Below are 72,089 nucleotides of genomic sequence, written 5' to 3'. Positions count from 1 at the left end.
ACCCTGAGGATTGTTAGAAGGCTCACGTGAGATAAAACATATTAAAGAATTAACAAAAATTAGAAAGCACTTTACAAATATGAGATATCTTTATAAAATCTTTCTACAATTCAATTAACCTTTGAACATGGGATGTTTAAATTGGATAAGATGGTAAGACTAATTGGGGTATTTTAGCTCATCAGGATATGATGTTTCTTTCATTGGTACTTATTAGTACTGCCTAAAGAGCCCCTCTTACTACTAAGAGTGTCATTTGCCTCAGATGTGTTAGAAAAAGTGAGGGACTTTAGTTCCAGGGAGGCCCATAACAAATGGATTATTTAGAAGTCCTAAAAGAGACTTGCTACAAACGTGGTGGTTATGAAACCAGCCGAGAGAAGTATGCCTGAATCTTCTTAGGATCCAACCAGAGCAGCATCAGAATGCTTAGAATTTTGAAATGGACAATGAGGGGATTGCTTAAGTTAGAATAGAAGGATGGATAACACAGAAACAAAATCTTGACATTGGAGGGCACCTTAATGGTCACCCAGTTGAATATCTCATAGAAGCAAAACTTGACCTCTAGCACATTTTTAGGAGGTGTCACCCAACCTTGCTTGACAACTTGCAGTGACTAGGAGTTGGTAAATTCCTAAGGAGATCCATTCCACTGCTGAAAAGATTTAGCAATTACAATGTCCTTCGTCATAATGAACTTACTAGTGTTGTTTTTTAATACTGTGCATGCTAAGTCACTTCAGTTGTGTCCAACTCTGTGCAAACTTGTAGACTGTAGCCCAGCAGGTTCCTCTGTCCATGGGATTCTCCAGGCAAGAATATTGGAGTGGATTGCCACGCCCTCCTCCAGGGGATCTCCCCCATTCAGAGGTTGAACCCACAGTTCTTATGCCTCCTGCATTGGCAGGTTCTTTACCACTAGTGCCACCTGTGAAGCCCATATTCTAATATTGTTACATGCTGTTTACACAGCACTTTGCTGTTTATATTTAGAAAGATTTCACACCATCACTTTTGATTTGATAATCATAAAAATCATGTGAATCACTTGAAATACTATTATCCCTATTTGAACATGTGTAAATAAAAGTACTCCTTGGAGGAAAAGCTATGACTAACCTAGACAGCATATTAAAAAAACTGAGACATTACTTTGCCTACAAAGGTCTGTCTAGTCAAAGCTATGGTTTTTCCAGTAGTGATGTATGGATGTGAGAGTTGGATCATAAAGAAGGCTGACACTGAAGAACTGATGTTTTTGAACTGTGGTGTTGGAGAAGACTCTTGAGAGTCTCTTGGACTGCAAGGAGATCCATCCAGTCCATCCTAAAGGAAATGAGTCCTGAATATTCATTGGAAGGACTGATGCTAAACCTGAAGCTCCAATACTTTGGTCACCTGATGCAAAGAGTTGACTCATTAGAAAAGACACTGATGCTGGAAAAGATTGAAGGTGAGAAGAGAAGCGGAGTTGGATCGATTCAATCAACATGAGTTTGAGTAAGCTCTGGGAGATGGTGAAGGACAGGGAAGCCTGGTATGCTGCAGTCCATGGGGTCACAAAGAGTTTGACATGACTGAACAACAACAAACAAAAATGCAGGCTTCCCTGGTGGCTCAGTGGTAAACAATTCACCTGCAACGCAGAAGCTGCAAGAGATGTGGGTTCAATCTCTGGGTCAGGAAGATCGCCTGACAAAGGGCATGGCAATCCACTACAGTATTCTTGCCTGGAGAATCCCATGGGCAGAGGAGCCTGGCAGGCTATAGTCCAAAGGATTGCACAGAGTCAGACACGACAGAATCGATTTAGCACGCATGCATGCAAACAAACTTGCAGAGACTAGCTATGTTTGTGCAAGGTTGCACAATTCCTAGATGGAGCAGTGGATTTGAATTCAGGACTAATGAGATCTGAGTCAAGCTCTTTTTCAAACTGTTATTTGTTTATTCAGTATTAATTTACCGAGTCACTACTATCTACCGGTCACTATATTAAGTGCTGAGGATCTACTGGTGAACAGGACACACACACTCCTGGCCTTCCTGCAGCTAATAATCTAGCAGTTACCTACCAAAAAGCTCTACACTTAACCTTTGATATAACACAGAGCAGCAAGTATATTCCTTTGTCTGCACATCAGTCATTCAATTATCACATGATTTTGTGTGTCTCTTATCCAAACTAAATATCCAATTCTTTCAACAGCTCCCACCAGGCCAGTGATTTTGTAGTCATTTGTCAGCCTTATCACTTTCTTCTAGACACCCTCTATTTTGTCAGCCCTTCACATAAGGACTAGAACCTTGAACTGACACCTCTGCTCCCAGTATGGTCTTAGAGACCACGACCTCAGATGACATGAAGGTTGAATGCTATGAGTGCACCTTGAGGTTATCAATATCTATTTTGGTTTCTCATGGCACTGTTGGCATGTGTACACATTGTGATTCTCTAAAACCATCAGACAATCTTCCTATGATAACCATCAAGTCAAATCTCTTCTATATTTTACTTAAGACTTTGATGTTAACATTTATGCAGGACTTTAATGCATTCCCATTACATTTCACTTCATCATCTGAACAATTATTACATCTTTTAGGATTGTCCTTATCTTGATTCTGTCATTTCTAAGGTTAGCTATCTTTATCTTGCATTATGAATGCCAGATGATCATATATTAATGATAAAAATGAAATGGCATCCAACTCAAAGATACCATGAGGGACTTTACTGAAACAACTATGAACTAATTCAATGGATTAGATATTTCTCCAATGTTCCCAGCCTGGAATTCTATTCAAGTTTGAAACTGAAGTTATTTGCTATGATTTGTTCCTGGTGATAACATTTTTGGGATCCTATTATTCACTTTTGTGTTTACACCCCAGAGAATTACATTGAAATTCCATAATTCCCTTTCTATCTCTTCTGAGTTAAGCAGTCAACCTACATAGTTCTTATCATCTTCTTCCACGACATGAGCTTGTTTTGTCAGCTAATTTTGCCTAAAGCTACTTTTCTGATCCTTAGCTATTTGGCAGATGAAGTCACACTTACAGTCAGCAGCTGCTTCCACTTCTTTTTCTTTCCTTTTCCTTGAATGGGAGCCTCATCTGTACCCAAGAGGAGGTCCAGAACCTCTCCAGCCATGCTGCTGCTGCTGCTAAGTCGCTTCAGTCATGTCCAACTCTGTGTGACCCCGTAGATGGCAGCCCACCAGGCTCCTCTGTTCCTGGGATTCTCCAGGCAAGAATACTGGAGTGGGTTGCCATTTTCTTCTCCAATGCATGAAACTGAAAAGTGAAAGTGAAAGTGAAAGTGAATTCATGTCAGACTCTTAGCGACCCCATGGACTGTAGCCTACTAGACACCTCCGTCCATGGGATTTTCCAGGCAAGAGTACTGGAGTGGGTCGCCATTGCCTTCTCCCTCCAGCCATGAGGAACAGTTATTAGTTCCAAATCTCAGTTATGGTCTTCCTCTGTCAAAAGGCACAGAGCTGTTTATTGTACACATCCCTGGGAGTCAGTGAGCTTGGGATTTTTTTTTGTGTAGAATCCAACATTTTTTCTCATGCAGTAGTTACATATTATTGCTAACCTTTTGGGATCTTCTTTTCCAAATTTTAATTTAAACTATTTATGATTGCACTTTTTGGTAACCGCTAAGTGTAAACCACGCATTAGACATTGGGAAGGCAGAAGTAGATACAATGATGAACATGAACTGGTCAGGGACCATGATAGGAATTGATGAGCTGATGAAGGAGAAAGACTTGCACATGTATAATACAAGGAAGTGGTTGTTCTGGTTTCTTTCTGATGGGGAAACTTTTGCAAAAGCTTAAGTATGTATGTGCAAGGCAAAAATAGCTATTAAAAAATATCCTTTAAGTCATTTTATTGGAGGGGAAAAAGAACATAAAATTATTGTTCTCATCTCTTATGTAAGAAAAACAAATTATTTTTCTTGTTTTTACTGTATAAGTCTCATAGTCCAAGAGACTTACCATTAGAGGAATTCCATACATTTGTATTTAAGACTCTCAATTATCCAGTGACTGAACCGAGAATTGGTAATTTTTCTAAAACAAAAGAATAAAATTATTTTTCTTCTTTTTGTAGGATTCCTTCATTCTCTACTCAAGAAAATAATTTCAGAAACTTGATATTTGTTGTCAAAAAACCTATTTTGTGAATAAAAAGTATAAAACTCAGAAGCTATGCTGTCTCCCTTTTTAAAAATAATAAATCAAAAGAAAGGATCTTTTCCTTTTGCTTGCATGAGAAAATGTAGTCTCTGTTTTAGAATTGCAAATATATCTTCATAATGGAGAAAAATCAGTTCACATGACATAGTGCTTGTTCAGCCACTTCAAGAACTAGAGTGTAACTTACTATTTCTCTGACTCTCTTCTCCCCTGTTAGATTCAGAAAGCCTCATTCTGAAACAAGCATCAGCATTTATCTATCAAGCAAGATATCCTTTTGGAATGAAAAGCGAGAAAAAGTTTTAATTTTATAGCCGTGGAAAGGTTTTCTTTTTCTATGATGAAGACAGGAGTTTCAGTACTGAGTGCCATGGAAGGGGTTAATGCTGGACTTGGCCGGGTGTCAGTTAAACTTTTTTTCTGGCTCTGCTCCAGGTTTCCCCTTGAAGGGATTTCCCTCCGCCTCTGCAACAAGACACTTTATAAAGAGCCGATTTTCAATTTCATTCCTTACCAAACCTCACTGGCTTTAGGAGCTCAAGACCCTTCCCAGGCACCTTCAGGAGGGACAGAAAGAAGCATTTTGGAATCATTTTCTCATAAGAGCAGCAACTTAAAATGCTTAGGAAGATGTTTGTGATCTTTGGAGCCTCAGATATACTTTGGATGGTGTTTGCAGTTTGTAAGTTCTTCTCCTTGATTTGTTCCAAATGCTAGCATTCCATTTTAGCCCTGACTTTGGCTTCAGTCAGTTTTGTTATGATAGTAAAGAAAGGCAGAAGGATTTTTAAAGAGTGGGAAAACTTTACCTAACTTTTAATATACTATTGACTATTGCTATTAATTTATACCATTATATTGTCATAGTTAGAGCAGCAAAGTTGATATTTTTTGGATTTTTGCAATGTTCAATGAGTAATTGGATTCTATCTCTAGGAAGGTCTGTCTTTTTAGCTTCCTGTACTTGATAATGAGATCAAAGTTGGCTAGTGACAAAACAGCTGATAAACGGGCATCAAGGTCAGAAGTGAAAGTTCTCCTAAGTGAAGATAATTTCAATACCTTCCTTTGGCAGGGACTCCAGTGCTGCCTTGCATTACTTAGAAGCAGTTTAGGAAAGAGACCAGCCAGATCTGGGTATTATACTAGAACAGAGAAGAAGGAGTAGAATACTAGACAAACGAGTGGTAAGCTTGTTTTTCTCTTTCTGTTTTCATAGCTCAAGCTTCCCAAATCGACATATTCCCAAGTGAATCCAAAATTTTTGCGCAGATTGGTGACTCTGTTTCACTGACTTGCAGCACAACAGGCTGTGAGTCTCCATCATTGTCTTGGAGAACTCAGATTGACAGTCCACTGAATGGAAAGGTGAAAACTGAGGGGAGCACATCCACGCTGATCATGGATCCTGTTAGTTTCAAGGATGAACACCAGTACCTGTGCACAGCGATTTGCAAGGATAAGAAACTGGAGAAAGCAATCCGAGTGGAGATCTACTGTGAGTACTTTAGTCAATATTTGATTTTCTCTCCATTTTGCTTTAAAATAAGTTTTTTAAAAGAATCAGTTCAGTCACTCAGTCATGTCCAACTCTTCGACTGCATGGACTGCAGCACGCCAGGCGTCCCTGTCCATCACCAACTTGCTCAAACTCATCTTCATTGAGTCAGTGATAAAATTACAGGTTTTTTTAATGACTAAAAGGATAGTTTTAAGAGAAAAAAATTTAAAAAGATATTCTTGTCCAGATTCTTGGCTAGGGGACATACTGCAAAAAGAAATCTAGAAGACAGCTGAATCTACCACCAGACTAGAGACCCAAATCTTGGCTTCTGCTTCCAACTCTGCCATGAATATGGTGACCATGGGTAAGGGGTAAGAGTCAGCTTCTCTAGGCCTCAGTTTTCTTAGCCATAAAGTGAAGTTCTCTAAGGTTCTTTTATTTATTTATTTATTTTTTTCTTAATTCTTTTCAGTTGGATTCTTACATGTTTACTTGTCCATGTGTCCAAATAATCTATAAATTCCATGCTTCAAGGATTTTCTATTTATTTATTCTAAAGCAATTTGGTACTTAAAATTAGTTTAAAGATTAAGTAGGAGAGCTATAATTATTAATGGGCTTTGGTACAAAACTTTCCCCCTTAGATGGAAGAAAAATACCTGCAAACTTTTCACTCATTTGACTTCAGCAGAGATAAATTTAGGAGATTTGATTTCTGTTTTTGTTTGGTGCCATTAAGTCTTAATGCTCAACAGCTCAAACTCAAGGGTATTTGGAAAATGAACTTGATTTGCCTAGTGAATGTGAATGAATAGCCTTTGTTTACTAGCCTACCAAAATGTATTTCAATCCATTCTCAAACTAGTAAAGAAAGGTAGGAAAAAGAGTGAAAAAAAAATAACCTGAAATACATCACTTGCATTCTGCTCCTGTCAGAAAACTGGAATTCTTGATAGTCATATCTTCAGGAAAACATCATTTGATTATCTTTTCTAATTATGTTGCTTTTCTTTTGCTATAGCGGAGCTCAACTTGATCCAATAACCTTAATTGATTCTTCAATAATCCCATATGTTGCTAATGCTTCTCAAGAAACTGTGCTTGGCTGACTGTTTTCAATTATGCTGGTTGTACATGCAGAGTTTATGTCTGTACAGCCTTCTGAGCTCCTTGAAAGGCCCCCTTATGTAAATACAGGGGAAAGTAGCCAGTTCTTGTATCACCTGACAGCAAACCATATGAATTATAGGTGCACATCTTTCAGAATACAAGGGACAGAATTCGGGGGGGGGGGCGGGAATGAAAAGTACTGTTTCTTCATACAGCAAATATTTGCCAGTTCCTTTGCCTCTCCTTGCAGGAACCATATAGTTGAAGATTTAAATAGAGAACAGAAGTTTCTTCTGGCTTTAATTATCTTGCCTGAAGTTTTTCTTTTTTTCCCAAAAAAGTCTGTCTTTCACTATGTTTAACAGTCCTGTCTCCATTCCACATTTGATTGTAAAATTCTTTGGGACCTTTGTATTCTTCTTATTTCACAGTCTTGAATCAAGCCAATGTGTTACCGTCATGGCGGTTTGCAATGGAAAGCAGCCTTGCAAAGAAAGCAATGGCTCACTGAACTAGTGTGTTCCTTGGCACTAAACATTTCAAGTGGAATAGTAGGTAGATGTTGAGTTAGATATTTTGGGAGGCAAATCTTCCTTCCATAACTTAAAGATCACACAGGTGTACCTTTTTAGAGGATGAATGTCTTTCAGAGACACCATTTTTCAGAAGCTAATTATTTAGAATTGTTCTTTTCATTTCTTAGCCTATCTATCCCAGTAGTTATTCTTTGCCATGACATTCTAAGCCTCAGGTTCCTTATCTATAAAATGAAGTATATCTGCCCTCACTAAAATAAAAGACTGTGATATAACATGATGAAAGTCCCAGTAGCAATACAGAATAATAAATATCTTGAGTTTAAATCTCAGCTTCACCATTACTAGCTGTGTGACCTTAGGAAAATTATGCAAATATGCTGAGTCTATGCTTTCATATCTACGAAATGTGGTATCTATTTCTTAGGGTTGTTGTGAGTATCAAATAAAGTCATCAATGTTAAATGAATAGCACAGGGATGGGCACGTATCAGTATTCAATAAACATAAGTTTCTTCTCCCTCCTTTTACTCTGCAAACATAAAACCATTTGTATATGCAGAATCAGAACTGAAGAACTCTCGAACAGGTTGTTCTGATTTTGAACACACCCCAAACCATGAAAGGCTATATAAACAATTCATTCTGCTGTATTAAGATTGTATTCACAAAAATATTAGACTCAGATTACATTGATTTAACTCAGTAAGGGACTTTACATAATATGAACAAAAAATCCACATGCATGTACTCGTTTGACTTTTGCAGCTTTCTCTAAGGATCCAGAGATTCATTTGAGTAGCCCCCCAGAGGTCGGGAAGCCAGTCACAGTCACGTGTTCGGTGCCTGATGTTTACCCATTTGAAAGGCTGGAGATAGAGTTGTTGAAAGGCAACCGTTCCATGAAAGTACAGGAATTTCTGGAGCCTTCAGAAAAAAAGGCCCAGGAAACAAAGAGCTTGGAAGTGACCTTCTCACCTACTGATGAGGATATTGGGACAGCTCTTGTTTGTCAAGCTACATTACGCATTTATGATGATGATTCTCCACCCAAAGTAAGGAAAACTACAAAAGAACTGGAAGTCTACAGTAAGTACTTGTGTCTGTCTATGGGAATATACTCTTGGATGTATACAGCAATAAACCGAGCAGCTACAGTCAAGAAGAAACATGTTTGTAGTTTTTATACCATTTTGATTCACCAAGAGCATAATTCTCATCAACTACATAATTCAAAAAAAAGCACACCCAATTAGGTTGAGAAAAGTTGAGCTTAAGTGCTGTTTCCATTAACCGTGAATTAGAGTCACTTAATTTCTCAGTCTATCAAAGGGGAATAATGATAATACCACCTGATTGGGAAGCTTCCCTGGTGGCTCAGTCGGTAAAGAATGCCTGCAATGCAGGAGACCAGGGTTCTATCCCTGGATTGGGAAAATCCCATGGAGAAAGGAATGGCAATCCCCTCCAGTACTCTTGCCTATTAAATCCCATTGACTATAGCCCAGAGGGTCACAAGAGTCGGACTCTACTTGGTGACTAAATCACCACCACCTGATTGGGTAGTGGGAAATAATAGGCTCAAGTGATAAAATTTTTTAAATTATGTTTTGTAAACTCTTATATCATGGCTTGAGATATCAAAGTATAGAAGTTTTATAAGCAGTTTTTAGTCTGTGTGTGAGTGTATACGTGTGTGCACACCTGGACACGTGTGTGTGGGGTGGGAGAGAGGAGATGAGATTTGATTGTCTCCATTCTCTCGGAGATGGCCGGGGGATTTGAGGCAGTCTTGTCATCCCAAAGTTGTGTAGGAGTGACTCACTGAGCTCTTTCTAGACTAAAATGCCCTTGTCTTCTCTAGACACCATAGTTAAAAGGAGCATTGCCTTCTACAACATGTCTAGCTGAGACAGAATGAGATGGAAAGGATTTTATAAATGCTTTGAGAAGAACAGTCAGAAATAGGAGATATTTTTCCTAGAGAATATAAAACTTGGAAATGAGAGCTATAATTAAGTATCTGAATGGCTGTCATGTAGAAGTGAAATTTGGATTATTCTTTAGCAATAGAGGACTGAACTATGACCGGTGTACAGAAGTTAGTTACAAAGAGAAAGATTTCAGCTCAATAGAGGGAAAATGTTCGAATAATCAGAGCTGTCCAAAAATCAAATGGATGATATTTACTATAAGGCCGTGGACTGCCTTGTGCGCCAGAAGTATTGAAGCTGTCTTGCATGAACATTCGGCGAGGAAGCTGAGCTGGAATTTGTACCTTACCTGGGAGATTGAATCACATAATTCTAAGGGTTTTTCTTAATTTCTGAGTGTCTATGGCCATCTGAAAACACCAACCATCAAAAAAAGTAACTCCATCAAATCAGTCAGAAACTGGATTGACTAATTTTCATGACTCAGCAGTTCTTTATACTAGTTTGGCAGAGTAAGTTTGTCAGATTGAGAAAGCTGTAAATACAGTCCATGAGAGTATTTACAGTCGCCCTGTGGGACCATTATGATGCTTAGCAATGGCTAATACTGTGCCCTGCCTTCTCAGTCTCCCCCAAAGACACAGCTATATCCGTGAATCCCTCCACGAGGCTGCAGGAAGGCGACTCTGTGACGATGACCTGTACCAGTGCAGGTCTGCCAGCTCCACGGATTCTCTGGAGCAAGAAATTAGACAATGGGAATCTACAGCTCCTTTCTGAGAATGCAACTCTCACTTTAATTTCTATGAGGGCAGAAGATTCTGGGATTTATGTGTGTGAAGGAGATAACCCTGTTGGGAAAGACAGAAAAGAGGTGAAATTAATTGTTCAAGGTAAGCAAAATGTGTAAAGGTGCTGTCATTGAGATTTAAGCAATAGTGAAATAGCTTCAATGTCAAAATTACTTCATTAAGTTTTATTGATGATCCATCTGACTGTTATGTACTTTAACACAATTATATACTCTCCTTACTCTTGTTTCTTGGAAATCTTTTCTGCCAGAGCTTCCATGGCTCTGCTGTTTTGGTTCTTTTCCATTGTTCATCATTCTTTCATTCGGAGAAGGCAATGGCACCCCACTCCAGTACTCTTGCCTGGAAACTCCCATGGATGGAAGAGCCTGGTGGGTCGCTAAGAGTCAGACAGGACTGAACGACTTCACTTTCACTTTTCACTTTTATGCATTGGAGAAGGAAATGGCAACCCATTCCAGTGTTCTTGCCTGGAGAATCCCAGGGACGGGGGAGCCTGGTGGGCTGCCGTCTGTGGGGTCGCATAGAATCGGACATAACTGAAGTGACTTAGCAGCAGCAGCATTTTTCATTGTCTCATCCCTTGAATTTTCCTTTTCTTTCTGCCCCTTGGGGGCTTCCCTAGTGACTCAGATGGTAAAGAATCTGCCTGCAATGCAGGAGACCTGAGTTTGATCCCTGGATCAGGAAAATCCCCTTAAAAAGAGAATGGCTACCCACTCCAGTATTCTTGCCTGGAGAATTTCATAGACAGAGGAGCCTGGTGGCTATAGTCCATGGGGTTGCAAAGAGTCAGACATGACTAACACTTTTTTCTATCTCAGAGTTGTTTTTCCAGGAGTCATGAGTTTACCCGTTAACACATGCAGCAACTGTAAAGAACAATCTGAGAATGTTCACCGTCAGGAAGTAGATCTTTAAATTCTCCATTCTCACACTAGTGTATAAAGAATTCAGAAACAGTGCTTATTGTTCTGAATGAAATTTCTCTTCAAAAATCTGATAACACATCAGTTTGTTATGGTAATTTGAGGAAAGCATTCTTTGGAAGATACCATAATGGCCCTGTTAGACCAATCAAACTGAAAAAATCTTCTGGCACGGATGAGAACCCTTCAAAATGTAGTGCCTTTGGATCATATATATGCTGAGCTTTCTTCTGCCTCCAGCCGGCTATTCATAAGGGCGAGTTTTCTGTGGAGTCTCATCTGTCACTTTCAGAGGTGTTCAAGGATTCCCACTTTTGCCAGGGAAATAGAGTCAAGACTTGAAATTACTTTTCTCCTGGGACAGTAGTCATCCCAAAGTAGCCAGGGTGCCCCACGGGGATAGCATTGGCAGCCAAAGAGATTTTCTAGATATTTGAGACTTAGGAGTTTGACCTGGCATCTCAGTTTTCAGTCCCTGAATTCATTGTACTTTTACATTGTGTTAAACAAATTTAAAAGGTGGCTTGCATAACACTTTAATGCTTAGATTTTGACTTTGTTTTCAGTGTGATTCTGTGTGACTTTCAATGGTACAACTTTATTCTGTTGATATAGAAGCTCTAAGTACTGGTCCATTATGGGTACTGCTTCTAATCAGAAGGCATATTCATATAGCTTTTTTTCAGTACTTTTCTTAGATTTTATTTCCACATGAGGATATTTTGATTTAGTTGTTCAAGTTAAAAACTGGGATCTTAAATCACCTGGTTCCAAGTTCTAATTTTGCTACTTGCAAGCTGGGTGAAATTATCATTTTTCCTCAAGAAAAAAGGGGAGGAGGAGGAAGAGGAGGAAAGGAAGGAAAATAAGGAAAAGTAAAAACAGAAAATGAGAGTCAAGGAGAAGTAATGATACCAGATCCTGAAGTTGTATGGATTAAATGAGATAATATTAATATATGTAAAGTGGTTTAAATAGTGCTTGATACACTGGAACCTCATATTTTTGAGCTGTTGTTCCACAGTTATAGGAATTTGATAAATACATTTGAGTGGAGAATGAATTTTTGTTAGGAAAATATGCCAGTTTCCCTCTACAAATTTTTATCCTTATTCAGTCTGTTTAATCAATGAATCACAGCGTCTTATGGGTTTGTTTTTGAAAGATGTGGTTCCCTTCCTGATAGTCTCAAAGTGGAAGGGAGTAATATGTTCTCGGCACAGATGTTAACTAAAAAGAGGCCAGAAAAAATACAGTGTATTAAACTTTGGTGAAAGAAGAAAATTTATTTTATTTTTTCTTGTTCTTTTCTTCCCTCACCCCAGAGAAAAACTTTACTGTTGAGATCTCTCCTGGACCCCAGATTGCTGCTCAGGTTGGCGACTCAGTCGTGTTGACCTGTGATGTCAGGGACTGTGAGTCCCCATCTTTCTCTTGGAGAACCCTGATAGACAGCCCTCTGAACGGGAATGTGAGGAGCGAGGGCTCCAAGTCCACGTTGACCCTGAGCCCTGTGAGTTTTGAGAACGAACATTTCTACCTGTGCACTGTGATGTGTGGGCAAAAGAAACTGGAAAAGAGAATCCAGGTGAAGCCCTACTGTAAGTGGTTTTCAGAATTGTTTAATGTTTTGCTGTTGTTGTCGTTCCCAGTGCCATTGGAAGAAGCAGAATAGAAATCTGTGATACACAAGATCTTTGTGTTTAGGAAGGAAATTTAGCATTGGGAATGGTTCCTAAATCTCCAGACCAGAGTTCCTGATGCAACTCATTGCCCTAAATCTTAAGTATATATTATGTATGAACAGAGCATCCCCAATCCTTAGTTTGTGTCGTGTTGATACTCTCATCATGGGCTTGAACAAACTTCATACTCCCTGCTTTCCACCCTGCTCTGGGTGTATATAGTGTATATGGAGATGGTTGTGTGTAAAGAGTAGTGTCAGTGCCCACTCAGATCATGGAGTGGGATGACTGTTGCTCAGTTATTCAAATTGGGGGTGAGGCCCAAACCTCCAGTTTTGAAGGCACATTTGAAAGCTGATTGGCAGGATGGAGACATGAGGCAATGATGAGCAAGAACAAACCTGGGCGTTAGAATGATCACCAGGGATGGTCAGCGCAGCAGCTCAGGTGAAAAGAAGCACCAGGAGACTGCACTAGATTTGAGTATTGATTTATACCACATACATATGCTACACTTCTTGCTATTCCTGTCACCTTAACAAAAATCCTGAATAGCTTCAATCTCTATGAATTGCCATTGCTGGAGTTACTCGGTTTGTAATGAATGAGGGACAAGATATGCAAAGTGATCAGAAAGTTCCCTGGTGATTCAGATGGTAAAGAATCCGCCTGCAATGCAGGAGATGCGAGTTTGATCCCTGAGTCAGGAAGATCCTCTGGAGGAGAAAATGGCAACTCACTCCAGTATTCTTGTCTGGAGAGTTCCATGAACAGAGGAGCCTGGGGGTCTACATAGTCCATGGAGTTGCATAGAGTCAGACACGACTGAAGGATTAAGCACAGCAAACAGCCCATACATTCTTCCTTGTTTTTATTCAGCAGAATTCAAGAGAACAATTGTGGACATGTTCCTCCAGAAATCCTGCCCAAACTTGTGTTACCCCTCAGGATTTTGTTCAAAATGATTTAGAGCATGTCCAGAAAGATATCTGAATCTCTCCAAAGAAGCAATATGATTGCTTCACCATGTTACCAAGAGTCCAGGAGCTGCTGATGCAGGCACATTCCCAACAGCAATGAGAACCAGCAGTGAAACCTTATGGTCACGTGGAAACGTTATCACTTTGATGACATTTTGCATAAGGAGAAAGAAAGAATTCAGCATTGTTCTTGCTCTTCATAACCATTCTAATCTCACTTTTATTGATTTGTATAAACATTATTTAGAATCTAAATCTCTTATATTTTTTTCTGAACTACAAATTTTAGCCAAGGAACACTTAAAACTATCTGCCTAAATTTGGCTGTTGGAAATAAAAATGTCTAAACTGATGGCTCTGTGAACCCAAGCCTGGGCTCTGAGCTCAAGGAAATAGGAATTCTGATCTCAGCTGGGTGACTTATTAGATATGACATTAAATGGCAGACTCTCAGCCTTTATAAGTTTTATAAGTCTCCCTAGCTATCAGATACATTCTTCGTACGTTTTTCTGGCTTTAAAATAAGTTAACACCCATTAGATTAAGCTGCTTTGAAGACAGATATAATGAAAATTAAGGGACTAGTAAACATCTAATACATCACAAAAAAATACAATGTTTAGAATATATATTTACTAAGTAAATTGGTAGAAGCTGATGTGTCCTTTGAAAAGACTAGTCCATAGCTGTCAGCAAGACTGTATCACTAAGGAGAGAAGAGTAAGAAGTATATTTATTTCTTGATGATTTGATGGGCTAGGTATTTTTTGTGTCCAGCATTATTTATATTTGATATCATAAATATTTACATTTAATGTTGTGATGCATCTGTTAGTAATCACTTTATCCCAGGTGAATTAAAACCTTCATTTTGAGACCTTTACATTTAATACAGATTAGCTCTGTTTTTCTTCTAGTGTCACGTATAAACCTCATATTTTGCTTGATATTTGCAGCCTTCCCTAGTGATCCAGAAATTGAAATGAGTGGTCCATTAGTGAGTGGAAACCCAGTCACTGTAAGCTGCAGAGTTCCTAATGTGTATCCTTCTGACTGGCTTGAGATTGAATTGTTTAAAGGGGAGAGTATTATGATGAATAAAATCTTCTCAAAAGATGTAAGTAAGAAAGCCCTAGAGACCAAGACTTTGGAGAAGACCTTCATCCCCACCACTGAAGATATTGGAAATGTTCTTGTTTGTCTGGCTCGGTTACCAATTGATGAAATGGAATTTGAACTCAAACAAAGGCAGAGTACACAAACACTTTATGTTAATGGTAAGTACATGTGTGATGTATTCACAATAGATTATGATTTTTTTTTATCATGTTTGCCAGGTAATAGTCAACATGAGGTTCATAGTTGAAACCATTGTAAAAAAATAATTGAAAAGAAACTACAAAATATTGATTTTTTTTTTTTTTTTAAAAAGCACCTCCAAGCTTAAAGCAACTGTTTACTTGCTTATGATTCTAAGCTGGCACTTTGAGAAGAGGTCAAATGGGTAGTATGTTCATTATGGTATTAGATGAGTTTATGTATTCATTTAGTTGGTTAGAAGGTCAGTGGGGGGTGGTCCCAGGTAGCTTCACTCACACATCTGGGCCTTCGCTGGGGGTGTCTGGACCTTCCTTTCTCCATGTGGTGTCTCTCAGGGAAGGTAGCATAGATTTAGTCATCAGAGTACAGTGTTTCAAGAGAGTGGTAATGAAGGTGGCCTCTTGCGGTCTAGGCTTGGAAGTCCTACAGTGTTACTTCTTCCAGGGTATATTGGTCAAAGTTAATCACAAGGGGAGCCTAGATTCAAGAGGTAGGAAAATAGAGTCCACCTTTTCATAGGTGGTTTACATGGCTCATGGTCATGTTTAACGTACCATAAATGTCAATACACACTATCATTGACCATCCAGTCTTTGATAGCAAGAGAGTAAATACCCATGATGCACCCATGTTCTACTCTTTCATTCTGTATTGGGCTTCCCTGGTGGCTCAGTGGTAAAGAATCAGTGCAGGAGATGCGAGTTGGATCCTAGGGTGGGGAAGATCTCCTGAAGAGGAAATGGCAGCCCACTCCAGTATTCTTGCCTGGGGAATCCCACGGACATAGGAGCCTGGCAGGCTACAGTCCACAGGGTCACAAAGAAGCAGACATGACTTAGGGACTAAACAATAGCAACAACAATTATTCTGTATCTATTATAGTAAATGGGGGCAGAAACTTCCTTTGGTAAAGTTATCAAGATACAAATTGTTCTAATCCACTAAACTCAAAGCCAAGTTTTATAACATTAGTAAAACTCTTTGGCAGGGTGTAACCAGCCAAGCTAACAAGTGTCTTTTACCTTTTCAGTTGCTCCCAGGGATACAACCATCTTGGTCAGTCCCTCCTCCATCCTGGAGGAAGGTAGTTCTGTGAATATGACATGCTCTAGCAATGGTCTTCCAGCTCCCCAAATCTTGTGGAGCAAGCAGCTAAGTAATGGGGATCTACAGCCTATTTCTGAGAATGCAACTCTCAGCTTCATGTCTACAAAAATGGAAGATTCTGGTATTTATGTCTGTGAAGGCATTAACCAGGTTGGAACAAGCAGAAAAGAAGTCAACTTAATTATCCAAGGTGAGCTAAAGTGATTAAATGAGTTATTAGTGCTAGTCTTGTTTTGGTTGTGTTACTGGTTTTGAACAAAGTCCTTCTGGAAATAAGATTTTCTAAAATAACAAGTATTGAGCCTTTTGAAGAGCTCATGATATTTCCTCTGCGTGGAAATCTCCTGGAAGAGTTATACCCATGAACCATTCCAAGTCACTTATCCTAAAATTCTTTCAACCTCATGTGGAAGGCTAGCTTCAGGAACTGTGCCAAAAGTTCCAGTTATACTTACGAGGCATTGATTATGGTGTTGAAAAAAGGATAGGAAGATGTATATATATATATATATATATATATATATATATTTTTTTTTTTTTTTGGAATTACTTAGGGCCCAAGTGGCACTAGTGGTAAAGAACCTGCCTGCCAATGCGGGCTAAATGTAAGAGACATGGGTCTGATCCCTGGAATCGGGAAGATCCCCTGGAGGAGGGCACAGCAACCCACTCCAGTATTCTTGTCTGAAGAATCCCATGGACAGAAGAGCCAGGCAAGCTATGCTCCATAGGGTCGCAAAGAGCTGGACATGACTGAAGCAACTTGGCACCTAGCATACAAAATCACCTTATCTAACTGGATTAAATTCCTCATGGTAATCTCATAAAATGACTGCTAGGATTTGCTTAGAAGCCTAAGAAGGCACTTAAACATTTTATAAATTCAGAGATTGAGTAGCACTGACCTTGCCCTCTGGTTCATCAATAAAATGGCATAGAATCACCAGGATGGATTAAGTTAGGAGATCCAGACCCATTCTTTCCAGGATGGAGAGGCAAAACTGTGAACAAAATAATTTCTAGTTGACACGTTGAAGCTCTAGGCAGTTTTGGTGAAAGTCACAAAGTGGTCAATTTGGATTTCCCTCATATCTTCCCTTTTGGGGTTCGAGGTCCTCTTCTTCACTAGGGCTGTCAGTTCCTCTCCTACCCCTTGGTATTATTTCCACTAAGGTGTTACTGACTGTCTTGTTACCATTACAATAATAATTTGTATTTTAAAGGAAGGGAAGAAACTTGGAGGAGCAATACACTACCTTAAAGAAAGCCCTTAGACTGTAGTTTTGGTTGAAGAAAGAGTATCAAATTGCAAAACAGATAATCTTAATGGGAACCTCACTTACAAGACGCTGATGTGGTACCTCCCTCCACAGGTTGCATATTAACAGAGATGTTGTATGTCAGGTACTTAGCTCAGGATAACAACTGGTGTTAAGGATTGTAAGGGCCATCTCTGCACAGCTTAATTTTTTGATCTGGAATGGTCTAGCTCAAAACTCAGAGTCCCACAATGGCTTTTATACTTAAAGAAATATCTGCACAACTGTGTGACAAAAAAAAATTTATTTTCCACATTTGAAATTTATGACTGTTTTTAAACAGCTATTTGTTGGCTAAGCTGGGTAAGAATTACATTAAGGCAGAGTTCCCAACCTTTTTGGCACCAGGGACTGATTTCGTGGAAGACAATATTTCCGTGGATGGGAGAGGGGGCTAGTTTTGGGGAGACTCAAGTGCAATAGGGTTCATTCTTCTGTGAGAATCTAATGTCACCGCTGATCTGACAGGAGGTGGAGCTAAGGCAGTAATTCAAGCAATGGGTTGTTGCTCAGTTGCACAGTCATGTTCGACTCTTTGTGACCCAATGGACTGAGCAAGCCAGGCTTCCCTGTCCTTGAGCTTGCTCAAACTCAGGCCCATTGAGTCAGTGATGCCATCCAACCATCTCGTCCTCTGTCCCCGCTCTCCTCCTGTTTTCAGTCTTTCCCAGCATCAGTGTATTTTCTAATGAGTTGGCTCTTTGCATCAGGAGACCAAAGTATTGGAGCTTCAGCTTCAGCAGCAGTCCTTCCAAAGAATATTCAGGATTGATTTCCTTTAGGATGGATTGGTTGGATCTCCTTGCAATCCAAGGGACTCTCAAGAGTCTTCTCCAACACTACAGTTCAAAAGCATCAATTCTTTGGCACTCAGCTTTCTTTATAGTCTAACTCTCACATCCATACATGACTACTGGAAAACCATAGCTTTGACCATATATATGGATGCTGGGAGGGATTGGGGGCAGGAGGAGAAGGGGATGACAGAGGATGAGATGGCTGGATGGCATCACTGACTCGATGGACGTGAGTCTGAGTGAACCCTGGGAGTTGGTGATGGACAGGGAGGCCTGGCGTGCTGCGATTCATGGGGTTGCAAAGAGTCGGACACGACTGAGTGACTGATCTGATCTGACGGACCATTGTTGGCAAAGTAATATCTCTGCTTTTAATATGCTGTCTAGGTTTGTCATAGCTTTTCTTCCAAGGAATGTCTTTTAATTTCATGGCTGCAGTCACCATCTGCAGTGATTTTGGAACCCCAAAATAAAGCCTGTCACTATTTCCATTGTTTCCCCATCTATTTGCCATGAAGTGATGGGACCGGATGCCACAATCTTCATTTTTGCATATTGAGTTTTAAGCCAGCTTTTCACTCTACTCTTTCACCTTCATCAAGAGGCCCTTTAGTTCCTCTTCACTTTCTACCATAAAAGTGGCATCATTTGCATATGAGATTATTGATATTTCTCCCGGCAATGTTATTCCAGCTTGTGCTTCATCTAGTCTGGCATTTCGCATGAGGTACTCTGAATGTAAGTTAAATAAGCAGGGTGACAATATACAGCCTTGACAGACTCCTTTCCTGATTTGGAACCAGTCTGTTGTTCCATGTCCAGTTCTAACTGTTGTTTCCTGACCTGCATGCAGATTTCTCAGAAGGCAGGTAAGGTAGTCTGGTATTCCCATCTCTGTAAGAATTTTCCAGTTTGTTGTGATCCACACAGTCAAAGGCTTTAGCATAGTCAAAAAGCAGAAGTAGATGTTTTTCTGGAATTCTCTTTCTTTTTCTATGATCCAGTGGATGTTGGCAGTTGGATCTCTGGTTTCTCTGCCTTTTCTAAATCCAGCTTGAACATCTGGAAGTTCACGGCTCATGTATGCTAAAGCCTGTCTTGGAGAATTTTGAGCATTACTTTGCTAGCGTGTGATATGAGTGCAATTGGGCAATCATTTGAACATTCTTTGGCATTGCCTTTCTTTGGGACTGGAGTGAAAATTGACCTTTTCCAGTCCTGTGGCCACTGCTGAGTTTTCCAAATTTGCTGGCATATTGTGTGTAGCACTTTCACAACATCATCTTTTAGGATTTGGAATAGCTCAACTGGAATACCATCACCTCCACTAGCTTTGCTCATAGTGATGCTTCCTAAGGCCCACTTGACTTTGAACTCTAAGATGTCTGGCTCTAAGTGAGTGATCACATCATTGTGGTTATCTGGGGTTTTTTGTATAATTCTTCTGTGTATTCTTGCCACCTCACTTTTTGAGCAATGGGCAGGGTCTGTAAATACAGAAGAAGCTTGATAACTATTTGCTCACCTCCTGCTGTGTGACTGGGTTCTCAGCAGGCCACAGACTGGCCAGTCCATGGCCTGGTGGTTGGGAACCTTTGTATTAAGAAACACGAGAGAAACATAAGATGTCTTCTTTCATTAAAACATGATCATTTTACAAGAAGCCAGTAAATGCTTGACTTCTCTAATTGCCTCTATACATATTTAATGCAAACAGTAAGCACAAGTACTATCTTGACAACTATTGCTACTGTCATTAAATTAATATGGAATTTGTTTATATTTCATTCAATCCGTGGTGGTTTAGTTGCTAAGTCGTGGCCAGCTTTTGCGATCCCATGAACTGTAGCCCACCAGTCTCCTCTGTCCTTTCAATGATGATTGATTGTCATTCAATCAGAGGTATCTTTAAATTCTTTCCACAGTTGCTCCAAAAGATATACAACTTACAGCTTTTCCTTCTGAGAGTGTCAAGGAAGGAGACACTGTCATTATCTCCTGTACGTGTGGAAATGTTCCCCCAACTTTGATAATTCTGAAGAAAAAAGCAGAGACTGGCTACACAGTGCTAAAGTCTACAGATGGTGCATATACCATCCACAGGGCTCAGTTAGAGGATGCGGGAGTATACCAATGTGAATCTAAAAATGAAGTTGGCTCACAGCTAAGAAGCCTAACACTTGATGTTAAAGGTTAGTTTATTTTTTTGTTATTTTTATAACAAGCTTGGTGGATTGTAAAGAATTTCAAGTGTTATATGAATGAGTTGGCAAAATGGAACTGAATTCCATGTTGATTATGGTTATTTCTTAGTGTTTCCTAAAATAATAATGTACAGGTGCTCTGTCCTAGGGAGTTTAGCCAGGATGTTGACTTTTTATCATAAGTCAGTGTAGAATTCCCATTTGCTTTTTAAGACGTTGACAATTCAGCATTTGTCTCTGAGGTCTTACATTTCTTATGTGTTTAAATCCATTTTCAAAACCTTTCCTCGGGGGTTATTAGGAAACGAAGAAGTAGAATTGGTGCATTGAAAACGCAAGTTTCTATCCAGGCCCTTTTCCTTCCTACCCAAAGAGACTGCCACTCTCTGAACACAAAGTGACTGCATATTTTCTGGGATTGACTCTTTACAGAATAATAACTGAGAATGGTGATCTTAATGTTAAACAGCATAATGAGTCTCTAGAATGCAGAACTGCTTCCTTAGATATCCAAGATCCTTGCTCATCCTGCTGTACTCTGATGGAGAAATGGAGGGAGGTAGCAATGGCCTCAGCAGAGGAATTTCAGGGGCCTCTTAATCTAACCCAGCTAATCCTACTGTGAACACACTGTACGATCTGTTGATCTTATCAGTGGAAATAGAATCTGTCAGCCTTTACTGCTCATCTTCCACTCCTTGAGAGCTAATGAGCCCCCTTTGTGTACTGGAAGCCAAACTTGAAATAAACATGATTGTAAACAAATACCAACTCTTAAGAGCCTCTGGCACTGAGCTCCCAGATACAGCAACTACTCATCAATGTAAAGAAAATTTACACCTGGGTCAGAAAATGACTTAAAATTTTACTCATCTGGCCAAATCTCTCAAGATTACATGCCTTACCATATGTTTTCTGTCTTCACAGTACCTCCTCGAAACAATATCAATACATCCATCTAGAAATGTTAAAGAAGGGGAAAATATCACTGTTACATGTAAAACTTTTTGTCATCCACATGCAGTGATCATTCTGAAAAGAGTTGACCTGGCCAATGAAGTTACTATGTGTTCAGAGAATGGGACATTTACCTTGTATCATGTCACTCAAAATGACACAGGGGTGTATGTAATTAGTGCTACCAATGAGGTTGGGGACATTTCTGGACAGATTGAGATCTCCATTATGAGTACATTGAAATTCACCTATTCCTATTTAATCCCTGATGGCTCCAGACCACCTTTAATTAAGCCTGGTTCCAGGAACTTGCACTCCTAACATTTTTATAATTCTTTCTGTAGTTAATGTTTCTCTTTTAAAGACATATCAAAGTTTTCCACTTTTTAACTCTTTCTCATACATTGTTGTCTTTTCTAATTGCTTTTTTAAGTTAGTAACTTTATATATTTGCTATTTTTCACTCATTACTTAAATGAACAATTGAAGTATATTATAGGCACTCAGCTAGAACCCCCAAACTATGTATGATTTCAAAGAACTGTAAAAGAATGGATACAAAAATTTGTCATTTTCCTGGAAATTTTTATCTAGCCAACCTTTGCATTTAGCTGATATTTTAAACTATTTTTTGTTAGTTTTGTTTTAAAAATACATTTTCTCAAATGTAGTCCAATGATAGAAATATTGGGAGTCTTTAGGAATTTTAGTGTTGATACAGCTAATAGAAAATCGTATTTGAAGATTGCCCTGGTAACCAACTCGTTGGAAAAATTTTACCATAGATGCTTGAGGGAGAAACCAAAGGGAAAAGATAACACACTATTTATTAAATTGAAAAGAAAACAATAGGATCAAAAATACCTTACCTACCATGTCATCAATATTGATGCCTAACTATAATTTTGATAATGAATATCCCATTAAATTAGGACTCATACTCTGACTAGTTCTACTCTAGCAAGGGAAAGTAGAAAAATAAGATAGCTATCATTATATTTGTCGTGATACATTTTTGACTTCAATAATTCAAAAATGGGTTTCCCTTCGTCTAATTATTCTTTTCTTCTTGGTTGACCTTCAGTGATTAGGAACGCCTAGAAGGAAAGTAATGACTTCCAAGGCCAAATCACTCATTTCTTCCAGGACTGAAACAATACATATACCACTTGAAAAAACGTAGTATTTGTGAGATCATACTGTGCTATGCAGACATAAATGTAAATAGAGATGAATCTCCAGTAAATACCATGATGTCTTATTCAGAAGTTCTTATAAGGTTAAAATGTTAAATAATATTGTAACTGTCAGATGATTTTTAATAGAGTAGAAAGAGTACTACATTTCAAGTTTTGGGATACTATTACTTTATGTACTCAATTTATAACTAAATGACAAAATGATAGGATGTAGAAAGAAGAAATTTATTACTATTCAAAAGATATTTATTGGAAAAAAAACATTTATTGGGTGCAAGCTACTCCAAGCAGTGAGCCAGTTACTGGCTATACAGTGATGGATCAAAAAGAAACTAGATTCTTTCCTCATGTAATTCACAGTCTGAAGGAGGACACTAAATTAATAGATAAGCAAAGAAACGTTTAACTATAAGCTGTAATGAGAACTATGGAGGGGAAATGTAGTGGTTATAAAAGTATATTAAGGAAAAAATGTATATTAAGTTTCCTAATTTAGGCTGGAGGAATGCAGGTCAGAGGATGCATCTATGTTTAAGTAACACTTAAGCTAAAATATCAGTTCAGTTCAGTTCAGTGGCTCAGTCGTGTCCTGCTCTTTGCAACCCTATGGACTGCAGCACACCAGGCTTCCCCGTCTATCACCAACTCCCAGAGCTTACTCAAACTCATGTCCTTTGAGCCAGTGATGCCATCCAATGATCTCATTCTCTGTCATCCCCTTCTCCTCCAGCCTTCAATCTTTCCTAGCATCAGACTTTTCCAATGAATCAGTTCTTCGCCTCAGGTGGCCAAAGTACTAGAGTTTCAGCTTCAACATCCGTCCTTCCATTGAATATGCAGGACTGATTTCCTTCAGGATCGACCTGTTGGATCTCCTTGCAGTCCAAGGGACTCTCAATAGTCTTCTCCAACACCACAGTTCAAAAACATAGATTCTTTGACGCTCAGCTTTCTTTATAGTCCAACTCTCACATCCATACATGACCACTGGAAAAACCATAGCTTTGACTATGTGGACCTTTGTTGGCAAAGTAATTTCTCTGCTTTTTAATATGCTGTCTAGGTTGGTCATAGATTTTCTTCCAAGGAGCAAGCGTCTTTTAATTTCATGGCTGCATCACCATCTGCAGTGATTTTGGAGCCCCCAAAATAAAATCTTTCATTGTTTCAATTGTTTCCTCATCTATTTGCCTTGAAGTGATGGGACCAGATGCCATGATCTTAGTTTTCTGAATGTTGAGTTTTAAGTCAACTTTTTCACCCTCCTCTTTCACTTTCATCAAGAGGCTCTTTAGTTCTTCTTTGCTTTCTGCCATAGGGTCATGTAATCTGCATATCTGAGGTTATTGATATTTCTCCCACCAATCATGATTCCAGCAGCTTGTGCTTCATCCAGCCCAGCATTTTGCATGATGTACTCTGCATATAAGTTAAATAAGCAGGGTGACAACATACAGCCTTGATGGACTCCTTTCCTGATTTGGAACCAGTCTGTTGTTCCAGGTCCAGTTCTAACTGTGGCTTCTTGACCTGCATACAGATTTCTCAAGAGGCAGGTCAGGTGGTTTGGTATTCCCATCTCTTTCAGAATTTTCCATAGTTTGTTGTGATCCACACAGTCAAAGGCTTTGGCATAGTCAATAAAGCAGAAGTAGATGTTTTTCTGGAACTCTCTTGCTTTTTCAATGATCCAGTAGATGTTTGCAATTTGACTTCTGTTTTCTATGCCTTTTCTAAATCCAGCTGGAACATCTATAAGTTCATGGTTCACATACGTTGAAGCCTGTCTTGGAGAATTTTGAGCATTACTTTGTTAGTGTGTGATGAGTCCAAGTGTGCAGTAGTTTAAGCATTCTTTGGCATTGCCTTTCTTTGGGTTTGGAATGAAAACAGACCTTTTCCAGTCCTGTGGCCACTGCTGAGTTTTCCAAATGTGCTGGCATATTGAGTGCAGCACTTTCACAGCATCATCTTTTAGGATTTGAAATAGCTCAACTGGAATTCCATCACCTCCACTAGCTTTCTTCATAGTGATGCTTCCTAAGGCCAATGATGTCTGGCTCTAGGTGAGTGATCATACTGTCGTGGTTATCTGGGTCATGATCTTTTTTGTGCAGTTTTTCTTTGTATTCTTGTCACCTCTTCTTAATATCTTCTGCTTCTGTTTGGTCCATACCATTTCTGTTCTTTATTGTGCCCATCTTTGCATGAAATGTTCCCTTGTTATCTCTAATTTTCTTGAAGAGATCTCTAGTCTTTTCCATTCTGTTGTTTTCCTCTATTTCTTTGCACTGATCACTGAGGAAGGCTTTCTTATCATTCCTTGCTATTCTTTGGAACTCTGCATTCAAATGGGTATATCTGTCTTCTCTCCTTTGCCTTTCACTCCTCTTCTTTTCTCAGCTATTTGTAAGGCCTCATCAGACAACTATTTTGCCTTTTTGCGTTTCTTTTTCTTGAGGATGGTCTTGATCTCTGCCTCCTGTACAATGTCACGAACCTCTGTCCATAGTTCTTCAGGCACTCTATCAGATCTAATTCCTTGAATCTATTTCTCACTTTCACTGTATAGTCATAAGGGATTTGATTTAGGTCATACCCGAATGGTCTAGTGGTTTTCCCTACTTTCTGCAATTTAAGGCTGAATTTGGCAATAGGGAGTTCATGATCTGAGGCACAGTCAGCTCCCAGTCTTTTTTTTTTTGCTGACTGTATAGAGCTTCTCCATCTTTGGCTGCAAAGAATACAATCAATCTGATTTTGGTATTGACCATCTGGTGATGTCCATGTGTAAAGTCGTCTTTTGTGTTGTTGGAAGAGGGTTTTTGCTATGACCAGTGCGTTCTGTTGGCAAAACTTTATTAGCCTTTGCCCTGCTTCATTTTGTACTCCAAGGCCAAATTTGCCTGTTACTCCATGTTTCTCTTGACTTCTTATTTTTGCATTCCAGTCCCCTATAATGAAAAGGACATTTTCTTTGGGTGTTAGTTCTAGAAGGTCTTGTAGGTCTTCATAGAACTATTCAACTTCAGCTTCTTTAGCTTTACTGGTTGGGGCATAGACTTGGATTACTGTGATACTGAATGGTTTGTCTTGGAAATGAACAGAGATCATTGTCGTTTTTGAGATTGCATCCAAGTACTGCCTTTCGGACTCTTTTGTTGACTATGAGGCCTACTCCATTTCTTCTAAGGGATTCTTGCCCACACTAGTAGATATAATGGTCATCTGAGTTAAATTCACCCGTTCCAGTCCATTTTAGTTCACTGATTCCTAAAATTTCGATGTTCACCCTTGCCATTTCCTGCTTGACCACTTATAATTTACCTTGATTCATGAATCTAATATTCTATGTTCCTATGTAATATTGTTCTTTACAGCATTGGACTTTACTTCCATCAGCAGTCACATCCACAACTGGGTGTTGTTTTTGCTTTGTCTCCATCTCTTCATTCCTTCTGGAGTTATTTTTCCACTGATCTCCTGTAGCATATTGGCACCTACAAACCTGGGGTGTTCATCTTTCAGTATCCTATCTTTTTGCCTTTTCATATTGTTCATGGGGTTCTCAAGCTAAAATATAATACTATCCAAAGAACTTCATATTATCATGAAATGATATAAATGCTGAAGAGGAATAATGTATATTAAGGTGCCCTACTTCAGAGATACAAAATATGAAGTTTTCTATATATTTCTAAAAACACCATCGGCAAGAATTCTTTTCCTTACTATCTTACAGGTGATGTTTGACTATAATGGTGGCATACTAGGAGTTACGATACTTTTCTTGGAGAACCAGTTAGTTATTTTAGTTCATAATGATCAGAGTTCTAGTTCTTTAGTATGTACTTATATTTCCCAAAGCAAACACTCTTCTCCAGTTCTTACTCTTTTAAATGAACCCTAAAAATTTGCACCCTTCCTTCCATCCTGTTACTGAACCAGCATCTATTTGAATCCAAGTTTGCAGAAGTCAACAACATCTTTAGACTCATCATGACCATAGCAACTGCTAACTGATTATTTGATTAATTCAAAGAAATGTGCATTTTGAGTTCTATTGGTTCTTATCACTGCTTTGATTCACTTTTCTTTAGAGAACTAATGGTACTATTAAAATAAAACATGTGACTTTTATTATTAAACAGTTTCTTTTTGTACCAGACATTAATTGCATCCATTTTGTTATTTTCCAGGAAGAGAAAGTAACAAGGACTATTTTTCTCCTGAACTTCTGGTGCTCTATTGTGCATCCTCCTTAATAATACCTGCCATTGGAATGATTATTTACTTTGCTAGAAGAGCCAACATGACAGGGTCATACAGCCTTGTAGAAGCACAGAAAGTTTGCTAATGCTTGTAAAGTGTAGCTACTGCGTGAAATGTTCTACCAAAGATACTATCAGTTCAGATGCTCAATACTACTCATCATTCCACGAGGAAAACAGAAACTGGGGATTCAGGCTTCCTTGAATGCAGTGAAAGCTTGGAAAGAAATAGCTGCCTATGGCCCTCACTGTGAGCAAGAAGCCAAAGGAAAATTTCTACTTAAAAACTAGGCACTACCATTGAGATGACTGGAGTAATTTCTTGATGTGTATATACAATAACATGATTTGTATATATGTAAAACTATGCTGTAGCAAGGTTGCTTGGAATATCAGCACACTAGAGTCACTATATCTAAAATTATTAAAATGTTGCTTGAACTGATTGTTATAACTTAATGCATCTTAATATCAACTGGCAGCTGAACTATGTCATCTTTTTAATATTTTATTTCCTTTGACAAAGTTTTATTCCTATAAAGTTCATTGGCAACAATTTTATGTTGTGTAAAGATGCCAGGGTTTTATATTATTATAGGTAAATGATAGACCAACGGGGCACTGGGTTGACTTTCAGGTACTAAACACTTCAACCTATAGTATAATGGTTAACTGGATTTCTCTGGGAGGTACTGACACGGTACAGAGATGTTTTTTGATGTTGTTTGTTCATCAGATTCTTGTGTAATTTTCCCAAGTGGTCTAAAAATGTAACTTCTTTTGATTTTCTTTTGTAAATGTTTAGGGCTTTTTTGTTTTTGTATAGTAAAGCGATGATTTCTGGAATTGAAAGAGTTGTGTGTTTATTTATTATAAGTTGCCTCCTTTAATCATGTTGTAACTCTTTTTGTCAGTCCCAAGACCGAAGTGTTGAAACCCATGGTGATAATAAGCAGATACTTGAAGTGTGGTCCTCATATTACTTTTATCAAAATCACCATGGGAACTTTACAAATATTTACTTATCTTGGGGCCATCCTAACCTATTGAATTGAAATATCTGTATGTAGCCTTGGAATTTGTAATTTTAAAATATAGTATGCACAGAAAGAGTGAATGCACATAACATGGACATGTTAAAGGGCAGCAAGTGAACACCCGTATGTACCATTAAAGTGAAGAGATAGAGCATAATTGTTCTTCAAATCCTTTTAGATGCCACTCATTGATTGTAGCTCTGTTACTGAGGATTCAACAATATCTTGGATTGTACATTAACCTTTCCCTTTCTTTGGGGTATAAAATCCCCAAATTTTATACCTATATGCATGCTTACTCACTCAGTCATGTCCAACTCTGTGACCCCATGGATTGTAGCCCACCTACCAGTCTTCTCTGTCTATGGGATTTTCCAGGCAAGAATGTAGGAGTGGGTTGCCATTCCTCCTCCAGGGGATCTTCCTAACCCAGGGATCGAACCTGCATCTCCTGCGTCTCCTCATTTGCAGGAAGATCCTTTACCTGCTAAGCCACTGGGGAAGCCCTTATACCTATATAGGTAACCCTAAGTAGAACATGCTAAAGCTGAAACTCCAGTATTTTGGCCACATCATATGAAGAGTTGACTCATTGGAAAAGACTCTGATGCTGGGAGGGATTGGGGGCAGGAGGAGAAGGGAACAACCAAGGATGAGATGGCTGGATGGCATCACCGACTTGATGGACGTGAGTTTGAGTGAACTTCGGGAGTTGGTGATGGACAGGGAGGCCTGGCACGCTGTAATTCATGGAGTCACAAAGAGTCGGACATGACTGAGTGACTGAACTGAACTGAACTGAAGTAGAACATTGTTTTGTTTGCCAGCTTTTGAATTTTACATGTATGCCTGCTAAGTTGCTTTAGTCGAATCAGACTCTTGGTCACCCCATGGATTGTAGCCTGCCAGGCTCCTCTGTCTGTGGGATTCTTCAGACAAGAATACTGGAGTAGGTTGCCATTTCCTCCTCCAGGGTATCTTTCCAACCCAGGAATCAAACTCCTGTCTCTTGTGTCTCCTGCATTGGCAGGTGATTTCTTTACCACTAGCACCACCTGGGAAGCCCCTGCTCCTGCTGCTAAGTTGCTTCAGTCATGTCCGACGCTGTGCGACCCCATAGACAGCAGCCCATCAGGCTCCCCCTTCCCTGGTATTCTCCAGGCAAGAACACTGGAGCGGGTTGCCATTTCCTTCTCCAAGGCATGAAAGTGAAAAGTGAAAGTGAAGTCACTCAGTCGTGTCTGACTCCTAGCGACCCCATGGACTGGAGCCCACCAGGCCCCTCTGTCCATGGGATTCTCCTAAATATAATCAAATGGTATATTTAACAGTGACTATTTTTCACTCAAAATTATGTTTTTGCTTAATTAATCCATATTGTTATATTTAGCTATGTCTATTTATTATAGGATTTTGCCACAACTTATTTATATAGGATATATATATATTTACATATCCTACCATTGATAAATATTTGACCTGTTTACAGTTTTTACAATATGATCAAAGTTTCTATAAACACTGTTTTACATATTCCTGAATTACATGTATGAATGAAGTTAGGGTGCAAGAATTCTTCTATAGTGTATACATTCTAATGAAATTGCTAGATTGCAGGAAATGTACACTTTCAGGTTTGTAAGGAAAGCTAAACTATTTTCTGAAGTAACTGAAATAATTTATACTCCCAACAGCAGCGAAAAAGAGTTCACATTACTAAATAGCTTATCGGTGACATTGTCTGACTTTGAAATTTACCTTTCTTATACCTTAAAATGATTTTCCATATGGTTTGAATTTGCATTTTCCTGATTACTAGTGAGGTTGAACATCTTATCATATATTTAAGGACTCTGTTTAGGATCACTGGAGCTAGCCCTTTTGTGAAATATCTGTACATTTCTTTTGCTATTTTCCTGGTGATTGGTTGTCTTTTATTGATTTGGGGGAGATTTTAAAATATATTTATATATTTTGGAATATGTATATATATTACCCTAAAGCAATGGGCTTCCTTGGTGGCTCAGTGATAAAGAATCTGCCTGCCAATTCAGGAGACACAGGTTCGATCCCTGGTCAATATATATATATATTTATATGGGCTTCCCAGGTGGCACTAGTGGTAAAGAGCTCACCTGCCAAAGCAGGAGATGGAAGAGACAGGAATTCAATCCCTAGGTTGGAAACATCCCCTGGAGGAGGAAATGGCAATCCACCCCAGTATTCTTGCTGGAGAATCCCATGGACAGAGGGGCCTGGCTGGCAACAGTCCATGGGGTCACAAAAAGTCTGATTTGACTAAAACAATTAGGCAGGCACGCATGTAAAATTCAATATATATATATATACATATATTCAATATATATAATATTTATATGTATATGTGTGTATATATTTATTCTGGATGCTAGTCCTTTGTTGGTTTCCCCTATGTATTCTTCTAGGAGTTTTACAATTTTAAGTCTTAAGGTTATGTCTTTGTCTATTTTGAGTTAAATTTTTTATATGATGTAAGATAATCCCATCTGTTCTTTACATTTCCTCTTTTTCTGCTTTCTTTTGGATTATTATATTTTTAGCAATTGCATTTTATCCTTCTTGTTGGCTTACTTGTTTTTGTTTTTAGTAGTTACTAAGTCATATCTGACTCTTTGTGACCCCAGGAACTGTAGCCCACCAGGCTGCTCTGTCCATGGAATTTCCCAGGCAAGAACACTGGAGTGGGTTGCTATTTCCTGCTCCAGCAGATCTTCCCAACCCAGGGATTGAAGCTGTGTCTCCTGCATTAGCAGGTATATTCTTTACCACTGAGCCACCAAGGAAGCCCGTTGCTTTATGGTCCACAGCTTTAACTTATCACAGTTTACTATTATACCACTTTTATAGGAACTTTATAACAGTATATTTTATCTCTGCCTCCAGCCTTTGTGCTAATAAGACATTTTTATTCTATAGATGTAATAAACACCACAATATGTTGTTGTTTTTACTGTAAAGTCAATTATTTTGTAAAGATATTTGAAAATTAAAAAATTTTTTTTGTGTTTAACCAGATATTTACCATTACTAGCACTCATCGCTCTTTTCCATAGATTCAGAATTTCCTCTGCCATCATTTTCTTTCTGTTTAAAAACTTCCTTTAACATTCCTCATAGAATATACATGTTTGCTTGTGATGAATTCTTTGCTGAGAAATTCTCTGTTTTTTTCTGTCTTTCATTTTGAAAGATAGTTTTATTGGTATAGAATTCTAGCTTGATAGGGAGTTTTGTTTTATTTTTAGTTCTTTAGAAATATCTCACTGTCTTCTAAATCTGCTTATCTTCATTCTTTTAATGTAACATCTTTTTCATCTTTGGTTGTTTCTAAGGCATTTTTAACACTGGCTTTAAGAAATTTGATTGTGGTACACCTTTATATCACTTTCTTTATTATTTCTTTTGTGTTTGAGATTTGTTCAGATTCTTGGATTTATGACTCTATCGGTTCAGTTCAGTTCAGTTGCTCAGTCATGTCCGACTCTTTGCGACCCCGTGAATTGCAGCACTCCAGGCCTCCCTGTCCATCACCAACTCCCGGAGTTCACCCAAACTCACGTACATCGGGTCGGTGATGCCAGCCAGCCATCTCATCCTCTGTCATCCCCTTCTCCTCCTGCCCCCAATCCCTCCCAGCATCAGAGTCTTTTCCAATGAGTCAACTCTTCACATGAGGTGGCCAAAGTACTGGAGTTTCAGCTTTAGCATCATTCCTTCCAAAGAACACCCAGGGCTGATCCCCTTCAGAATGGACTGGTTGGATCTCCTTGCAGTCCAAGGGACTCTCTCAAGAGTCTTCTCCAACACCACAGTTCAAAAGCATCAAGTCTTCGGCACTCAGCCTTCTTCACAGTCCAACTCTCACATCCATACATGACCACTGGAAAAACCATAGCCTTGACTAGACGGACCTTTGTTGGCAAAGTAATGTCTCTGCTTTTGAATATGCTATCTAGGTTGGTCATAACTTTCCTTCCAAGGAATAAGCATCTTTTAATTTGATTTTGGAGCCCAAAAAAATAAAGTTTGACACTGTTTCCACTGTTTCCCCATCTATCTCCCATGAAGTGATGGGACCAGATGTCATGATCTTAGTTTTCTGAATGTTGAGCTTTAAGCCAACTTTTTCACTCCTCTTTCACTTTCATCAAGAGGCTTTTTAGTTCCTCTTCACTTTCTGCCATAAGGGTGGTGTCATCTGCATATCTGAGGTTCTTGATATTTCTCCCAGCAATCTTGATCCCAGCTTGTGCTTCTTCCAGCCCAGCATTTCTCATGATGTACTCTGCGTATAAGTTAAATAAGCAGGGTGACAATATACAGCCTTGACATACTCCTTTTCCTATTTGGAACCAGTCTGTTGTTCCATGTCCATTTCTAACTGTTGCTTCCTGACCTGCATATAGGTTTCTCAAGAGGCAGGTCAGGTGGTCTGGTATTCCCATCTCTTTGAGAATTTTCTACAGTTTATTGTGATCCACACAGTCAAATAGTTTTCATTAAATTTGGATAAAATTCAATCATTGTTTCTTCAAAATTTTATTCTGTACCACCCAGCCCTTCCCTTTCATAAACCCCAATACAGGTACAAAAAGGTGCTTGGCATTGTCCCATAGCTCACTGATGCTTTGCCTATTTGTTCTATTCTTTTTTAAAATTTGTTTTTCATTTTGAATAGTTTCAATTGCTATGTTTTTAATTTTACTAGCCTTTTCTTTTACATTGTTTAATCTGCTATTAACCACATTCTGTGTGTGTGTGTATTTAAATCATAGACATTGTAATTTTCATGGCTAGTAGCTCTGCTTGTGCCTTTACTTATTGTGCTCAAATTCCCTTCACCTTCTTGAATGTAAGGATATCATTATAACTTTTAATGTTTTTGTTGCTAATTCTATCATATGTGTCATTTCTGGGTCTGTTTCTGTTGATTGACTCATCTCCTCAATATGAGTCATATTGTCATCTGCTTTTTTGTGACCTTTAATTTTTATTAGATTCAAGACATTAAGAATTTTGCCTTGCTTGGTGCTGAATATATTCACATTCTTGTAACTATTCTTGAGCTTTTTTCCCTAGGTGATTGCTAAGTTATTTGGAGAAATGTTGACACTTTTTAGGATTTTGTTTTTAAGTATTATTATGAGGAACTGGAGCAACCTTTAGTCAAGGGCTAATTTTATCACTAAATCAAAACTCTTCTGAGTATTCTACCTGATACCCTGTGACTTACAACTTTTCCCAGTCTTGTTGGAGGTAGCACAAACTATTCTTTGTCCTGTGGAATTCCAACAATCATTCCCCTTGCTCTTACTGGGTGGTTCTTCTCCCAGATTTGGGTAGTTTCCTCATATAGGAAACCTCCATAGCCCAGCTTGAGGAAGATTTCCAGAGCTCTCTCCTTTCTGGCACTCTGTCCTGCACACCCTACTAACCGTGGCCTCTCTCAACTTCCAAGTCATTCTCCGTAGTTTCAGGAGGTCGCTAGGCTGTGCCTGGGTTTCCTCCCTCCTGCAGTTATAGCCTGGAAACTTTCTCCAGGCAGTAAGTCTGGGCAATTAGAAGACATACTTCATATGTTTCCATTCTCACAGATATCACTGTTTTTTGCAACCTCCTGTCCAATGACTAAAAATCATTGTTTCATATATTTTCTCTGGGTTTGTCATTTTTTTTTCACTTGTAATGGTAAATCTAACCTCTTATCTTGGCCAAAAGTAGAAGTCTGAACTCACTTTTAATCAAAGAGTACTGCTAGAAACGAGTGTCCCTGGTGGCTCAGTTGTAAAGAATCCATCTGCCAATGCAGGAGATGCATCTTCAATCCTTGGGTTGGAAAGATCTTCCTAAAAAGGAAATGGCAACCCACTCCAGTTTTCTTGCCTGGGAAATCCCATGGCCAGAGGAACCTGGGGGGGCTACAGTCCATGGGGTAGCAAAAGAGTCGGATACAACTTAGTTACTAAAAAACAACTGCTAGAAACACCTTCTAGAAATGATTCCTCTATTTGTTATGGGACTGTTTTTATATTTTATATTTCTTTGCTCCAAATTATAAGGATCCATATGAAAAACTAATTTTAGAATATAATGCAGGAAACATTTACCTGAAAAAATTATTTTTCTTCTAAATCATGACTAAGGAGATTAATATAAAAGACCCATTTTCTTTCTTCATTGATCAACTAAGAGCTTCTTAGTCAAATTTATACCTTAACTGTAGCATCTGTGTTGTATTTTATGGACTATTTTGTTTGAGTGCTATTTCCACCTTGGTTACATCTATACTAGTTTGTGTTTTCTTCTGGCTTTTGTGCCTTTTACTTACATTTGGGTTTTATTGTTCTATTAAACACTTTCCCATAAGTTGCCTCAAATAGTTTATGGAAAGACCAGAATACAAAGAAGTAAGCCAAAAGTTAAAATAATAGGCTTATATGTGTTACCTTGGAAGTATAAGCATGAACAAAGTGGTCTAGATGAATTCTTTATATTAACTTTTCTCCATTTGAGAATAAGACTCAATGAGTTGGTGAACAGGATAAATGAGGTTGGAAAAAGAGACAGGACATCTCCAGAGCTTAAGTGCTGTCCACTGGGGAGGGATCTAGATCAATTGTCATTGTGTAGACCAGTGATATTTGGGGTACTAGAAAGAAAGTGGATGCCTCAGGTTGTGGTTTGGAGAGTGATAAATGTACTGAAAAAGAGAAATTAGAGCTGAAGGAAAGGCTTATTTTTTTCACAGTTGTTGCAAAGAAAGAACTCTGATCTTCTGTGTTTGATAATACATGTTGTGATACTTGTGTGTGTGTGATGATCTAACCAGAGCCTGTGGGTATATAAATGTGTCTATCAAAATATATAAGCTTCAAAGAGGGCCAGTAACATCACATCACTTTGAGTCTCTTTGATAAGGATTTAAATAGATCTGTTATGTGAGGGATATAATGTTTTATTAAAATGATTTTTCTGAGTAAACACAATGTAGACAATCTTATGGTGAGTATGAAGACATGCTATAAATCATGAAGGTGGTATGTAAAGAACTGAAGTTTGAAAAAACTGAACTTGGGAGTTTTTCTCCTTAATGTTGTATATAGAACACTAGTATTTACAACACACACTTCTCTGTAGAACTGCTTAATTTTGATCAATACAAAATATTTATTTTTATTTATACTGTAATTATTTACCATTATGGTGATAAATTTTAACTACTCTTTGTTGAGTGGATTCTGAGACAAGAGTGTTATAACTTGCTTAGAATAAGAGCTGAGAGCAATAGAGCAATATCAAGGCATTATTCATGTTAGGTTGAACTATATGAACTTGCCAGTCAAAACCTGTCAAATCCAGCAATTCATATGGTTTAACTTGTAAATCAGTGTTAGGTTTATCTGTTGTGTGTGACACACTACACCCAAACTCTATGGTTTAAAACAACAATCCTTTTATTATGTTTAATGATTCTTGGGTTGACTAGGGTTAGCTGCATGGGTTTGGGTTCTGCTTCTTCTTCATGGGTTTGGGTCGGTTGTTGATTAGATTGGAATGTTCAGTGTGATTCACCCACATGCCTGACAGTTACTGTTGGCTGTCAGCTGGGAACTAGCTGTGGAGGTCAGACAAGACAACCTTGACCCTTTGCTTTATAGTATGGGTTTCTGATACTGGGTTTGGAAGTCCTAGACTTATTATTTCCATTGCATTCTCTTGGTCAAAGTCAGTCCACAAGGCCAGCCCATGGTTGAGGGTTGGATGTAGCACCAGGTCCTGATGTGTGTGGGAAGCTGTATCTACAGAGTGAAGAGGAAATATTGGGGACTGTCTTTGGAGATAAGCTACCACCACAAAACATTTCTCTGATGAATATAAAAAAGACAAGTCAGGGCAATTTTACTCAAATAAGGACACCATATGTTAACTGAGTAGTATAACCATGGATGCTGTTAATTCTTTAGCATGTGCCAAGAAAAATTGTAATGACCAAAAACGATACTGTGATATGGTGAAAATGTCCAAAATCTTTGATGCATAATCAAAAAGGAGTAATAAGATGTGTACCCAAATAGCCGTAACTCAAGAAAACTGATGCATGGGTAAAGATAGAACTGAGAAGCAAAAACCACTGACTCTGGCCAGGAGAGACAGAAGGACTCAAACATGGCTCCATGAAGAAGGTACTATTTGAGCTGCATCATGAATCAATGGATAAGATGTAGACAAGTCACTGTAAGGAAGGGCAGGATCATTCAAAATGAAGGGGAAAGGCCTTGTTCATGAAAAAGAGCATTGAAAGGGACCAACAGGATCAGCCCAGTGCTTTAGGAGATCGACACCTCATGGTCGCTTGATATTTTCTATCTGTTCTTTTGTATGTGTGTGTGTGTCTGTGTGTGCTCAGTCATGTCAAACTTTTTGAGACATGACTGTGCACACAGACACACACACAGAAAGGCATAAACAGAAAATACCAAGCGAACCTGAGATGTCAACCTTCTAAAGCTCTGAACGGAGTCCAAACTTCCATGATGGCATTTAAGGCCTCCCACAATTTGTTACAACTCACTGTAAAAAAAAATTACAGTTTTTACTGTAATTTTTTTTTACATTCTCCCATGTTTCTGCCAAATAGATTAACAAAAACAGAATAAGAATTGTATGCAAAATTTGAAAACATCATAAAAATCTGAATATTGTGTGTCTATATGCATATACAGGCTTCCCTGGTGGCTCAGTGGTCAAAAATCTTCCTGCCAATGCAGGAAACATAGGTTCAATCCCTGGGTTGAGAAGATCCCCCGAAGAAGGAAGTGGCAACCCATTCCAGTTTTCTTGCCTTGGAAATCCCATGGACAGAGGAGCTTGGCTAGATACAGTCCATGGGGTTTCAAAGAGTTGGATGTGACTTTATATGCATATATACATAGAGTGATGAAAAGAGATCTCAGTGTAACATTGACTGTGGTATTATGGGTAATTTTATTTTATTTATACCATATCAATTTTCCAAATTAGAATGTATTACACAGTCAAAACAGTTATTTTCTAGTGTGTTAACCATGGCGAGTAAGTCTTCAAATAGCAAGTAAAAATAACATCCTACCTGAACTTGAGACTTGGAATTCTCAAAGACCTATAAATATTTAGGGCTCTGTGATCCAGACATGGAGTGAGACAGCTGCTTTGGCTTTCTGAGTGTTTGAGTAATTGCTCTGAAGAGAATAAAAAGGAGAGGAAAGTACTTGAACAACCTTTTACCACTAAACCTCCTCTGGAATTTCTAAATAAAGCTTGGAAGGAGGGAAGGTGACATGAAGAGCCTGCACACCATCACTCCACACTCTCACAGGGCTTGGGGAAGGACTCAATCAGAATTTCTCGGCCACACTGAAGTGAAATATTGAGGTTTAAACATCAGGGTACTGTGATGATTTCAACAGCTATCCAGGAAACCACAGGTAGGTGCCTTATGCAAATTTTGACTTTATGCCTCAAGAATCATTTGCTCACTCTTTTCCAGTCTGGCATAATTTGCTACTATGGAATCTGATAATACTTAAGCAGATAAAGAAGGATTTAAGGAAATCCTGGGAAAGGAGAAGTCTGTCATTTTATTAAATTACTATGACCAACTGAATTTACTAAATCATTTGATTTCCTCAGAAATTTTCAACCAAGTAGCTCTACAATTATGTCTACATCTTTGATATAAGAAAATTATTCTGCTTTACATCTCTTCCAGTTTCACCCTTGTTAAGCAAACTCTGCTTTGCGGCCCTTCTTCCAGCCATGCACAGGAGACATGGGCGCTACTAGCATTTATCTGAATAACAGTAGTCCTAATTTTTCAAGCTCTCCAAACAAGTAAAGGAACTTTTGGAGTCTTAAAAGAGTTTTTATAGCTTTATCAGGAAGAGAATGGACAAACATGACTAATGCTAACAGAAATTCTAGAGGACTATATCTTTCTTTTTTCTGTTTCCTTTTGAAGAAATATATCTTCAGGATCTTCCCTGTAGCTCAGACAGTAAAGAATCTGCTTGCAATGCAGGAGACCTGGGTTTGATCCCTGGGTCAGGAAGATCCTTTGGAGAAGGGAACAGCAATCCACTCCAGGATTCTTGCCTGAAGAATCCCATGGACAGAAGAGCCTGGTGAGCTACAGTCCGTGGGGTCGCAAAGAATCGGACACAATTGAGCAATGATGCTACTAATACTACTACCTTCAGGATCTAAGGATAATGATAGTATAAACCAACATATTTCTTTTTAGTCAATAAACAATGTCAACATTAATGACATGCCTAGGGGAATAAGAACCTAAGTTTTCTTTCGGCAGTGGTCCCATTGCTTCCAGAAGTAGGGTGCCTGTTTTTCAGGCTGATCAAAGCTGGGGAACAAATCCCTGATTGATGTGTCTGGCACATTTTTAATGGTACCTTTGTAAAAACAACTGATAAGTAATATTTGTTGAGAATTTATGGCATGTCTATCCAGGATTAAGGATCTTCCCTGTAGCTTGGAGGGTAAAGAATCTGCTTGCAATGCAGGAAACCTGGGTTCGATGCCTGGCTCGGAAAGATCCTTTGGAAAAGGGAATGACAATCCACTCCAGTATTCTTACCTGGAGAATCCCATAGACAGAGGAACCTGGCAGGCTATAGTCCACTGGGTCACAAAGAGTTGGACACGACTGAGCAACTAACACTACTACTATCCTGGACTGAGTGCTTTCCATGAATTATTTTATTTAATATTCACATTAATCCAGCTAAGTACTGTTATCTGGCCAATAGAAAAACTGAACTGGAATACTTAAGTAGTTTCCCTAAATTTAGTAATTGATAGAGCTATGGTTGACTATGGTTGGTCTGATTCTAGAATTGGCACTGTTACTCTCTATACTGTGTTACTGTTAATTCATGCACATGAAATAGACAACTACAGGCTTAGACATCTTTGAAGGACAGATTCAAAGTAACCTTGAAAAAGAAATTTGTCTTAGGTACTCAGTGTGTTATGGGAAGGACAAAGGGCTGATAATACTGTTAGATAAGTTTTTGTTGTGTGTTTTCTGAAGAGAAAAGAATCCTAGATTATGAATGCTAAATATCCAAGATTGTTCACTGGACACTTAACTTCCTTCTGTTGACATTAAAAGAAACTTATGAGCTACTGTGTTGAAGTGGCCATCTGTCATCCTGAGTGAATTTCTTGAGTGCGTGTTTGACAGTTAATGTATATTTGTACTTTTTGAATTTGGAAACTGTGAAAGAAAGAAATTAAAAGTCAGCAAGAAAGCAAATGTAAAAGAAAAAAGAACAATTTTGAAAGGCAAAATGAGTGCTTTATAGTGTTCTGTACTAGTGAGAGTAAGAATTAAAGCTGCCCAAAGAGACCTGGCCTGACACCAAATTGGTGCCTTTGCACCAAACAAGCAAAAAAGGCCATAAGATACAGGTGGTAAAGAAAACCTAATTAATAAGCATTTAGCAGAAACTGATCACTTTGGAAAAGAGAATCTTAGCCCAAATTTTTGAGTGGTAAGCCAAATAATGACCCCCCCCCCAACCTCCCAAATAAAGAGTTCATGTTCTAATCTTTGGAACCTATGAATATGGTATTTATATGGTAAAAATGCATTTGCAGATATAGTTAAGGATCTTGAGATGCGGTGGGGGGGGGGGTGGATTATCCTAGACTTGAGAAGTGGGTCCAAAGTAATCAGAAAGCTCCCTATAAGAGGGAGACAGGAAGAACAACTGCTGCTAAGTCGCTTCAGTTGTGTCCGACTCTGTGCAACCCCATAGACGGCAGCCCACCAGACTCCTTCGTCCCTGGGATTCTCCAGGCAAGAACACTGGAGTGGGTTGCCATTTCCTTTCCAATGCATGAAAGTGAAAAGTGAAAGTGAAGTCGCTCAGTTGTGTCCAACTTGTAGTGACCTCATGGACTGCAGCCTACCAGGCTCCTCTGCCCATGGGATTTTCCAGGAACAGAGTCATTACTTAAAATTTTTAAATTAATTTTGTCTTAGTTTCTTTCCTAAATTCTTCAAATAGATACTAAATTCTTTTCAAAATTAATTTCATCTTAGTTTCTTTTTCTTCCCTAATTTCTTAAAATAAATACTAAGTTCTTTTCTCCCCTTTGATTTTTTATTACTTTCTTTCTTTAATAACAAAATCATCTAAGAATATATATATATGAATGTGTGTGTGTATATATATATATATATATATATATATATATGTTTATGTTTTCCCCTGCCTCAATGTTTGCTATTTCTATAGATTTTGGCAGAATATCTTTTTCATTCCTCTCTAGATAGATTGGTTATCTTTCACTTTTGATTTCTGTTTGATCCAATAATTATCTAGTAACATCAGTCTTAATTTCTAACAAATTCCAAATTTTTGTTCATTCTATTGTTAATATTAAACATTGTCTTGGAAGTTCTAGATAATGCAAAGCAACAAGAATGTAAAATAACTGGTTTCAAAAAGATGAGATCAAGTTATCTGCTTTTGCTGATTATCTTTGAAACCCTAGAACCCCAAATGAATTTGAATAAAACCACAACAATAACAAGCAGTAATGGCAAAATAGCTGGATACAAGATAAATATTCAAATATCAATAACTTCTCTTTATTTTAATAATGTGTAAGTGTGCTCAGTCATGTCCAACTCTTTGCAACCCAATGGACTATAGCCTGCCAGGCTCCTCTGTCCTTGGGATTTTCCAGGCAAGAATACTGGATTCAGTTGCCATTTTCTTCTCCAGGGGATCTTCCTGACCCAGGGATTAAGCTTGCACCTTCTGCATTGGCAGGTTGATTCTTTATCACCTGAGCCATCAGGGAGGCCTATTTTAATAATAAGGACCTAGAAATCACATCCCAATTGCAAAGAAAAAAATCCACTAATTCTGGATTATTCTTGAAATAGGTAGATTGCTAAACAGCATGAAAAGGGGAGCTTGACATGGACCTTGTTAAGATTCTAAAGCTTTTAAAATAAAAATGGAGCAGTAATAATCAAAATTTAAAAGGGGAAAGAAAGTTATGCCAAACTAGCTTTCATTTTTTTGAAGCCTGTAAATAAAAGGAGTACAATAAATGTGATGAAATCAGGATTTTGGCAAGGGTTTGAGAGAGTTTCTTTAAGTCTTTGGGGGAGGATGTGGACACTTAGGATAACTGCTTTAATGACTACACAATGTGCACAGGGTGAATGGAGCAGTACCTAGAGGAATTCTCACACATGCAAGAATCTCTTCTGTGATAGACACATGGCTGTGTTTCAATCAGTTCTGTGTGAAAAGAAATTTGTTACTAATGCTAAAGAGTAAATCAACATGGATTCAAGATTTTCCATCTGATAATATCTCCCTCATTGGAATTCAGATGGTTTCTGTGAATAGGAGATGAGAGGGAGTTACAATAAGCAGAAGAGAATTATACAGAACCCTTCAACACTCATAACATATCTGGACATATCCTCAGCAACATGTTGTATATCTGCACATGGCTGCAGAGAAATTAGTGAAGGCGTCTACCTTCATGGGAAGTAGCATGACACTGACCCCAGCTTCATGATTCAGCTCTGAGAGGAGGCTGAAGCTGAAGCAGGAAGTAACGAATATGCTGACTCCAGAATAAGGATTTAAAAAGATCCTGATCATCACCACAGAAAAAGTTAGGTAAAAGTTAATAGTAAGTAATATAAAGCCCTATTCTAGACCACACTGGTCAGAACATAATTGAGACTTTAAAAAAATAAATTCTTTCCACCTTTCATTGTAAAATTTGCTGTTGTTCAGTTGCTCAGTTGTGTCCGACTCTTTGTGACCCCATGGACTGCAGCATGCCAGGCTTCCTGTCCTTCACCATCTCCCGGAGCTTGCTCAAATTCATGTCCATTGAGTCAGTGATGCCATCCAACCATCTTGTCCTCTGTCGTTCCCTTCTCCTGCCTTCAATCTTTCCCAGCATCAGGGTCTTTTTCAATGAGTCAGCTCTTCACATCAGGTGGCCAAAGTATTGGACCTTCAGCTTCAACATCCGTCCTTCCAATGAATATTTAGGGTTGATTTCCTTTAGAATTGACTACTTTGCTCTCCTTGCAGTCCAAGGGACTCTCAAGAGTTCTCCAACATCACAGTTCAAAAGCATCAATTCTTCAGCACTCAGCCTTCTTTATGTTCCAACTCTAAAATCCATATATGACTACTGAAAAGACCATAGTTTTGACTATGTGTACCTTTGTTGGCAAAGTAATGTCTCTGCTTTTTAATATGCTGTCTAGGTTTGTCATAGCTTTTCTTCCAAGGAGCAAGCATCTTTTAATTTCATGACTGCAGTCACCATCTGCAGAGATTTTGGAACCCAGAAAATAATTTGTCTCTGTTTCCACTATTTCCCTATCTATTTGTCATGAAGTGATGGGACCAGATGCCATGATCTTAATTTTCTGAATGTTGAGTTTTTAAACCAACTTTTTCATTCTGGTTTCTCTTCAGATCATATAAATCATTGTAAAAGGGTAAGTAATAAAAATGATGCCAATTTTGGGGAAATCAGTCAAGTTGGAAATGATGACTAAAGAACTGGGATATTTAGATTATGAAGAGGAGACATAGAGATATGAAATGTGCATCAAATATTTGAAGAACTGTTAAAAGGAATGGCAAAATAATAGAAAGAATATAGAGTTTTTAACTCAGAGGTTGTACTGTTACAGATTTTAGGATTCCTTTAAACTTGAGATTCTAGGAAATCTACTGCATGATTTTATAATAAACCAGGAAGGCTAGGTTTGGAATGCCCAGGATCTTATATCAAAGCTAAACAACAAAACAGAGCTCAGACTGCTGGAGTCAGTGCCAAAAAGTCTTCCTGTAGTGGTAATTCTAAGAAGGGCATCCAGAGGACAAGCCAAAGGGTTAGTTAACAAACAGGAAAGCTGGACAAACGTCATGGTGATGAGGACACAGAACTCAAAGAAAATGATGGCAAAGGCAACCAAAAAAGCCAAAAAATCAGGAAGCCATAATCAGTGGGACTGAAATGTATGAGAGAAGTCAAGTAATAGAGCTGGTGGTTAAGATGATAACAAAACAACAAAGCAAGAGTCAGGTCAAGACAAGGACTATTTTTTTTTTGTTTTGTGCTGCGTGCTCAGTCCTGTTTGACTCTTTGCAATCCCATAGACCATAGCCCACCAAGCTTCTCTGTCTATGGTATTTTCCAGGCAGGAATACTGAAGTGGGTTGCCAGTTCCTTCTCCAGGGGATCTGCCTGACCCAGGGATTGAACCCACGTCTCCTGCATCAGCAGGGAGATTCTTTACCACTGCACTACCTGGCAAGGACTCAGTTCAGTTCAGTTCAGTCGCTCAGTTGTGTCCAACTCTTTGTGACTCCATGGACTGCAGCACGCCAGGCTTCCCTGTCTATCACCAACTCCCAGCGCTTACTCAAATTCAAGTTCATAGAGTCGGTGATGCCATCCAAGCATCCCCTCCTCTGTCGTCCCCTTCTCATCCCGCCTCCAATCTTTCCCAGCATCAGGGTCTTTTCAAATGAGACAGTTCTTCGCATCAGGTGGCCACAGTACTGGAGTTTCAGCTTTAACCTCCATCCTTCCAATGAACACGCAGGACTGATTTCCTTTAGGATTGACTGGTTGCATCTCCTTGCAGTCCAAGGGACTCTCAAGAGTCTTCTCCAACACCACAGTTCAAAAGCATCAATTCTTTGGCGCTCAGCTTTCTTTATAGTCCAATTCTCACATGCATACATGACCACTGAAAAAACCATAGCTTTGACTATGTGGACCTTTGTTGGCAAAGGAATGTCTCTGCTTTTTAATATGCTGTCTAGGTTGGTCAGACTGGTTCCAAATAGGAAAAGGAGTACGTCAAGGCTGTATATCGTCACCCTGCTTATTTAACTTATATGCAGAGTACATCATGAGAAACGCTGGGCTGGAAGAAGCACAAGCTGGAATCAAGATTGCCGGGAGAAATCTCAATAACCTCAGATATGCAGATGACACCATCCTTATGGCAGAAAGTGAAGAGGAACTAAAAAGCCTCTTGATGAAAGTGAAAGAGGAGAGTGAAAAAGCTGGCTTAAAGCTCAACATTCAGAAAACTAAGATCATGGCATCTTGTCCCATCACTTCATGGGAAATAGCTAGGGAAACAGTGGAAACAGTGGCTCACTTTATTTTGGGGGCTCCAAAATCACTGCAGATGGTGATTGCAGCCATGAAATTAAAAGATGCTTGCTACTTGGAAGGAAAGTTATGACCAACCTAGACAGCATATTGAAAAGCAGAGATATTACTTTGAAAACAAAGGTCCATCTTGTCAAGGCTATGGTTTTTCCAGTGGTGGATGTGAGAGTTGGAATGTGAAGAAAGCTGAGCGCCAAAGAATTGATGCTTTTGAACTGTGGTGTTCAAAATGGACTCTTGAGAGTCCCTTGGACTGGAAGGAGATGCAACCAGTCCATCCTAAAGGAGATCAGCCCTGGGTGTTCATTGGAAGGACTAGTGCTGAAGCTGAAGCTCCAGTTCTTTGGTCACCTCATGCGAAGAGTTGACTCATTGGAAAAGACTCTGATGCTGGGAGGGATTGGGGGCAGGAGGAGAAGGGGACGACAGAGGATAAGATGGCTGGATGGCATTACCTACTTGATGGACATGAGTTTGAGTGAACTCCAGGAGTTGGTGATGGACAGGGAGGCCTGGCATGCTGCAATTCATGGGGTCACAAAGAGTCGGACAGGACTGAGTGACTGAATTGAACTGAAGAAGATCAAACCAGTCAATCCTAAAGGAAATCAACTGTGAACATTCATTGGAAGGACTGTTTGTAAAGCTCCAATACTTTGACGAACCACATGGGAAGAGCCACCTCATTGGAAAAGACCCTTATGTGGGAAAGACTGAAGGCAAAAGGAGAAGGGGATGGCAAAGGATGTAATGATTAGATAGCATCACTGACCCAATGGACATGAATCCTAGCAGACTCTAGGGGATAGTGGAGGACAGAGGAGCCTGGTGTGCTACAGTCCATGGGGTTGCAAAGAGTAAGACAAGACTTAGCAGCCGAACAACAACAAGAAGAAAGTGGAGCTGGCAAGTATGTTTTCCAGTGATCCCCAACCTTTTTGGCACCAGGGACCAGTTTTGTGGAAGACAATTTCTCCATGGACAGGGGTTTCAGGGTGATTCAAGTACATTATATTTATTGTGCACTTTATTTTTATCATTATTACATCAGCTCCATCTCAAATCATCAGGCATTAGATCCCAGAAGTTGGGGGCCCCTGCTTTAAGCTTTTAGAAAGTTTGTTTATGAAAATATTATTTAAAGAGCTCAGAACCAATACCATCTATTGTGTTTCATTGCTCTTGATTTTAAAAACTAAGATTGAATTGCTGGGTCATAGAACAGGTATACATTTAACTTTATAAGAAACTGGTAAGCTGTTTCCAAATGGGCATACCATTTCACCCAGCCACCATCAAAGTAGGAGAGCTCCTCTTGCTCCCATCCTTGTCAACACTTAGTGCTGTTGGTCTTTTTATTTTTAACCATTTTGGTAGATAATGGGAGTGTCATATCATGGTGGTTTTGATTCGCAGGTCAGAGAAGAGACTTTGAAATGTCTAGTTATCATTAATATATACTCTTTTATTAACTGGTTTTTCCCCCCAATCTTCTGCCCATTTAAAAAATCAGGTTATTTGAATGACAATGACGGTGGTAATGATGATGATGGTAGTGATGCTGCGTCAGTGTTTTTTATATGACTTGGAAACAAGTCTTTTCTCATTTTATATATATATTTCAGGTATTTTCTCCCAGTCTGTGGTTTATATTTTTGTTTTATTATCAGTGTCTCACTGCAAAAAGAAGTTCTTAACATTTATAAATTATAAATATAAATCTTATATTATGGTTAGGTCTTCTGGAGTTCTAAGAAATCCCTGTGTACCAGAAAATCATGATGACTTCCTATTTTTTCCCCCTAGAAGCCTTATAGTGTTAAATTTCTAGTTTAGTCCCATCATGTATTTCAAATTAATATTTATGTATCACATAATGTGGCAGTTGAGATTAATTTTTTCCACACAAATATCCTATATTGCAGTATTATTTGTTGACTTTTATTTTTTCATTGAACTATCTTGGTGCTTTGTCAAAAATCATTTAACTTTTAAAAATGCATGTGTATTTTTGTTCTCTCTGTGTAGTTCTATTTCTCTCTACTTTTGTCAATACCTTACTATTTTGATTACTACAGCTTTTTAATAAGTTGATAGGTTCAGTCAGTTTGTGTAAGAGTTTCACTTTTATTTATCTTTTTACAGATTATATTCTAGGTCCTTTGGATTCACAGATAAATTTTAGGTTTTGCATATCAGTCTCTTCAAAAAACCAACAAACAAAAAGCTGCTTAGAATTTAAATTGAATAGCCTTAGATCTATACATCAATCTGAGAGGGACTGACATCCTAATAATATTGAGTCTTCCAATCCACATGTTCATAGACATAAAAATGTTTAAAAAATCAAATCCAGCAACATGTAGAAACAAATCTATCTGTTTCTCCATTTAGTTCTGTCAATTTTTGTTTCATATATTTTGAAATTTTGTTATTAAGGATATAAGCATTTAGGATCATTCTTGATGAACTGAACCTTTTATCATCAGATAACTTCATCCCTGATTCCCTGTCTTGAAGACTCTTTGATGTTAATAGCAGACTGGTGTGACTATATCACACTTAATTTTTTTATTGCATATTGTTCTACCCTTTTTTTGGGAGTGGTGATTTTGCTTTTTTAAAAAAATTGTGTTGTCAATGGAGAAATAACATCATCTATTTACAAAATAGCTCTTGAAAAATACAAGTACAGATACTATAAAACAAAGCAAACTGCAGTCATGAGACACTGCATGCTGCTGCTGCTGCTGCTGCTAAGTCGCTTCAGTCGTGTCCGACTCTGTGCGACCCCATAGATGGCAGCCCGCCAGGCTCCACTGCCCCTGGGATTCTCCAGGCAAGAACACTGGAGTGGGTTGCCATTTCCTTCTCCAATGCAGGAAAGTGAAAAGTGAAAGTGAAGTTACTCAGTCGTATCCGACTCCCAACGACCCCATGGACTGCAGCCTACCAGGCTCCTCTGTCCATGGGATTTTCCAGGCAAGAGTACTGGAGTGGGTTGCCATTGCCTTCTCCAGAGACACTACATACATCATGCAAAAGCAACAGTCTGACCTCCAGGTTATGAAAACTAGGGTTAAAAAATCACTACACATAAAAGGTCCAAGTTCTCAGGTCTAGTGGCTCAGATGGTAAATATCTGCCTGCAGTGAAGGAAATCCAGGTTTGATTCCTGGCTCTGGAAGATCCCCTGGAGAAGGGAATGGCTGGAGAATCTCCTCATGGACAGAGGAGCCTGGTGGGCTATATAGTCCATGGGGTCGCAAAGAGTCAGACACAAATGAGCAACTAACACACACAGAGAAGGTCCAGGTTCCTAGCTTGGTAAAACCTGGCTACAGTTACATGAAACATTTAACAAATTGAATTCTTCTTCCCCAATGTGTAAACAAAATTACAAGACTAAATCTGTGCCTGGCAATTTCAATCTAACTCTGAAGCCACACAAAACATACAGACATCTTGTGGACTTTACTTGTTTCTTAGTCTGACCATCTTTTCTTCTTAGATGGTGGGAGGCAGGATAAGGTGACTGTGCAGAGCAAAGATATAGGAAGTAGAAATACTGTATACTAGACATTACAAAGAGTGGTGAGAAGTCTCAATTAATGCATAGTCTAAGCGGGAAAAGATTACACTCCAACTTTGGAAAATTAATTTAAAAGGATAGAGGAAGAGTTGAAGTACTATTATTATTGTGTAGCAACTGCTGCATTAACTATTTCCAAAAATTTCTCCCTTTAAATAAGACTCCAAGCTATATTAGTATTTATAATTGACATCTGGACTGGGTTTATGTTTGCTGCATTGTTTTGGAAATTGGCAATATAAACTGGGAAAAATTTTTTTTATTCTGATGATACACTTCTATGTATTTTTTTATTTAGATGTTCATATTGATGGATTTTCATTTTTTTTCCTGAAGAATTTCCTTTACCATTGGTCTTCAGATTGGGTGACATTGTGCAGTGGTGTACTGTTATGCTTCAGAGAAAGGATAAGAGTACATCCAGTTCAGTCCCTCTGAGATAGCTGTAACCTTTAAAAATGAAATGTCAAACCTAGGGTATATATTTGACACTGAATTTTCATTTTTCTACCCTTTTATTTTCAAACTGTTTTTGTACTTAGAATATATGCCTTCTAAACTGTATATTGTTCCAACTAGGTCTTGTTTCCTCATTAGTCTTCAATCTCCAGTTTTTAACATTATTAGTTCAATTATAGTTGGTATAATTATTGACATGATTGGGTTTAAATTAATATCATCTCACTCTCTGTTTTCTATTTGTTCCCTTTGTTTGTGGGGTCTTTTTTCTTCTATCTTCCCTTCAGTTGAGAATTGTTTAGAGTTTCATTCTGTCTCTTCTATTTATGTTTTTAACTACCTCTTTACATGATTATATTTAGAGCTTTCTTATCTATCTATAATTAATACTATACTATTTAATATATATGTAAGACCCTTATAACAGCACAATTTGAAATTTATCTCTTCCTATCACTTGTGCTATTATATAATGTCACACATTTTACACTGTATGTTTAAAGCCCCAAAAATGTTCTAAGCCTGAAATACACCATTATTATTTTTACTTTAGTCAATTTATTTTTAAGAAATTAAGAAGAGAAAGATAGACCTTTATATTTACCCACATACTTACAATTTCTTGTTCTCTTCCTTCCTTCCTTTCAATTAAGATTTCCATTTTATATCATTTCCTTTCAGGATGAAAAGCTTCCTTTGAAATTTCTTGTAAAGCCGAGGTGCTGAAAACATTTTTAATCTGCTTCTGATTATCTAAAATTGCTTTCTTTTTTATATTATTTATTTTTTTTTAAATATAAATTTATTTATTTTAATTGGAGGTTAATTACTTTACAGTATTGTATTGGTTTTGCCATACATTAACATGAAATCCGCCACGGGTATACATGTGCTCCCCATCCCAAACCCCCCTCCCACCTCCCTCCCTGTACCATTCCTCTGGGTCATCCCAGTGCACCAGCCCCAAGCATCCAGTATCATGCATCAAACCTGGAGTGGCAATTCGTTTCTTATATGATATTATACATGTTTCAATGCCATTCTCCCAAATCATCCCACCCTCTACCTCTCCCACAGAGTCCAAAAGACTGTTATATACATCTGTGTCTCTTTTGCTGTCTCACATACAGGGTCGTCGTTACCATCTTTCTAATTTCCATTTATATGCGTTAGTATACTGTATTGGTGTTTTTCTTTCTGGCTTACTTCACTCTGTATAATAGGCTCCAGTTTCATCCACCTCATTAGAACTGATTCAAATGTATTCTTTTTAATGGCTGACTTATTATTTAAAATTTTTATTGTGATAAAATATATAAAAAACTTGCCATTTTAACTACCTTAAGAGTACAGTTCTAAGGTATTAATTGCATTCATAATTGAAACTATCACCACCATTTGTTTCCAAAACATTTTCATCATCCCAAAAAACACTGTATGTCTTCTCTCTGGAGTGCAATGAAGTGTCCAGTAATGACAAACCCACAGCAAACATTATCCTCAATGGTGAAAAATTAAAAGCATTTCCTCTAAAGTCAGGAACAAGACAAGGGTGCCCACTTTCACCATTACTATTCAACATAGTTTTGGAAGTTTTAGCCACAGCAATCAGAGCAGAAAAAGAAATAAAAGGAATCCAAATTGGAAAAGAAGAAGTAAAACTCTCACTATTTGCAGATGACATGATCCTCTACATAGAAACCCTAAAGACTCCACCAGAAAATTACTAGAACTAATCAATGACTATAGTAAAGTTGCAGGATATAAAATCAACACACAGAAATCCCTTGCATTCCTATACACTAATAATGAGAAAACAGAAAGAGAAATTAAGAAAACAATTCCATTCACCATTGCAATGAAAAGAATAAAATACTTAGGAATATATCTACCTAAAGAAACTAAAGACCTATATATAGAAAACTATAAAACACTGGTGAAAGAAATCAAAGAGGACACTAACAGATGGAGAAATATACCATGTTCATGGATTGGAAGAATCAATATAGTGAAAATGAGTATACTACCCAAAGCAATCTATAGATTCAATGCAATCCCTATCAAGCTACCAACGGTATTCTTCACAGAGCTAGAACAAATAATTTCCCAATTTGTATGGAAATACAAAAAACCTCGAATAGCCAAAGCTATCTTGAGAAAGAAGAATGGAACCGGAGGAATCAACCTACCTGACTTCAGGCTCTACTACAAAGCCACAGTTATCAAGACAGTATGGTACTGGCACAAAGACAGAAATATAGATCAATGGAACAAAATAGAAAGCCCAGAGATAAATCCATGCACATATGGACACCTTACCTTTGACAAAGGAGGCAAGAATATACAATGGATTAAAGACAATCTCTTTAACAAGTGGTGCTGGGAAATCTGGTCAACCACTTGTAAAAGAATGAAGCTAGAACACTTTCTAACACCATACACAAAAATAAACTCAAAATGGATTAAAGATCTAAACGTAAGACCAGAAACTATAAAACTCCTAGAGGAGAACATAGGCAAAACACTCTCCGACATACATCACAGCAGGATCCTCTATGACCCACCTCCCAGAATATTGGAAATAAAAGCAAAAACAAACAAATGGGACCTAGTTAAACTTAAAAGCTTCTGCACATCAAAGGAACCTATTAGCAAGGTGAAAAGGCAGCCTTCAGAATGGGAGAGAATAATAGCAAATGAAGCAACTGACAAACAACTAATCTCAAAAATATACAAGCAACTCCTACAGCTCAACTCCAGAAAAATAAATGACCCAATCAAAAAATGGGCCAAAGAACTAAATAGACATTTCTCCAAAGAAGACATACAGATGGCTAACAAACACATGAAAAGATGCTTAACATCACTCATTATCAGAGAAATGCAAATCAAAACCACTATGAGATACCATTTCACACCAGTCAGAATGGCTGCGATCCAAAAGTCTACAAGCAATAAATGCTGGAGAGGGTGCAGAGAAAAAGGAACCCTCTTACACTGTTGGTGGGAATGCAAACTAGTACAGCCACTATGGAGAACAGTGTGGAGATTCCTTAAAAAACTGAAAATAGAACTACCTTATGATCCAGCAATCCCACTGCTGGGCATACACACTGAGGAAACCAGAAGGGAAAGAGACACGTGTACCCCAATGTTCATCGCAGCACTGTTTCTAATAGCCAGGACATGGAAGCAACCTAGATGTCCATCAGCAGAGGAATGGATAAGAAAGCTGTGGTACATATACACAATGGAGTACTACTCAGCCATTAAAAAGAACACATCTGAATCAGTTCTAATGAGGTGGATAAAACTGGAGCCTATTATACAGAGTGAAGTAGGCCAGAAGGAAAAACACCAATACAGTATACTAACGCATATATATGGAATTTAGAAAGATGGTAACAATAACCCTGTGTATGAGACAGCAAAAGAGACACGGATGTATAGAACAGTCTTATGGACTCCGTTGGAGAGGGAGAGGGTGGGAAGATTTGGGAGAATGGCATTGAAACATGTGTAATATCATGTATGAAACGAGTTGCCAGTCCAGGTTCAATGCACGATACTGGATGCTTGGGGCTGGTGCACTGGGACGACCCAGAGGGATGGTGTGGGGAGGGAGGAGGGAGGAGGGTTCAGGATGGGGAGCACATGTATACCTGTGGTGGATTCGTTTTGATGTTTGGCAAAACTAATACAGTGTTTCAGGTTTAAAAATAAAATAAAATTGAAAAAAAAAAAACAAACCTAAAAAAAACCCAAAAAACACTGTAGCCAAGAATTATGCAATAACTTCTAGCCACAGGTATCTTTTATTCTACTTCCTGTCACTATAAATTTGTCTATTATATATATTTCTTACAAATAGAACCAAGCATATCTGTCTTTTTTGCCTGGATTATTTCACTTAATATGTTTTCAAGGTTCATCCATATTGAATGAACATGGATCAGAATTTCATTCCTTTTAATGGCTGAACAATATTCCACTGTATGTATATGATCACATTTTGTTTATCCATTCATCTGTTGATAGACACTGGAGAAGTTTCTAACTTTTGACTATTATAAGTAATGCTACAGTTAGTATTGGTATGTTGGTATTAGTTGCTCAGTTGTGTCCGACTCCAAGTGTCCGACTTCATGGACTGTAGACTGCCAGGTTCTTCCGTCTATGGGATTTCCCAGGCAAGAATACTAAAGTGGGTTGCCATTTCCTTCTCCAGGGGATCTTCCTGACCCAAGGACTGAACCAGGGTCTCCTGCATTGCAGGCAGATTCTTTACCATCTGAACCACCAGAAGTATTGGTATATAAATGTCTATTTGAGTCCCTCTTAGAGGTAAAAATGGAATTGCTGGATCATAACTTATGTTTAGCTTTCTGAGGAAAGATTAAGCTATTTTCTCATAGCAGCTGCAACATTTTGCATTCTCATTAGCGATGTACAAATGTTCCATTTCCTCCACATTCTCATCATGTGCTATTTTCCTTTAAAAGAAATGATCACCGTCCTAGTAGCTCTGCTGTGCGACCTCACTGCGGCTTTCATTTGCATTTCCCTAATGACCAATGGTGTTGAGAATCTTTTCATGTGTTTATTGGCCACTTATATATCTTTTTGGGTCCTTTGTTCATTCAAAAATTGGATTGTCTTTTTTTGTCATTGTTGTGTTGTAGGAGCTTTTACATATTCTGGATGTTAAACCTACCATACACATATGTGAAAATATTTTCTCCCATTTTGTAGGTTGGTTTTTCACTTTGTTAATCATGTTGTTTGATACCCAAAAGTGTTTTTTTTTATTAAGTGCAATTTATCTATTTTTGTTGTTGTTATAGCTAAGAATATATTGTCAAATCCAAGTTCACGAAGATTCACTTCTATATTTTCTTCTAAGAGTTTTACAGTTCTACTTCTTATACTTAGTCATTGATCCATTTTGATTTAATTTTTGTATGTGTGTGAGGCAAGGGTTCAACTTCACTTTTTTACATATGGTAATTCAGTTGTCCCAACACCATTTGTTGAAGAAACTATTGTTTCACTATTGAACAGACCTGGCACCTTTATAAAAAACCAATTGACCATAGGTATACTGGTGTATTTACAGACTCTCAATTCTATTCCATTTGTTAATAAGTCTATCCTTATGCCAGTATCATTCTCCTTCAATTACTGCAGCTTTGTGGTGAGTTTTGAAATTAGTAAGTGCGAAGCATCAGATTTTATTCTTTTTTTCAAGATTAGTTTAGCTCTTCAGGACCACTTGTAATTCTATATGAATTAGACAGTTTTCCCATTTCTGTAAAAAAAAAAAAAATCTGTTGGAATTTGACACAAATTATTTTAAATCTGTTGTTTTCATTTTTGTTATTTGGAATAACTTCCTGAATGTAAAGTCCTTAACTGATGCCTTTTTTTTTTTTTTTTCCTGTAGCACTTTAAAGATGCCATTCAATTGATTTCTATCCTTCCACAAGATTTCAGACTTCTTCCCCATGTGCTGTTCTTAGTCGCTCAGTTGTGTCAGAGTCTTTGTGACCCCATGGACTGCAGCCTGCCAGGCTCTTCTGTCCATGGGGATTCTCCAGGCAAGAATACTGGAGTGGGTTGCCATGCCCTCCTCCAGGGGATCTTACCAACCCAGGGATTGAACCCAGGTTTCCCGCATTGCAGGCAGATTCTTTACTGTCTGAGCCACCAGGGAAGCCCATAAAACATGGGGGAAAACCTCTTTTATTCAAATATTAAATTTTTAACAGATTTTTTTCATTATTTGAAAAAAATTTGCTTCTTTGGTTGGGGAGCACAGGCTCTAGGCACACAGGCTTCGGTAGTAGTGGTGCATAGGCTTAGTTGCCCTGCAGCATGTGTAATCTTCTTGGACCAGTGACTGAACCCATGTGCCCTGCATTGGCAGGTGGATTCTTATCTACTGTACCACCAGATAAGTCCTGAAAATGTTAAACTTTTTCAATGTTTCTTACATTGTTTCTCTTACACAGAGAATCTTTAGTCTTCACTTAGAAATCATTTCCCATTATCAGCATGCACACATGCTTTAGTTTAGTATCTTTCAATATTAAAAAGGCACATATATATACATATATTTAAAATCCTCCTTCCCGACACTTCCCTATACAACAATGGCTCCATTTCTCTGCTCTCTTAACAGCTGCTGCTGCTAAGTTGCTTCAGTCGTGTCTGACTCTGTGCGACCCCATAGACGGCAGCCCATGAGGCTCCCCCGTCCCTGGGATTCTCCAGGCAAGAACACTGGAGTGGGTTGCCATTTACTTCTCCAATGCATGAAAGTGAAAAGTGAAAGTGAAGTCACTCAGTTGTGTCCGATTCTTAGCAACCCCATGGACTGCAGCCTACCAGGCTCCTCCCTTCGTCCACGGAATTCTCCAGACAAGAGTACTGGAGTGGGTTGCCATTGCCACAAAATTCCGTAAAAGAGTAGTCTGTTTTTGCTATCTCCACTTCCTCACCTTCTATTGTCTTTTAACTCACTCCAGTGAGGCCTCTGTACCTAACCTCCCACGTATTGCTCTCCTCATAGTCATCAGTGACCTCCAAGCTGCCAAATACAAAGGTCAGTTCTTGTTCTGCTTTACTTTTTGGCACTCCCCTTCTCCTAGAAATACTCTCTCCTTAAGATTCCAGATCCTATGCTTTACTAGTTTTCCTCCTCCTTCACTAAACACTCCCTCTCCATGTCTTTGATGTTAATGTTAATTGCTCAGTCATGTCCAACTTTTTGTGACCCCATGGACTGTAGCTCACCGGGCTCCTCTGTCCACAGGATTCTTCAGGCAAGGATACTGGAGTGGGTTTGCATTTCCTTCTCCAGGGGATCGTCCTGACCCAGGGATCTAACCCAGGTCTTCTGCATTGCAGGCAAATTCTTTACTGTCTGGTCTATCCAGGAAGTCGCTATGTCTTTGATGGCTCCTCATTATCTATCCAATTTCTAACTATTGAAGTTGTCCAATACTACTCAGTCCTAAGCTTCTCTTTTCTTCTCTCAGTACACATGTATGCATAAAGATAGATACATCTCTACATGACTTTTTCTTTCTCCCCCTTCATTTCTCCCCTCCTGCAGTCATTCCCAGAAGCAAGAGTTGGCCTGCACAGCCTCTGGAGTGCCAGCCCCTCACTACTGCCCAAATCAGCCCCACAGCAACCCTGCCCAATGTCTTAGACCTGAGGCATGGTGGGACCCGTTCTCAAGCTAGGTGCTCACCTCTGGACACGGACTATGGGAAAAGGCATTGTGGCCAAGAGGGCAGTAAGTGCCTGTTGGTCAGACTCTCCAAGGAGGTTGCTCTGAAGTCTTCACCTCCCTGTCTCGGGATGAAACCCGATGCCTGGTTCTTTAGATTTGTTTCTCTGTCTCTCTCTCAGTCTCCCAACAATGGAGCAGAGAGAAAGTAATCTCCCATGGTCTCTCATCTTCCCACACTGGCCCAGACCAGGCCTCCAAGGTTGAAGGCAGAAGCAGCAGCCCCCAGGCCGGCTTCTGGACTTTGGAGCCTTTGCATTTCCTCATGTGAGCAGGAGCGCAAGCACCAGGGGAAGCAGAGGAAGAAGAAGGCAGGCTCGGGTTCCAGCCAAGCTGCAGACCAGTAGCTAAAAGAATGTCCCCAAACACCCAGGGGATCGGGTAAGGGCAGGGGCCAGGCAGGTAGCCAAGAGGAGCGGATAGCAGAGAGCAGCTAGTTAAAGACCACAGACGCCTTGAGGTTGGCTTGCTCAAGGCCCTCGCTGAAGGTGATGAGAAAGTACATGACCTTGCAGATTTTGGCCAAGTCAGACAAGCGCTCCCTGAACTCCTGTGCCTTGGCCTCTTTCCAATCCATGGCCTAGGAGTCTTCCTTGCACCAGAAGATGGTAGGGGGGTCCAGCAGCTGCCGCGTCATGAGGTTAGTGAGGTCGGGTGTCCAGTTCTGGAAGGTGCCCCCGATGGTGACTTTATCCAGCTTGTCCAGCACGACATGCCAGTGCTCAAACTGCAGCCTCTGCTACTGGATGAAGTCCATGCGGTACTCGGACTTAGCTGGTCTCAGCAGCTTCTTGCCATCCTGACGCTTCTTCCTGCTTCTTTCCTTGTGCAGCGCATCTGGAGAGAAGCTTCTCTTGATACCCTTACTTCCTAGTGATCTCAATTAGTTCTCTGTCTTTAAATCCTCTGGGTTGGGAAGATTCCCTGGAGGAGGGCATGGCAATCCACTTCAGTATTATTGCCTGGAGAATCCTATGGACAGAGGAAGCTGGCAGGCTTTAGGGTCACAGAGTGGGACACGACTGAAGTGACTTAGCAGCATCATATTCTCAAACTTATAACTATTATATTTATCAGATCAGATCAGATCAGTCACTCAGTCATGTCCGATTCTTTGCAACCCCACGAATCGCAGCACACCAGGCCTCCCTGTCCATCACCAACTCCCGGAGTTCACTCAGACTCACGTCCATCGAGTCAGTGATGCCATCCAGCCATCTCATCCTCTGTCGTCCCCTTCTCCTCTTGCCCCCAATCCCTCCCAGCATCAGAGTCTTTTCCAATGAGTCAACTCTTCGCATGAGGTGGCCAAAGTACTGGAGTTTCAGCTTTAGCATCAGTCCTTCCAAAGAAATCTCAGGGCTGATCTCCTTCAGAATGGACTGGTTGGGTCTCCTTGCAGTCCAAGGGACTCTCAAGAGTCTTCTCCAACATCACAGTTCAAAAGCATCAATTCTTCGGCACTCAGCCTTCTTCACAGTCCAACTCTCACATCCATACATGACCACAGAAAAAACCATAGACCCTGCTTGATACCCTTACTTCCTAGCCATCTCAATTAGTCCTCTGGCTTTAAATCCCATCTATAGTCTAAGGACTCTCAAGTGTGAACTGTTATATCTATTGTCTAAACCACTTTCCTGAGCTCCAGACTCTAGTAAACAGCTGTACTACCTAGTTGCTATGTTCACTTGGATATTTAACAACCACCTTAAATTTGACATATCCGAAATAGATTCATTTCCTGACTACCTCCCAATTTTCCTCTTTCCTGACATCCCCAAAAGTGTTTCTCCCTTAGCAATTCACAATTTAGTGATATTCCATTATCAACCCTGGAAATCATTCTTAGCCTTTCTGTGTATCGCATATGATAAAGCTGGTCCATTAGCATACTCCGTTGGCTTTGTTCGCTATAGCCTCAATCTGATCACCTTCATCTCTATCACTGTATCCAAGACACTGTCATCTCACACCTGAACTACTGTAGTACTAGCTTCTTTGATAGTTCTTATTTCAACATTTGTTTCCTTTAAAAATCTATTTCCCTCTCAGCAGTCAAAATTCGGAGTAAATTGGCTCACATCACACCCTCTCTTAAAGCCTTCCAACTGCTTTCAGTGAATTTGGAATAAAGTCATAGTTATGCTGTTAAGATTCCAAATAATCTGACTCAGTGGCTTCCTCAGCTCTTCCTCTCCTGACTACTCTACTTCAGCCGTGTTTATCTCCTTAAACTGTGTCAAGCTTGTTTCCAACTTGGCTCTTTGTATGTCCTCTTTGTTTAGCTTGGAACACTCTTCCTTTGGGTCATGTCATGGTTTGTTTTCTCACTTCATTCCAAACTGTCTAAATCGGGCCTCCTGTGAGAGGCCTTTTCAATGCTCTCTATCTAAAGTAGGTCTTCACACAATAGTATATAGTTCCTCTAACCCTTTGTCCTGCTTATTCTTCATTGCCCTTAGTGCTTCCTGGAAATGATACATTTATTGTTTACTTTTGTGCTCTCTCATTAGAATATCAGCTGCTTGCAAATAACAGCATTGTCTTATTGCTACATCTCTGGGCCCTAAAATAAATGCTCAATAAAGATTTATTGATTGTGTGACTATATTATATATAATTCACCCATTTTTGGTCTAATTATCTACTGACCAATTATGATGAGAAAATAGAACATAAATATCAGAAAAGCAAACAACCCAATCAAAAAGTGGGAAAAAGACCTAAACGGACAATTCTCCAAAGAAGACATACAGATGGCTAACAAACACATGAAAAGATGCTCAACATCGCTCATTATTAGAGAAATGCAAATCAAAACTACAATGAGATATCACCTCACACCAGTTGGAATGGCCATCATCAAAAAGTCTACAAACATGTGTTCCCCATCCTGGGGACACATGTATACCTGTGGCGGATTCATTTTGATATTTGGCAAATCTAATACAGTTATGTTAAGTTTAAAAATAAAATAAAATTAAAAAAAAAAAAGTCTACAAACAATAAATGCTGGAGACGGTGTGGAGAAAAGGGAATACTCTTGCACTGTTGATGGGAATGTAAATTGACACAGCCACTATGGAAGATGGTATGGAGAGTCCTTAAAGAACTAGGAATAAAACCATCATATGACCTAGCAATACCACTCCTAGGCATAAGCCCTGAGGAAACCAAAATTGAAAGAGACACGTGTATTCCATTGTTCATTGAAGCACTGTTTACAATAGCTAGAAAATGGAAGCAACGTAGATGTCCATCAGACGCATGGATAAAGAAGTTGTGGTACATATACTCAATGGAATATTCAGTCAGTTCAGTTCAGTTCAGTCACTCAGTCATGTCTGACTCTTTGTGACCCCATGAACTGCAGCACACCAGGCCTCCCTGTCCATCACCAACTCCCAGAGTTCACTCAAACTCACATCCATCGAGTCGGTGATGCCATCCAGCCATCTCACCTTCTGTCATCCCCTTCTCCTCCTGCCCCCAATCCCTCCCAGCATCAGGGTCTTTTCCAATGAGTCAGCTCTTCGCATGAGGTGGCCAAAGTATTGGAGTTTCAGCTTTAGCATCATTCCTTCCAAAGAACACCCAGGACTGATCACCTAATATTAATCAGCCATAAAAAGCAACATATTTGAATCAGTTCTGATGAGGCGGATGAACCTAGAGCCCTATTATACAGAGTGAAGTAAGTCAGAAAGAGAAATATAAATATCATATACTGATGCATATATATGGAATCTAGAAAGCTGGTACTAATGAATTTATTTGCAGGGCAGCAATGGAGAAACAGACATAGAGAACAGACTTATGGACATGGGGAGAGAGGAGGAGAGGGTGAGATATATGGAGAGAATAACATGGAAAATTACATTACCATATGTAAAACAGATCACCAATGGGAATTTGCTGTATGTCTCAGAAAGCTCAAACAGGGACTCTGTATCAACCTAGAGGGGTGGGATGGGGAGGGAGATGGGAGGGAGGTTCAAGAATGAGGGGATATATGTATACCTATGTACTTTGGCCACCTCATGCAAAGAGTTGACCCATTGGAAAAGACTCTGATGCTGGGAGGGATTGGGGGCAGGAGGAAAAGGGGATGACAGAGAATGAGATGGCTGGATGGCATCACCAACTCGATGGATGTGAGTTTGAGTGAACTCTGGGTGTTGGTAATGGACAGGGAGGCCTGGCGTGCTGCAATTCATGGGGTCGCGAAAAGTTGGACATGACTGAGCGACTGAACTGAACTGATGACTGATTCATGTTGAGGTTTGACAGAAAACAGCAAAATTCTGTAAATTATCCTTCAATTAAAAAATAAGTAAATTAAAAAAAAAATAGAATATAAAAGAGCTTTCAAATATCTCCACTGTTGCCATACAGGGTTTTGTTGCGTTTTACATTCTTAGTTGCTCAATAGTATTGGGAAACATCTTGAAGAACCAACTCATGTACCCTAAGGAATAACTGAATTCTTTTTTGCTTTCTGTAGAGAATGCTAATTTCAAGTATAAATTCCATGAGCTTCTTATTTGGCTCTTTGCCCTTCAGATGAAAGGACATAGGGATTCTTTTCTTCCTCAGTTCATGCTGAACTTCTTGTTTTTAGAAATGCTGAATTCATCCTGAAACCTACCCACTGAGAATTACTTAATGTATTACAAAACTTTGAGATCTTACTAAATAAGACTTATTCGGTCTATTCAGTGTGAAAACTCCCTATAATAGGGATATATTTTACTTATTTTGCATAGTTCTGAATTTAATTTAATTTATTATTTTAAAACCTGTGGCGGATTCATTTTGATGTTTGGCAAAACTAATACAATTATGTAAAGTTTAAAAATAAAATAAAATAAAATTTAAAAAAATGAAATTAAAAAACAAAACAAAACAAAACAAAAAAACTTTCTGTGGTTGTGAATTACTTTTTGCCTCTGTGCTTGTTAATATACTCCTCAGTGTTAATTATTAACACTATAAAAGTAAGCACTAGGTTCTAAATATAAATGTCTGATTCACTATAGTCTTTGTGGTATTAATTTTCTTTCCTATGTAAACTATAAAATAGTATCAATGGATATTCTTTTTTTCAGTGTGATACGACCAAGGTAAAAGAAACCCAAGTAAGATGGTAGGTGTTGCAAGAGGGAATCAGAGGGCAGACACACTGAAACCATAATCGCAGAAAAATAGTCAATCTAATCACACTAGGACCACAGACTTGTCTAACTCAGTGAAACTAAGGCATGCCCGTGGGGCCACCCAAGACGGACGGGTCATGGTGGAGAACGCTGACAGAATGTGGTCCACTGGAGAAGGGAATGGCAAACCACTTCAGTATTCTTGCCTTGAGAACCCCATGAACAGTATGAAAAGGCAAAATGATAGGATACTGAAAGAGGAACTCCCCAGGTCAGTAGGTGCCCAATATGCTACTGGAGATCAGTGGAGAAATAACTCCAGAAAGAATGAAGGGATGGAGCCAAAGCAAAAACAATACCCAGTTGTGGATGTGACTGGTGATAGAAGCAAGGTCCAATGCTGTAAAGAGCAATATTGCATAGGAACCTGGAATGTCAGGTCCATGAATCAAGGCAAATTGGAACTGGTCAAACAGGAGATGGCAAGAGTGAACATAGACATTCTAGGAATCAGAGAACTAAAATGGACTGGAATGGGTGAATTTAACTCAGATGACCATTATATCTACTACTGTGGGCAGGAATCCCTTAGAAGAAATGGAGTAGCCATCATGGTCAACAAGAGAGTCCAAAATGCAGTACTTGAATGCAATCTCAAAAAAGACAGAATGATCTCTGTTCGTTTCCAAGGCAAATTATTCAATATCACAGTAATCCAAGTCTATGCCCCAACCAGTAATGCTGAAGAAGCTGAAGTTGAACGGTTCTATGAAGACCTACAAGACCTTTTGGAACTAACACCCAAAAAAGATGTCCTTTTCATTATAGGGGACTGGAAAGCAAAAGTAGGAAGTCAAGAAACACCTGGAGCGACAGGCAAATTTGGCCTTGGAATACGGAATGAAGCAGGGCAAAGACTAATAGAGTTCTGCCAAGAAAATGCACTGGTCATAGCAAACACCCTCTTCCAACAACACAAGAGAAGACTCTACACATGACATCACCAGATGGTCAACACCAAAATCAGATTGATTCTATTTTTTGCAGCCAAAGATGGAGAAGCTCTATGCAGTCAGCAAAAACAAGACCAGGAGCTGACTGTAGCTCAGATCATGAACTCCTTATTGCCAAATTCAGACTTAAATTGAGGAAAGTAGGGAAAACCACTAGACCATTCAGGTATGACCTAAATCAAATCCCTCATGATTATACAGTGGAAGTGAGAAATAGATTTAAGGACCTAGATCTGATAGATAGAGTGCCTGATGAACTATGGACTGAGGTTCGTGACATTGTACAGGAGACAGGGATCAAGACCATCCCTGTGGAAAAGAAATGCAAAAAAGCAAAATGGCTGTCTGGAGAGGCCTTACAAATAGCTGTGAAAAGAAGAGAAGTGAAAAGCAAAGGAGAAAAGGAAAGATATAAACATCTGATGCAGAGTTCCAAAGAATAGCAAGAAGAGATAAGAAAGCTTTCTTCAGCAATCAATGTAAAGAAATAGAGGAAAACAACAGAATGGGAAAGACTAGAGATCTCTTCAAGAAAATCAGAGATACCAAGGGAACATTTCATGCAAAGATAGGCTCGATAAAGGACAGAAATGGCATGGACCTAACAGAAGCAGACGATATTAAGAAGAGGTGGCAAGAATACACAGAAGAACTGTACAAAAAAGATCTTCACGACCCAGATAATCACGATGGTGTGATCACTGACCTAGAGCCAGACATCCTGGAATGTGAAGTCAAGTGGGCCTTAGAAAGCATCACTATGAACAAAGCCAGTGGAGCTGATGGAATCCCAGTTGAGCTATTTCAAATCCTGAAAGATGATGCTGTGAAAGTGCTGTGCTCAATATGCCAGCAAATTTGGGAAACTCAGCAGTGGCCACAGGACTGGAAAAGGTCAGTTTTCATTCCAATCCCAAAGAAAGGCAATGCCAAAGAATGCTCAAACTACCACACAATTGCACTCATCTCACACGCTAGTAAAGTAATGCTCAAAATACTCCAAGCCAGACTTCAGCAATATGTGATCCATGAACTTCCAGATGTTCAAGCTGATTTTAGAAAACCCAGAGGAACCAGAAATCAAATTGCCAACATCCACTGGATCATCGAAAAAGCAAGAGAGTTCCAGAAAAACATCTATTTCTGCTTTATTGAGTATGCCAAAGCCTTTGACTGTGTGGATCACAATAAACTTGGAAAATTCTGAAAGAGATGGGAATACCAGACCACCTGACCTGCCTCTTGAGAAATCTGTATGCAGGTCAGGAAGCAACAGTTAGAACTGAACATGGAACAACAGACTGGTTCCAAATAGGAAAAGGAGTATGTCAAGGCTGTATATTGTCACCCTGCTTATTTAACTTCTATGCAGAGTACATCATGAGAAACACTGGACTGGAAGAAGCACAAGCTGGAATCAAGATTGCCAGGAGAAATATCAATAACCTCAGATATGCAGATGACACCACCCTGATGGCAGAAAGTGAAGAGGAACTCAAAACCCTCTTGATGAAAGTGAAAGTGGAGAGTGAAAAAGTTGGCTTAAAGCTCAACATTCAGAAAACGAAGGTCATGGCATCCGGTCCCATCACTTCATGGGAAATAGACGGGGAAACAGTGGAAACAGTGTCAGACTTTATTTTTTGGGGCTCCAAAATCACTGCAGATTGTGACTGCTGCCATGAAATTAAAAGATGCTTACTCCTTGGAAGTAAAGTTATGACCAACCTAGATAGCATATTCAAAAGCAGAGACATTACTTTGCCAACAAAGGTCTGCCTAGTCAAGGCTGTGGTTTTTCCAGTGGTCATGTATGGATTTGAGAGTTGGACTGTGAAGAAAGCCGAAGAATTGATGCTTTTGAACTGTGGTGTTGGAGAAGACTCTTGAGAGTCCCTTGGACTGCAAGGAGATCCAACCTGTCCATTCTGAAGGAGATCAGCCCTGGGATTTCTTTGAAAGGAATTATGCTAAGGCTGAAAGTCTAACCACCTTATGCGAAGAGTTGACTCGTTGGAAAAGACTCTAATGCTGGGAAGGATTGGGGGCAGGAGGAGAAGGGGACAACAGAGGATGAGATGTCTGGATGGCATCACTGACTCGAGGGACGTGAGTCTGAGTGAACTCCGGGAGTTGGTGATGAACAGGCAGGCCTGGTGTGCTGCGAATCATGGGGTTGCAAAAGAGTTGAACACGACTGAGCGACTGAACTGAACTGAACTGAGTTGGATTTGCACGTTATCACTCCAAAGCTTTTCCATGTGTCTACAGATGAAACTTCCATAGTTTAAGTGTTTATATGATTTCACATCATAGCCCCTGTGTTGAAAACATTATAGCTTTGAGTCATAATATTCTGTTACATGTGCACCATAATATACCTGTATTTCCCCCTAAAGTTTGATAATTAGATTGGTTATAACTTTTATATATTCTAATTAATATAAAAATAAAATTTTATGCATAAATTTAAGTCAATAGTTCTTATAATTTATATAGAAGATAATAATAAACTAGAAGTTTAGGGAAAAGTCTTGATACATATTGCCAAATTGTTTTTCAGAGCAGCTCTACTAAATTATAATTCTACCATTAGATAAGAGGCCTTATCTCATCATACTGTTACCAGGACTGTCATTAAAATTATTTTTTGGTAAATGTTATCAACAGCAACTATGTCTTATTGTTACTTTATTTTGATTTTTGTATTTTTAGGATACACATACCATTATTCTTTTAGTTTTCTTTATAAGTGGTGTTGTTATTTTGCCCATCTAGGTATTACAAACTTTTAAAAACTGGATTTTATGATAGCTCTTTTTATCAAGGACATTAACCCTTTTATACTTTTTCTACAAATGTATTTCTTGACAATTTTTACATGTGTACAGTATTACTCCGTTTCATAAAATAGAACACTATATCTCAGTGGATATAGTTGGTACTGGAAGAATAAAATCAGTCTTTTTACTTCTCTCAAATGGAAAATTCTTAATTAAGAATTTAACTGAGTTATTATAAACCAGATTAATTTTAAACTTATTAGTATTCTTGCTTGGAAAATTCCATGGATAGAGAAGCTGGTGGGCTGTAGTCCATGGGGTCATAAAGAATCGAACATGTCTGAGATGGCACGGCACTGTGGCACAGCCATTGAAAGGGACATTGCTCTCCAGTGAATTCTTTTCCCACTCAGGTGCAAGGAGCCTGTTTTTTTAATTTTAACTGTTTATTTTGTACTGCACTGTGCTGTGCCTAGTCGCTCAGTCGTGTCTGACTCTTTGCGACCCTGTGGACTGTGTAGTAGTGGGGTATAGCCAATTAACTATATTGTGATAGTTTTGGGTGAACAGTGAAGGGACTCAGCTATACATACACATGTAACCATTCTCCCCAAACTCCCCTCCCATCTTGGCAAAAGAAGCCCAATTAGAAAGAGTTTGAGAATGAGGAAGTTTCAGACTGAAAGAAAGCAATTAACTCCCTCCTGCAAAATAATGTGCAATATGAATTCCGAAGTGAAATATACACATCACAAATTTTAAGTCAGTTAAGACTATATTTCCAGTTCTCCTGAATGGTTCACCCAGCACAGTCCCTGAGAGTTAGTATTTTACTTTGAATATGTGTGTGCATGTGTGAGGTTAGCTGAATATTTACTATACATTAATGAGAATAAACAGGTGTCCGAGTCCCATAGGCCAGGAAAATCTTGAAAGGGCTAAATTTGGAGTACCCGCCTAGTTCTCATTCCACCTGGCTTAATGTGGGGCTCTGTGTCAACAGCTATCACTGATTGTCTACTACGACATCCTGACTCTTTGCGACCCCATGAACTGGAGCCCACCAGGCTCCTCTGCCTATGGGATTCTCCAGGCAAGAATACTGGAGTGGGTTGCCATTTCCTTCTCCAGGGGATCTTCCCAACCCAGGGACTGAACCTGGGTCTCCCGAATTGTAGGCAGATGTTTATGATCTGAGCCACCAGGGAAGCCAGTCCATGGGGTTAAGGCATCCTGGGAATAGCTCACTTAAAAAAATATTATGGTGTCAGTTTGCAGTTTCCTTAAAGAAAAAATTCCCTGGTGAAGGTTAGAAGAATATATTTTTCAAGAAAGCTAAAATATGGAACTAAGAATCACTGAGTTTTGCCCATCTGTTTTCCCTAAGGCTTGGGGAAAGTCATATTTAGCATACAGCATTATGCTTTCTCCCTAAGTTCACCTCTTCAGTAAAATTTCCAACCCTTGTGGTGGTATTGTGGAGGATAAGAAGCTGAGGTAGTAAAGGGAAGTGCAGCCCACTCCAAATAGTCCTTCTGTGGTTTATGTTCAGAGAGCAAATAGCATCCTGTTGAGGCTGGTCTTTGAATGTGGTCCAAGCAGAAGCAAAGACATAAAGGTTCTCTGCTGACTATATGTTTCTCCAGGAAAAACTTCATTAAGGAAAATCTGTTCCCCTGCATATGCTGGTGAGAGGTCACACTTGAGTGATGAGAGAGGAGTTTGTGAGGCTGAGAGAAACACTTGAGGTATGTTTGTGCATAGAAAAAGCCTTTATATGTGTACAGAATTCTCAAGAAATGGTTAACAGAGCAAAAAGTAAGTAGTGGTGAGGGAAAGGAAGTCACTTTCACTTTTCCATATATATCTTCTATATTGCTTGTAATTTTTTTTTTTTACAATAAGTATTTACTACTTTGGCAATTCAGAAACATATCAGATCAGATCAGATCAGATCAGTTGCTCAGTCATGTCCGACTCTTTGTGACTCCATGAATCGCAGCACACCAGGCCTCCCTGTCCATCACCAACTCCCGGAGTTCACTGAGACTCACATTCATCGAGTCAGTGATGCCAGCCAGCCATCTCATCTTCTGTCATCCCCTTCTCCTCCTGCCCCCAATCCCTCCCAGCATCAGAGTCTTTTCCAATGAGTCAACTCTTCGCCTGAGGTGGCCAAAGTACTGGAGTTTCAGCTTTAGCATCAGTCCTTCCAAAGAAATCCCAGGGCTGATCTCCTTCAGAATGGACCGGTTGGATCTCCTTGCAGTCCAAGGGACTCTCAAGAGTCTTCTCCAACACCACAGTTCAAAAGCATCAATTCTTCGGCACTCAGCCTTCTTCACAGTCCAACTCTCATATCCATACATGACCACTGGAAAAACCATAGCCTTGACTAGACGAACCTTTGTTGGCAAAGTAATGTCTCTGCTTTTGAATATGCTATCCAGGTTGGTCATAACTTTCCTTCCAAGGAGTAAGTGTCTTTTAATTTCATGGCTGCAGTCACCATCTGCAGTGATTTTGGAGGCCCCCAAAAATAAAGTCTGACACTGTTTCCACTGTTTCCCCATCTATTTCCCATGAAGTGATGGGACCGGATGCCATGATCTTCATTTTCTGAATGTTGAGCTTTAAGCCAACTTTTTCACTCTCCACTTTCACTTTCAAGAGGCTTTTGAGTTCCTCTTCACTTTCTGCCATAAGGCTGGTGTCATCTGCATATCTGAGGTTATTGATATTTCTCCCGGCAATCTTGATTCCAGCTTGTGTTTCTTCCAGTCCAGCATTTCTCTTGATGTACTCTGCATAGAAGTTAAATAAACAGGGTGACAATATACAGCCTTGACGTACTCCTTTTCCTACTAGGAACCAGTCTGTTGTTCCATGTCCAGTTCTAACTGTTGCTTCCTGACCTGCATACAAATTTCTCAAGAGGCAGATCAGGTGGTCTGGTATTTCCATCTCTTTCAAAATTTTCCAGGTTTATTGTGATCCACACAGTCAAAGGCTTTGGCATAGTCAATAAAGCAGAAATTGATGTTTTTCTGGAACTCTCTTGCTTTTTCAATGATCCAGCGGATGTTGGCAATTTGATCTCTGGTTCCTCTGCCTTTTCTAAAAACCAGCTTGAACATCTGGAAGTTCATGGTTCACATATTTCTGAAGCCTGGCTTGGAGAATTTTGAGCATTACTTTACTAGTATGTGAGATGAGTGCAATTGTGTGGTAGTTTGAACATTCTTTGGCATTGCCTTTCTTTGGGATTGGAATGAAAACTGACCTTTTCCAGTCCTGTGGCCACTGCTGACTTTTCCAAATTTGCTGGCATATTGAGCGCAGCATTTTCACACCATCATCTTTCAGGATTTGGAATAGCTCAACTGGGATTCCATCAGCTCCACTGGCTTTGTTCATAGTGATGCTTTCTAAGGCCCACTTGACTTCACATTCCAGGATGTCTGGCTCTAGGTCAGTGATCACACCATCATGATTATCTGGGTCATGAAGATCTTTTTTGTACAGTTCTTCTGTGTATTCCTGCCACCTCTTCTTAATATCTTCAGCTTCTGTTAGGTCCATACCATTTCTGTACTTTATCAAGCCCATCTTTGCATGAAATGTTCCCTTGGTATCTCTGATTTTCTTGAAGATATCTTTAGTCTTTCCCATTCTGTTGTTTTCCTCTATTTCTTTGCATTGATTGCTGAAGAAGGCTTTCTTATCTCTTGCTATTCTTTGGAACTCTGCATCAGATGTTTATATCTTTCCTTTTCTCCTTTGCTTTTTGCTTCTCTTCTTTTTACAGCTATTTGTAAGGCCTCCCAGACAGCCATTTTGCTTTTTGGCATTTCTTTTCCACGGGGATGGTCTTGATCCCTGTCTCCTGTACAATGTCACGAACCTCATTCCATAGTTCATCAGGCACTCTATCTATCAGATCTAGGCCCTTAAATCTATTTCTCACTTTCACTGTATAATCATGAGGGATTTGATTTAGGTCATACCTGAATGGTCTAGTGGTTTTGCCTACTTTCTTCAATTTAAGTCTGAATTTGGCAATAAGGAGTTCATGGTCCGAGCCACAGTCAGCTCCTGGTCTTGTTTTTGCTGACTGTATAGAGCTTCTCCATCTTTGGCTGCAAAGAATATAATCAATCTGATTTCAGTGTTGACCATCTGGTGATGTCTGTGTGTAGAGTCTTCTCTTGTGTTGTTGGAAGAGGATGTTTGCTATGACCAGTGCATTTTCTTGGCAAAACTCTATAAGTTTTTGCCCTGCTTCATTCCGTATTCCAAGGCCAAATTTGCCTGTCACTCCAGGTGTTTCTAGACTTCCTAGTTTTGCATTCCAGTCCCCTATAATGAAAAGAACATCTTTTTGGGTGTTAGTTCTAAAAGGTCTTGTAGGTCTTCATAGAACCATTCAACTTCAGCTTCTTCAGCATTACTGGTTGGGGCATGGACTTGGATTCCTGTGATATTGAATGCTTTGCCTTGGAAATAAACAGAGATCATTCTGTCTTTTTTGAGATTACATCCAAGTACTGCATTTCGGACTCTTTTGTTGACCATGATGGCTACTCATTTCTTCTGAGGACTTCCTGCCCGCAGTAGTAAATATAATGGTCATCTGAGTTAAATTCACCCATTCCAGTCCATTTCAGTTCACTGATTCCTAGAATGTCAACATTCATTCTTGCCGTCTCCTGTTTGACCACTTCCAATTTGCCTTGATTCATGGACCTGACATTCCAGGTTCCTATACAATATTGCTCTTTACAGCATTGGTCCTTGCTTCTATCATCAGTCACATCCACAGCTGGGTATTGTTTTTGCTTTGGCTCCATCCCTTCATTCTTTCTGGAGTTATTTCTCCACTGATCTCCAGTAGTATATTGGGCACCTACTGACCTGGGGAGTTCCTCTTTCAGTATCCTATCATTTTGCCTTTTCATACTGTTCATGGGGTTCTCAAGGCAAGAATACTGAAGTGGTTTGCCATTCCCTTCTCCAGTGGACCACATTCTGTCAGCGTTCTCCACCATGACCCGCCCATCTTGGGTAGCCCCATGGGCATGGCTTAGTTTCATTGAGTTAGACAAGGCTGTGGTCCTAGTGTGATTAGATTGACTAGTTTTCTGTGAGTATGGTTTCAGTGTGTTTGCCCTCTGATGCTCTCTTGCAACACCTACCATCTTACTTGGGTTTCTTACCTTGGGTGTGGGGTATCTCTTCACGGCTGCTCCAGCAAAGGGCAGCCATTCCTCCTTACCTTGGAGGAGGGGTAACTCCTCACTGCTGCCCTTCCTGACCTTCAACGTGGGATAGCTCCTCTAGGCCCTCCTGCGCCTGCGCAGTCACGGCTCCTTGGACGTGGGGTTGCTCTTCCCAGCCGCCCCTGACCCCGGATGCAGGGTAACTCCTCTTGTTGCCGCCCCTGACCTCAGATGCTGGGTATCTCCACTTGGCCGCCCCCAGCCCCCCACCCCCCAACCTCGGAAGCTGGGGTAGCTCCTCTCGGCAGTTCCTGCGCCGTCGCAGTCTGGTACTCTTGGCCACTGCCCCTGACCTCAGACGTAGGGTAACAGAAACACATAGTAAATTTAAAAATTTATTTCCCTCAGCTTGTTGTCTTTTTTAAACTTTGTCTTTTTATTTACGAAAGTCTTTTGTTTGGTATCTTTATTTTGTGATTTCTTGCATTGCATTTAAACCTTCCCTATTCACTGACCAGACTATTAGTATGTATTTATGTTTATGTGACCAACTCTCTGCCTATGGAGAATAACTACAATAAAACACCATCTGGAGTGTGTCAAGCTATGTATTGAAAACACTATTAGCACAGAGGGCAAAATGAGGAAGATTCTAAGAAAAAAACACTTGTGGTGATAATTGATCGGTTTTGGCTGTGCTCCAGTGATCATAGGGCCCTAAAGTCCTGTGGGAAGCTAGTGCTCCCCAGTGAGAAGTATTATGTTAAGGGCAGCCTCAGAAAGTTCTTTGTCACACAAATCGGGGTCCTCCTTGGGAAGAAGCTTCTCACTTGTCCAAGCTCCACTTAGAAAATTGGAATTTAAGGCACTCAGTCTACTGGTAACTGTTTATTATCTACAGCAGAACTCAGAAGTCAGCATAAGAACATGAGAAAAACAACTCTGTTCTAACTATACATTCTGCAGAGGGACGTTCTGTTTCGTATGTCTCATTGCAAAATTTATGAGGCTTCCCACATCTGGGTGCAGACTTTTTCCTGCTACCGTTATAACCTTTCCTATCCTGCTTCTCTTGCCGTCTGTCTTCCTTTCCACAGTTTCCTTTCCATGCTATTTTGTTTGTTTGCTTTTTAAAATATGGTGTCCTTTATTCACTCTCATGTCCAACCCTCTATCCCGACGTCATTCTTTCCTTTCTGATTTTCTCTCCATGCCCTGTTTTTATGCTGATTCTTTTTCTTCGAAGGTCTTAAAGATTTTTGTTTGAAACAAAGACAGATTTGCAGACAAATCATAGGAGAGAGAGCAATGTTCCTCTGAGGATACATTTCCTTATGGAGGAAAAGTAAGGGAGGTGGGGAGATTATGCTTCGTACACGCTATGGTCATTTTCTTTGACATCTCAATCAGAGAACCTTGTACTGTAAGCGCTGCTTGAGTTTCACTTGTCTCATTTTCACTATCAACTATACCAAAATAAGTCCTAGCATCATTCTCAATGACATCACTGATTTCCAGACTACCACCTGCCAGAAATACCAGTATTTCAGAGTTCTCTGTGTTGATTGCCTCCTCATTTTTCATCCATCTACTGCTTGGAGTAGGAAGTCCCGAAGAAGCACATGGCAACACTATACTCTAACCAATGACTCTGAGCAAGAAAGTTGTTTCAAAAATACCAAGTTTGATGTAATCTCAAGATCTGGAAGAATTTTTAATTCAGCTTCATCACTATATTTTGGTGGCCCACCACTTTCAACTATGCAGTGATAGATTCCCCCATCTCCTTCAATTGCATTGCCGATAACTAGTGTTCCACTTGAAAGTTTAATAACTCTATCATCCAGAAGAGGCTGTCTGTGCTGTTCCCACTTCACAAATAGGACCAAATCAGCATTAATTTCACAATTCAGAATTGCACTCTTTCCACCTGAAAAAGATTATTCTGACTCTTATCCACTGATTCCTCATCACCATCATCCTCTCTCTACTTACATAAATTCCCTCCTCCAATATTCTAATTTTACTGTCAGTGTTTATATTATTGTGTGTGAGTGTGTGCATGCTCAATTGCTTAGTCATGCCCAATTCTTTGTGACCCTATGGATTGTAGCCCATTAGGCTCCTCTGTTCATGGAATTTTCCAGGCAAGAATACTGGAGCAGGTTGCCATGTCCTCCTCCAGGGGATCTTGCTGACTCAGGGATCAAACCTGAGTCTCTTGCATCTCCTTCTTTGGCAGGTGGACTCTTTACTACTGAGTCACTCATTTATATTGGGCTATGGCTAAAATCAAATCTCCTTGGTTATTGTTGGACTGTAGGCTTAGCTATAGCAGCCACTTTTCACCATCACATGA

At 39.3% G+C, this 72,089-nt stretch overlaps 1 protein-coding gene and 1 pseudogene across 3 annotated transcripts; one reads left to right on the top strand and one right to left on the bottom strand.

The window, feature by feature from the left end:
* The first annotated feature begins 4,721 nt into the window (after positions 1-4,721).
* On the top strand, positions 4,722-27,726 carry LOC129655058 (vascular cell adhesion protein 1-like). Of its 3 annotated transcripts, none has more exons than XM_055584956.1 (9): positions 4,723-4,902; positions 5,440-5,718; positions 8,139-8,459; positions 9,931-10,197; positions 12,371-12,646; positions 14,667-14,987; positions 16,061-16,327; positions 20,179-20,445; positions 26,813-27,726. In XM_055584956.1, the coding sequence occupies exons 1-9, from the start codon at positions 4,839-4,841 to the stop codon at positions 26,968-26,970; spliced, it is 2,220 nt and encodes a 739-aa protein (XP_055440931.1). In that variant the 5' UTR covers positions 4,723-4,838; the 3' UTR covers positions 26,971-27,726. The 3 variants fall into 3 exon arrangements, with proteins under 3 accessions (XP_055440933.1, XP_055440931.1, XP_055440932.1); XM_055584957.1 differs by lacking the exon at positions 4,723-4,902 and adding an exon at positions 5,281-5,407 and having other exon boundaries at positions 5,522-5,718; XM_055584958.1 differs by lacking the exon at positions 20,179-20,445 and having other exon boundaries at positions 4,722-4,902.
* A 28,263-nt stretch (positions 27,727-55,989) lies between these two features.
* Positions 55,990-71,314, bottom strand: LOC129656432 (olfactory marker protein-like; annotated as a pseudogene).
* Between the last annotated feature and the right edge of the window lie 775 nt (positions 71,315-72,089).

This window comes from Bubalus kerabau, chromosome 6, assembly GCF_029407905.1.
Source record: "Bubalus kerabau isolate K-KA32 ecotype Philippines breed swamp buffalo chromosome 6, PCC_UOA_SB_1v2, whole genome shotgun sequence".
NCBI classification, from domain to species: Eukaryota; Metazoa; Chordata; class Mammalia; order Artiodactyla; family Bovidae; genus Bubalus; species Bubalus kerabau.
Note: the sequence above shows the minus strand (reverse complement) of the source record. Positions and strands in the feature narration are given on the sequence as shown.

Excerpts from the sequence above, each read along its gene's own strand:
- LOC129655058 (XM_055584956.1), top strand. The coding sequence starts at position 4,839 with ATGCTTAGGAAGATGTTTGTGATCTTTGGAGCCTCAGATATACTTTGG. Across the intron at positions 5,719-8,138 it reads AATCCGAGTGGAGATCTACT|CTTTCTCTAAGGATCCAGAG; the intron begins GTGAGTACTTTA and ends TGACTTTTGCAG. Across the intron at positions 8,460-9,930 it reads AAAAGAACTGGAAGTCTACA|TCTCCCCCAAAGACACAGCT; the intron begins GTAAGTACTTGT and ends CTGCCTTCTCAG.